This window comes from Ylistrum balloti, unplaced genomic scaffold (genome assembly GCF_031769215.1).
Source record: "Ylistrum balloti isolate Yb309-2 unplaced genomic scaffold, AGI_CSIRO_Ybal_v1 Utg369724, whole genome shotgun sequence".
Lineage (NCBI taxonomy): Eukaryota > Metazoa > Mollusca > Bivalvia > Pectinida > Pectinidae > Ylistrum > Ylistrum balloti.
Genome location: NW_026781942.1, coordinates 405369 through 477457, shown reverse-complemented (window position 1 = coordinate 477457; position 72089 = coordinate 405369). Strand labels below are relative to the sequence as shown.

Here is a 72089-nt window from a genome sequence, read left to right as displayed (position 1 = left end):
TTATCAATTAACTAGAACGAAATATTTCCATAACATATTTATTCATTTAGCGTGTCATGGTGACATTATCTAATGCAATGGAGATCAAAAATAGTAGTAGTAATAGTGAAAATATTGTAAATTTTGTATATATATATATATGGAAGTCTGGTTTAATCTCAAAGAACTATGCCTTTATAGACATAATTACTGGAAGAAAAGTCTAACCATGATACTTCAAGGAAGACAGGCATGTAAATACATTTAATGTAATTACTTACACTTTTATCTATCTGAAATGCTGTGTACACCTTATCTACCTTCCTCAACTACAAATAAAATTACAATAAGTAAGGACTATTACTTTGCAATTCATTCAAAATAAAGAAGTAGGTATAAAGTCATTTCGATTTTTCTAAATCCTCATATTGATAGGATAGTAATTGCAACATCTTGGGTATTTCAAAGGTTTTATTTAGTCAACTTCATCATAGAGCTATTAATCATTTGGCTTGTTGGCGATAAATATATGGTTGTGTGTATTTTGTTATTTTTTTTTACCTATTTTGATTTGTTCACATTATTGTCGTCAAATTTGAAATAAGAATTAAAGAAGATATATAATCGCTTAAAATTAAGAAAATTAGCCTCGGGTTCTTCTATTTTAGTAATTTTTTAATTCCAAAGTGTAGGAGTATGGGGAAAGTAATATAGCTTTGGTTATTTGTGAACATTTTTCAATACGTTTAGCCTTTCAGTACTTTCAGTACTTTGATTCTATTTTACTGTAATTAAGTGGCACCGCAGTAGCCTCCCTTTATATTACTACGACCCTAACAATATGTACAGTCAAACCTCATTATCTGAAAGTCGGAGGGACATGAAAAATCTTCTAGTTATCCGAGTATTCGATTTAAGTGAGTTGGAATGTTTAGTGTGACATTCGGCCGGGACCGATGAAATATTTCGAATTAAACGGGGTCTTCGAGTTATATGAGCTCGAGATAACGAGGTTCGACTGTAGGTTATAAACATAATCAAATAGAATCATCTTTCAATCAACATTAAATCACTTATGAATTTATAAAGATCAAATACAATTTTGCAGGGAGAGTACTTCCTTGTAAGATAACGCGCTCCATTGTTATCCATATTGATTTCAATCCATTAAACTTTTTACATCAGTTTATATAACCCGTAACGAAGACCAAGGATACACAATTTAATTTGTGAAGCCATCATGTCATACAGTATCACAAACTTTATCATACTGATGTGAAACTCTACTCTACAGACCCCTCTCTCCCATAATATAAAGTATATATTTCTGTAGAAGGAAAGAGGTCTGAATACTAAATAGGATTTAAATATACTGATTGTTGTCTGTTCGGAAACTAATCCGTACTGAAAACAGGATCTAATCTATTCGATAAAATCTTTAAAAACATTTTTACAGATCACCGAAAAACTGTCACCCCTCGATAAATGTTCATACATATATTTCTGTTTCGAGGATAGAGGAAACATAATGATTCTATATGTCCCACCTGCAAGTTTATTGCCTATTTTTAGAAAGTTAAATTCTTCATCGTGAATTTAGGGACCTTTTAAATATCGGAGTCACACCACTAGATTGGTTACATATTCACTGTTAATATCAAAGTACGGAACTTCATCATATTACACGTATACTGATGAAATACAGGCAATAAAACACAACGGAGAATGTTGATACCATATCTAGAATTACATGATGTCAAACAGTAGACGTTGATTAAGTGGAGGTATCGTAGTGCATACCCTCAAATTTTTTGTATATTATTTTATCAATATTATTTGTACATTAATATAGGCAGAAGAAATGTTATGTAATATTTACACTTAAACTCAATAATGTATGAAAACTAAAATCGTAGACACAGATCTAGATTAAATATATAAACATAAAACTTTACACCTATACATCCCTCTGACATCGCATCGTTGTTTAAAGATAATAGTTTATCTTTGTACCTAAACAATGTCAAACAATATTACAATCTATCTACAGATTGAAGAGCGAGCCAATGGCATCCGGGCAGAAATGAGTACACACTGATTATACATTACAAGTTATTCCATTGTACAATGTGCTATTTGACCTCCTGACCCGAGTTTGTCAACAAATCACGAGACCAAGATATCATACACGTGATGATTAAAATTTAGAACCAGGAACTCATTGTTAACATTCCGATAATGATTTCACATTTAAATAATAATTTAGAAATAGTATTACTTTACAAACTGTTGACCTGATAATGAAAGGTACATTGACACAACGGGCGCGGACGACAAAAAGAATTACAAGAAATCAGAAAACGTTTTCATCAACATTGACTCAGTTATAATCATATCATAATTAATGAGAATCGACTATTTTTATATATTTGAATATGACTCAGAAAGTGGTAGGACTTTCATTTTAGTAACTAATTCCCATCCTCGTTGTATATTTCAGCGAGTAACACATCATATCAAAACGATTTCAGGGTATAAGAATTCTTTTATCTTCATCATGATGCAAATCAGGCTTCGTGATGTTAGAAATGAAACCTCCGTATCATTCTCAAAACAAGAAATTATCGGAACATCATTCAATGAAATAAAAGAGCTGTATTTTATTCCAATAATGATGACTTGAAGTTTTTAAACAACATAACAGCCCAACATAAACCTAAACATAAAGATCCTCAACATCCAATGCAGTTGTGTTTTTATTGACGGCTAAAATTGTCAACATGTTTCGGCCGAACTTGAGGATCTGTATTTTTAGAATTGTGAACAACAACATAATAAGAATCCCTGTTGAATACCTTATAGTATCCATCCATTTTTTGAAAAAGGTAGGAGAATTGTTAGCCTATGATTTAATGATTTACTAATCACCCACAACCTATCCCCCACTCTATCACAGCCGGTGAATCTGTTGTATTAAGTTGTGCTTAAGTTGTATTAAAAAGTGTAATTCACATTTGTTTAAGTTGTGTAATTTTCGGGATTGCAGGTGATAGACACTGGTCCCCGAGGTTTGCCGTAACCTACTACATGTGTTGATTCATTTAAGATGATGCACAGTTCAGAATATCTATATGTGCTTAACGTCATTCTAAAATAGCAGATTTATTCAAAATTATGATTTTTTTTAATTATTGGGGCTAGTGTCCCTTCCCATCTAATATGTTTTATATTTCCTTCGTTGAATTTTGATTTTCCTCTGTGACTTCCGAGGTCTCAAAATCAAGAACATTAGCACTAACGTCTTGGAAGGATGAAACAGCTGTATGATGCGGATTAATCATTGTTTGGCTCTGTTGTATCGTTATATAGAAATGCAGATATCAGTTATTGATTTAATCCACGTACTTTCATCAAGATGACGATCATTTAACATCTCATGAAAAGAAACAATATCTGTGTAATATCATATGTCATTAAACAATGATTTTAACTATTTCCATTTTTAGGTTTGCAGATATGATCAGCAGTGATGGTCAAAAATACTCGCTAAACCTGTGTTATCCATTTAATGAATTATCCTGTTCTAATGCAGCGGTAAGTGTGACATACAGACTATCTATTCATTTGTGTTAAGTTCATTACGTTATCGTCGATGAAGTTGAAGACGCATACCGTTTCGGAACATTTGGTCTTATACTCATTTTCCTTTTTCCAATATCTGTCTTTAAATGATATTACCTAGTTTTCATTGAATACGAGATTGAATTAAGGTTGAAATATCGGTATCCATGGAGCATTCATTTTGAGCCACTTATCAATCGTATCTCGGTAACAACGCTATGCTGACCAAACTTATATATGAATTGCAATGTGCTCATGGTACAGATTTTATTCATTAAAATGATCGGTGATACTCCAGTATTTTGCTGAGAGATATCCACTAATACCACCTCAAATTCGCTTGCCTGAAATGACAGACAAAAAAATGTACCCAAATTTGTCAATGAAAAGAATATTCATCTTTTATGACGAATGGATTTCACCACATTTTTTGTCTCTTTTTGGAAGCAACACTGTAACAGTAACCAAAATCACACGGCTTCTAGATAACGTAGCTTAATAGTTCACGTAATACAGTTCAACAATATGGCAGCACCGAAATGTATACCGGACAGGAACCGATGTCTAGACGATATTTTCTTTTTCGATCTCATGGAATATTAAAAGAAATTTCAAGTCAACTTCCATAACAAGATCATTGTAGGAGTCGATACTAACTTCCCTCGTGATGAAGTCTCTACTTATCACTCCATGAATGTTCTCGGCATTCTTCTCTCATTTGCTTATATTTTCATAATGTATGTTATTTCATTATTGTTGTTTGTGCCAGGCATGTCAAGTAATGACAGATGGATCGGCAAGTTACCAGATCGGTGATGCCTCAAATGTAGGTTTCGAAATCGATAGTTTAAACCAGGTTCACGTCAAGTACACTAATATAGACCAGGGATCTGGTCTTACAAGGTAAATATATTTATCAAAGACTGTTGTTCTCATAGAAATATGTAAATACAATGTCTACTAGAGGACTAACACCACTAAATTAGACCGAACTGATATACCATGAGAACCACAATAGCACAACATTGGCTACAGTTCTATTCGCAACTTTATACTCATAACTTGGCACCACAAATCGTGTGATAATACAATGTACCTCGACATGACTACTGGTTTTAAGATTAATCATGGTTAATACCTCCTTCTGTTGTAGAACGACCGACGTAACATTGGTGTGTAACCCTGGGGCGGATCCTCCGCTAGCTTCTGCAGATGGTGAAACTGCTCCAGGCTCTGTCACTTACGTATGATTGTTAACCTTTTAAAAAGAAAACCTGTTAATGTGACATGAGTTCAACGTCAAATGAATAGTTTTAGTAAATTAAATAGATTCTGCTCGATTTAATTATTTTTGAAATCCCATAACTTGCATTTTTCAAAGTGTGATTTTACACTCCTGATTCAAATGTTGCTTTTATCATGTGTTTTACATATGTATTATACAAATGGTAATATTTTCCTACAGTTTTAATAATACTGTTAAATTCTTTATCGATCAGACATTGTGGTTTATAATATTGTTCAAAAGACACATAAATAAATAGCACCTTTCAATACCAATTTAGAATTAGATGACAGTCGAGCCAAATGAATTAAGCTGCATTACATGATGTTTAGTGTTTAATTGGTTGACTCTATGTGTCTGTTGAGGAACTAAAGTGATGTAATTATATTTCACAGTTATTCACTGTAAACACAAAATGTGGATGCCCGGGACAATGCGGTAGCGGCCCTGCGCCACCAGACCCCACCACCACTAAAGGTCCTGGTCCAGACCCAGGTCCAGGGCCTAAAACGGGAGGCTCGTCAGACGGTATCAGCATTGGGACTGTCCTTGTCATTGTGTAAGAACCTTGTACTACAATAAAGAGCTTCCCAGTCAATAGTAAGAATCCTACACACATATATAGCGATTCTTACCATTAATTTCTTTCCAATTCAAATTATTATTATTATTGCATTCTTAACGGACCGTCAACACATAAAAGGGTCATTAGGGCCACCAAACGGTAAAACACATAGCGATCAAAATGGAACTAACTTTAAACAAACCAAAAGATGATAAACAAATGCTAAAAATCTTGAATCCAATTCATTTATAATCTATACACTCGCTTGTTTGCAAAATAGCTGATCATCAGTGGAATGTGTTTTTGAAGATATATCGCAAAACAGGTGTTGTCGATGAAGCAGGGGGTGGGGGTGTTTACTATTTACTCTTCTTGTAAAACCATGACAAGTGTTCATTAAAGGAAACATCAACATATCTTCAGTGAATCGTTAGGGAAACACATGGCAACACATGAACATTTACACGTTACGTGTAGAACTACTACAGTGCTTTCAATAATATGATATACATCGTTAAAAGTTACAAGAAATGTTACAGATTCTATCTCTCTTCCAGTGCACTGTCGCTAGGATTTACTTACATGGTTGGAGGTATTTTGTTTATGAAGATGGTTCGCCACGCTAATGGGAGAGAGGTTGTACCTAATGCCTCGTTCTGGGGAAATTTACCTGGTCTTGTCAAGGTAAGTAGTTACCGGTCATTGGAGGTATGTTATATATAAAATGGTTCGCCACGCTAATGGGAGAGAGGTTGTACCCAATGCCTCGTTCTGGGGAAGTTTACCTGATCTTGTCAAGGTAAGTAGTTACCGGTCATTGGAGGTATGTTATATATAAAATGGTTCGCCACGCACAGGGTAGAGAGGTTGTACCTAATGTCTCGTTCTGGGGGAGTTTACCCGATCTTGTCAAGGTTAGTGCGTACAATAATGTAGTTATGAGGATGGTTCGCCACGCCCAGGGTAGCAAGGTTGTCCAAATATCACGTTTTGGTGGAGTTTACCCGATATTGTCGAAGTATTCTTTTATTAAGTGTGTTTGAAGGACTATTCATATTCTGATCTGATTCGAATAATGTTTTTGACGTTTTTTGTTGACTGAAACAAGTAATATGTCAAACATACTTCACATTGATCATATTTAATAATTAGTTATCCTCAGATTCATATTTATTTCTTCCTTTTAACATGTAAATAGTGGCGGTATGTCATGTGTCACTGAAATACATCCTGTTGTTTTGTTGATTTCAGGACGGCTTTGTATTCACCATTGGTAAATGTAAACGTGGAGGATACAGTAAAATGTGATAAAAATACTCCGTCATCCAACTATCTATATGACCTTATATCGTACCTGTGTGTATTGTTACACACGTCATTGACTTCCAGTTATCTTGCTGTGACAACAAACTACAGCAAACACACTGACAAGGGTCTGTGTAAAGTTACCAATATATTGATAAATATCGTTACTGATGTTCATATACTTAGGTGTGTTCAAATTACGTAATTGTTTAACGAATTAATTCAACTTTACTGATGTATGTTGGCGAGAAAATGCATGAAGATTGATCTGAGTACACTGTTGATACTAAGATATTAATAAGTCTGGGACAAAATCACAACTTGTGCCCTCCGACAGTAATTAGTTCCCTCCAATAGTAATCTGTTCCCTCCAACAGTAACTTGTTCCGACAGTAACCTGTTCCCTCCGACAGCAGTTGGATCCCTCCAATAGTAACCTGTTCCCTCCGACGATAACTTGTTCCGACAGTAACCTGTTCCCTCCGACAGCAATTTGTTTCCTCCGATAGTAATTTGTTCCCTCCGACAGTAACTTGTTCCCATAGTGATCATAAATAAAAATGAAATTGTGTTTCAGTCAAAGGTCGTGACATTACTTACTATACAGGTACATAATCGGAAGCTGAATAACAAGCTTCATCTTAAATGGAAACCATTGTGTACTTACCTTTGCAACTTACCTTATAAAATGTTATATACTCTATGACGTCATTGTTGATAACTCAGGAACGCCTTGTTTACCAATATACAGTTGTTAGGTCCTTCCAACGAGTGTTTGATGAACGAGATAGACCGATTATAAGTGATGATCTAACGATACCGGACATAGGTAGGCATGGCTAGTCACGCTCTCATCTCTAGTGAGTGTCTCAAAAAGTTAACTTGTGACGGTAAAGCGTACCCATGACCTTGTCCTCACCTGTGCTGTTCATATCGCCGATTTGCATTTTTGATGAGGTGCAAATTTGAACGCAACACTCAAACGTATAATGGGTTTATTCAACGTGTAACATCTTAAGAATACTGAAATGGATTTTCAAAACAAATTTGAAATTTATTTGATTTGTCATTCTTGAGATATAAATTATTTATCATAATCCTGGAAGTGTTTTGAGATCCGGGCCGTAATCGTGCACGGCGTACGCCAGTAATCGGCAACATAAAAAACAACATAGCGGCTAATGTTCAGAAAGAAACGGCGTGATGTCAATGTGGAAATTCAACAACGTACGAGATATGACAACATCAACGAACACACCATGTGGACAAGGTCATGGGTACTGTGTACCGTCACAAGTGTATGCGTAGATTTTGCGATTTCGGCAAAGCTTTGAGGTACCAATTAGAGACGAGAGTCTACCTAGCCTTTTCTACTTTTTCAGAATTCGTCAGGTCATCACTTGGTTTATAAATGAACTATCTCGTTCACCAAAGATTCATTGGATCAAAAGATCTGCAGCCCATAGAATAATTTACATACACATATATATATAACATAATTGAAAAAAAATATGTTAAGTTTTTTTTTCCATCTCAGGAGTTACAAACCCTTGTCACTTTAAAACATACACATTTTGTATATGGACCGTGGTTCGGGAATCCGTGCCAAATCCCTGTGCTTGGAAAGACTGAACCTGGGTTGTTGTTGTATTTGGGGTCGAAGACTTGGTGAAGGAGGGAGTAGTGTAGAAGCCTTGGGTAGTGGAAATTTCCCTGTTGTCCGGCTAGAGACCGCAGGGTCACTATTTCGAACCCCAGCGGTGGCAAGGTGATTTTCATCACTCCATCCTATTATATATAACAATATGGTACAGATGTGAACTCAAAGAACACGATTTATTTAAGGTAGCACAGTGTGTAAATACATAAAATATGTTGTCTTGATTTCAAGCGACTACATGAATATATCATACATCTGTGGAATGTATACGATAACACTGAATAAAAAATGTATATATTAAAAATGGTTGGACATTTGAATTGTTACCATACAGCAGGACCTGCAAGATGCACAGCTATTGAAAGTGTAAAAAATTGCTTTATAATACAATTTATGAAAATAATTTAAAGCATTAAGCTTGTTTACAACTCCTGCGGGCATGTAGATCTTTATGAAGAGGTTTCAGATAAATAACTAGATTTCTTAAAACTTTTGTCATATACAATTAAACGTGTCACTCACCCCTTTTCTTCAGAGCGGTAGATAACTAATCTGGCAAATGTCTGGCTTAATTATTTTTTAATCAAACTCTAAATTCTTCGTGATAAGTTCACTATTACGACTATGGAGTAAATATATACTGATACTGATGTCCTCAAACTGACCAAAGAAATAGCTCGGATATTACCCTCCTTACATGGAAAAATTAAATTGGTTTTGATCAGACTGCTCCACCTTCCCTAACTCTAATATCCAATATTTTGACCAGTAACATTGGCGGAAATAATTACATTCCATGTTTCAAAACTGGAAGCTGCTTTAAAATCGATATTTGAACCAATTAAATTGCTGGAAACAGTTGCACCTTCCATTGTAAATTCCTACGTTTTGACCAATAATGGGCGGAGATTGTGAAAGATATTACCTTGTATATTTCAACAAAGGAAATTGACGGAAAATGTAACTTTCCCTAATTTGACGAATGAAATTGATGGGAGCTGGCACATCTTCCCTTATGGTCATCACCAGTTATTTGATAAATGAAATTGTGGAATGATTACTTGCCATATTTGGACAAAAGAAATTAGCGAAAATTATCTTCCATATTTTGACAGTGAAATTGATATGAGCTGCTACTTTCCAGTGTGAGCCTATGGTTTGATAAAATTGTCCACTGCGTTAAGAAGTTTGACAAGTATTTGTTCATTTTATCATTTCCAAAGTAAACAGAACCATGGAAATGCACGCGATTCTAATCTTTTAGTTGTGAACATTTGGCAACAACAGATTTAGATCATAGACCTATACCATATTCAAATGTATACATCTTTTATAGATATGTATCGTTCACATGTACATATATGTATGTATGAAACTTAACAAGAGGCCTTAACGGTCATCTGATAAAACAGTAGAGGTTGTGGGAAACTTTTGAAGCAATTTCAGAAATGTATATTGAATATGATCTTGGTAAATTTTGTCACATAATTGAAAAAAACAGTATGCCACAAATATGGTGAACGGTTTCTGCTCGATAACACCCGTGGAACTGAAATGAATCATTTGATTTTGAAAAAATCGGCCATTGCAGCGCAGCGATTTTGGATTTCAGACCAAAATAAAAAAGATAACATACTTAGCTGGGGCAGTCTCGGGATCCTTTCTGGTAAGTCTGAGGTAAAGGTCACTGGTGGATCTTCAGAAGTCTTAATAGTTGTCAGGAAAACATTGATTGCACAATCACGTTACAAAATGGCCGCCATAACTACTATGTCAAACTTTGTCGACGAAAGTAACATACATTGTCGTCATCATTTAAACCTCACCAATGTTCAGCTTTATGGTACAAGTGGAACTGGAAACAGATTTAAATGTGATTCCACAGTTGGAGAGACTAAAGTTCCAGGACTTCTCCATGACTTTTCAGGGACAACAATCATAGTATTCTGCTTAAGTTTACAAATATTAGTTGTGATTAACGATTTTCCATTCACGTATCCGTGGCGAGATGATAATAACACTATAGACACTTCTTTGGAATGTATTTAATACAAGTTTACAAAGATCTGGTTCTGGTCAATACTGCAATGGTAGCAATACAAATAAGTAATAGAGAGAGTAGGGAGCTATAGACATAATCTCATACAGAGCGCGACAAGTATGGCACCGTGAGTTATAAGATAGGCATTCAGTACAGGAACATGTGGCTATAACAATAGGAGTTAAAAGGAACAAAATAGATTAGTGACTCAACAGTGTATCATTAATTAGACTACTCAATAGTGTATCATTAATTAGACTACTCAACAGTGTATCATTAATTAGGCTACTCAACAATGTATCATTAATTAGACTACTCAACAATGTATCATTAATTAGACTACTCAACAGTGTATCATTAATTAGACTAGTCAGTGTTGTATCATTAGACTACTCAATTGTGTATCATTATTAAACTGTCAGTGATAAGACTATTATGAAAAGAAGTTAAGAAGGAAGGACAAAGATGTTTGCAGGGAGATGATACTACAATAACCGGTAAGTACAATTTCATTAATTAATATGACATCATACCAAGTCAACATAAACTGTTATTTAATAACTTTTTCTTCTGGGTGAATAATTACATTAGATATAAAGTGCATTGTGGTTGTCTTATCAAAGAAAGCATTTTCACATGATCAGCATGAATACTGCGGGGCAGAACAATATACACCCCACCAATGACAAAGAGAAATACTTTATTGTATGAACACAAAAACAATAAAAAGAATATGATTTTGTTGAGAATTTCATGTCATTACAATATAGACTACATAAAAATTTCAGGACTCTTTCAAAGGAGAAATGGCACAATTTTTATAAAGCACATCAAGTTTTCAAAGAAAACCATCATAAACTGAGTGAAGAAATCACAAAACAAGTTTTAAGAAAGGGCGTGGAAATAACTCCTCAGAAAATATACCAAATTTCAAAGATTTGGTTTGAAACCAAGGGAGATCTACTATCAAGATTACAGTGCTAAAATAAGAAAACAAGGGGAAATAACTCCTTCGAAATTAAGCCTACTCAAAAAGAGATATGTTGAAAACTGGGAGATCTACAGACAAGATTAAATTATCTGGGAGTTACAGACCGACAGACAAATGGGCAGACAAAGTTATCATCAAAGACAATCACTGTTTATTGCTGGTCTCTGCACAATACATGAAAAAGGTGATAAAAATGAGAACAACAAGAAAACTAGAAGTGATTAAAGGTCACAAAGAACCACATTGTTCATTTGAAATGTAGACATTAATGGAACAATCTAACGGGGTTCTAAACGTATAAAAATAATGTATCTTTGTCATTACAGAAAAGAAAAACAAAAAATAGTGTTCTAATGAGTATTTTGAATTTGAACAATTTGACACCAGAATGGAGTGAACATTTCTCACATTACACATGTTAACAAGATACAACACCAAGATCTGCATGTACTGACTACTTTCATGACAACTTCTTAACAACTTGGAAGCCCTTGAATTAATAGAATTTATAAACAACTTACTTATCAGTGGTCAAATATCTAGTACCCAAACTGAAGTAATGTATTTTGATGTGTATACTGCCAACTTACTTTCTCTAACACATAACAAGAGGCAAAAATCTGTAGATGGATCTTGTTGATTTACACATCAAGTTTTCTCTTTTACTTGCTCTTAATTGTATTCATTACATTATGTAGAGTTCAACAAAGGAACCTGACATAGGATACAAGACGAGGATATCAGCAGCAAGATCCCCTGCCAATTTTAATTTGTAAAATATATACATTTAAAGTGAGCAACATGGAAAGTTAAAGTATTGAATCCATTTATTATGTTCAGTTTAAAATTCTGCTGAAAGTGATCAAAGTAATAGAATATTTGTCATTTAATTTCAGTGATACTGGATCAATCAATAATTCTATTACCGCTCAAGTATGACAAAACAGTGAAACGGTTTATACACATGGATAAAAAATACAACCAGTGAGAGTGCAACATCACTTCATACATTAGACTTCTAAAAACATTTCTGAGATTCACTATCATAGCTTTTTTACCAACTCTGTTTCTTATCATTATACTTATTCTTCTTCCATAATTTTGTTGTGACTTAATTTCCAAATTGGTAAGAGATATGTTTATGGTCTTTTAAAGGTCTCTTATTTCTACCTCAGAAGATATTCTGTGCAAAGCAATCAGCCATTCAGCTCACAGCTGCCTCATTACATATTTGCAGAATTAGCTGATAATCAAACTTAAGAGAGAGGTTAAGGCACTTAGTCTGTTAAGCAAGTCTCATAAAAAATTTGATCATTCCTTTAAAAGAGAGTGGAAAGCAATCCTCAAGACTGTTTTAAGATATCAGCTTATCAGGAATGAGCACCATGATTAAAAATGCACAGAATTCACGATTGATCAAACTTGAGTGAGGAGATTATGTAATAAGTTTACCTAGCAAGTCTCATCATATTTCATTTGTTCCTTTAAAAGATAGCATGGGAAGGACGTTTAGTTGAGTGCTGAAAGATATCAGCCAACCAGGTCGCAGCAGTTTCGTAAAATATCCATAGAATTTTCTGATAATCGAACCTGAACAAGGAATTAAGGTTTCAAGTCTAAAAAGCAAGTTTCCTGAAAATCTTATTATTCCTTCATAAGATAATGTGCAGAAAGATTTCCTAAAGACTCATGAAGAAATCAGTTAAACAGGCCACTGCAGCCTCGTTAAATATGAACAGAATTTACCATCAATCCAACTTGGATAAGGGATTCAGGTAACAAGTGTACCAACCAAGCTCCATTAAAATGATATTGCCACAACATGAACATTGTTCTTCATGGGTTCTGTGAGTGTTGTGAACATCGGAGCAAGATTTACCTGTAGTTTATGGTGGCTACCTAGCTTAACAACAGGAGGCCTCTTACAATCAATTCACAGCAATTAACTGTAGGGTTAAGTGTCCTGTCTGAGGACACAACTACTAAAGGACTGTATGTGTCTCAGCTTTCTGATACAAACACCTTGGGTAGGAATTCGCAACAGGTTCGGGATAAGTTGATTTTTATTCGTGTGAAATGTCTACCGGTTTCGCCCGAACAGTGGGCTTCTTCAGGACAGAGTATAAACAATTTTTTACCCCTAAGGTACTGAAAATCGGGAGAAAGTTTTCATTGTTATTTATGACGTCTTACAATAGACATCACATGATCATAAAGTAACGGTTAAAATTCTATGATATTCGATTACCGGAGGTTAGGTTACCAGTCGGAGTCTACGTCGACGGTGTGCCTAGATGAACGAGTCTATGATGACTAGTCTATTAAGATCAGAAGAATGACTATGCAATATACATATGTTTATATCTTGTACCACCATATTAGAAACTATCGCATATGAACTTTAAAAATTTTTTTCACTGTTAATTCCGAAAATTAAACTAAAAATGATAACAGTAACCGTGAAGGAATATCATAGAATTTTAACCGTTACTTTATGATCATGTGATGTCTATTGTAAGACGTCATAAATAACAATGAAAACTTTCTCCCGATTTTCAGTACCTTAGGGGTAAACAATTGTTTATACTCTGTCCTGAAGAAGCCCACTGTTCGGGCGAAACCGGTAGACATTTCACACGAATAAAAATAAACTTATCCCGAACCTGTTGCGATTGACTTATATACTTTGGTTTCCCCTATTCCTTCAATCGCCCTGCATACCGGGTGGTATCCGGGCAAGGGATATAAAGAACCAACGGAACCTTAATAAAAGTCAAGGCGTTGGCTCTACCCCTGGATTTACGTTGTCACGTTTTATTAGAGCCCCTGCATCCCCAGCGGATCCGCCGTAGGAACCACTAGAGTCCGCCATTGGACCATTTTCCTCAACCGAGCATGAATGACAACACTAATGACTTCTTGTTCAAGTTACCACATGACAATCACACGGATAATGCCAGTAACCTAGAACTTAAAAGGAAGAGAGAAAATACGACTACAGAGAGAACAACCTTACCAGCCTCAGTAGTACCACACTTCAAAGCCTTACGCAAGCTCAGAATCCAGGCACTTAAAGGTCAGAACCACACCGACTATCTTCGAAAGTGCACACAAAACGGAATTGTACCTAAAGGACTACAGGTCACTGTAAGCCCTCAAGTACCAGAATTGAACACAGAGTTTAGTATTGAATGGGACAAATGCCACATGAAATTCGGGTTGGACCTTACTAAAGCTCTCCTGAACTATTGGGCTGACAGAAACACACAGTTGGCCGCGGAGATAGAAAAGGTCAAAGATCTAATTAAAGCAGTAACTACACCAGACATATCAGATCTGGTCTGGGATACAACTGAACTTACACTCACACGCATTAAGGAGTCAAGGAAAGATAAACAAGACAAGACAGATAAACAAACGGGATGGAACTCACGCGCAAACACCACCGGAAATTCATCCCGCGGAAAAAAATTCAGGAAAACGCGCATAGAAAGTGATTATAGCGGGATTGTAAATTTATCAGATAGGGTATTAAATAAAGCCGAATTAGATGTTTTGTCCAAAGGTCTAAATTTCTGCCCGACTCCAGGGGCACCACAATTAGATAACATACTCACTCACACCTACCTTTTTAACCGAAGGGTACGCATCAACCATTTCTTCAAGGATACACCAGAACAAGAGAGAAGCCCGTTCCGCAGAACATCCGGCTGGACTCCACCGGCAGGAAATGATACTTTTCTAGATACTTTTCTCAACATAGTCACAGAAAGTATACACGATCACCGGATTTGGAAACCACACAGAAGCAACCTTTCCAATAAGGAAAAGGATGCCCTCAAATCACTGAGTAATGATGGAAACATCGTCATAAAACCAGCGGATAAGGGTGGCGCTATAGTCATCCTTAACAAAGAGGACTACATGCAAGAGATACACAGGCAAATACATGATAGTACTCACTATGAGAAAGTCAAATCAGATCTAAACCCATCAGTCACAAAAAAGATTACCGGTTTTCTTAAGTTCATAAAAGATAGAGAGCTATTAACCGACACTGAAATCAAATACTTAACGCCAAGAAACCCCCGAACCCCGATATTTTATACGCTACCTAAAATACACAAAGCAGGTAATCCGGGAAGACCCATAGTATCGCAAATAGGTAGTTGCACAGAAAAGATATCAGAATTTGTAGATCACCATCTTAAACCACTAGCCATGAAAACAGACTCATATTTGAAAGATAGCAATGATTTCCTACGAAGAATAATAAACTTAGGCCAACTACAGACGGGGAGTATACTATGTACAGCGGACGTATCTTCGCTGTACACATCTATCCCACACACAGAAGGAATTAGGGCAGTGAAATTAGCCTTAGATGGGAGAGGTCCGCAGGCACAACCCAGCACGTGGATCCTCCTTCGGATGATTGCATTAATATTAACAAACAACTGTTTTAGGTTCAACACGGACTATTATTTGCAGAAACTAGGTACCGCCATGGGGACCAAGATGGCACCTAACTATGCAATAATTTTCATGGATTACATTGAGAAGAAATTCCTAGCCACACAAGGAAAAATACCACTAGTTTGGTGGAGATATATAGATGACATTTTCTTTATATGGACACATACAAGAGAGGAACTTGCCTCCTTTTGTGAAGCCATGAACTCAAACCACCCAACAATTAAGTTCACCTTTGATATCAGTGATACCGAGGTCAACTTCTTAGACACCACTATATACAAACTACCGGACGGCAACTTGGGAAGCAAACTGTATAACAAACCCACTAATGCGTTTTTATACTTGCACTACCACAGCTGTCACCCCAAACGTTCCAAAACCAGTATCCCATACTCACAAGCATTAAGAATCAAGAAAATATGCAGTGACCCAAACCACTTCGAACAGGAATGCTCCAACCTAGTAGGGAGATTCAGAAAAAGAGGATACCCGCTTAACCTACTGACCGAGGCAGTCAATAAAGCACGAGCCGTGTCTAGGGAAGAATTATTAAACCCGGAAATGAAAGAGAACAGCCGCAAGGTAATACCTTTCGTCATCCCGCATAACCCAGCAAACCCACCGATTGGATTATTACTAAAGAAATACAAACATATCTTAGGACAGGGCCCGGGAACCAGGGGCCTGTTGAATTACAAAATGATAATGGCCTACACCAAACCCAAGTCCATCAGGAATATATTAGTGAAAAGCGATATCTGCCGTGACTCTATCCGACCGGGCAGTGGTCCGTGCGGAAAAAACTGCAGAATATGTGCGCATATGAAACCCACTATCCACTTCACAAGTCACACTACCAGATCAGAATATAAAGTACAGGGACAGATCACATGCCAAAGTGTGAACGCGGTGTACCTAATATCATGTAAAAAATGCGGTATGCAGTATGTCGGACAAACATCGACGACGATAAATACACGCATCCGCAATCATCTGTATAGCATCATTAACAAACACCCAGACAAGCCGGTGGCGGGACATTTCACGTCGCCAGGTCACAGTACCAGTGACGTCATAGTCACCGGTCTGTTATCGAACGTCAGTGATAACAACCGTCGCCTGAGAATTGAAGAGAGTTGGATCAGGATATTGAGAACAACGCAGCCAGAAGGTCTTAATATTATATCGTGATGGCGCGTACGAAACAAACACCAAGGAAACAGGCAACAGATCAAAAGACGCAAGTAAAGCCGAGAATACCGTGCATAAAATGCGGCAAAACGTACTCAAGTTTAGGAAACCTGAGAAGACATGCAGATAAAGTACACACCATGCTGAAAACATGGCACCGATGCAAAATTTGTAAACATACTTATGGAAGGAAAGGGGCGTACAAAGAACATTTAAAGAAAAAACACCCAGGATACCAAGTGGAACCTGAAATTTTCCAGGATAACACCAGAATGGACGCAACTAAACCGGAGGATAAGCGCCTGTTCGAGGTGCTGACAAAGAAACAACTACAACAAGTGAAATTCAGATTGAAACCAGCGGAGGGCCCATACGACACAGTCGGACCAGCCCATAAAAACTATCGACCGGTTTTGGATTTAGCACTAGAAGAACTAAAGAAAGACTTGGAATTATCTGATAGTGATGATACAGCGTCAAACTCTAACATATCGTCTACGGTCGATTACCGGAGGTTAGGTTACCAGTCGGAGTCTACGTCGACGGTGTGCCTAGATGAACGAGTCTATGATGACTAGTCTATTAAGATCAGAAGAATGACTATGCAATATACATATGTTTATATCTTGTACCACCATATTAGAAACTATCGCAAAGTTTAAAAAATTTTTTCACTGTTAATTCCGAAAATTAAACTAAAAATGATAACAGTAACCGTGAAGGAATATCATAGAATTTTAACCGTTACTTTATGATCATGTGATGTCTATTGTAAGACGTCATAAATAACAATGAAAACTTTCTCCCGATTTTCAGTACCTTAGGGGTAAAAAATTGTTTATACTCTGTCCTGAAGAAGCCCACTGTTCGGGCGAAACCGGTAGACATTTCACACGAATAAAAATCAACTTATCCCGAACCTGTTGCGATTGACTTATATACTTTGGTTTCCCCTATTCCTTCAATCGCCCTGCATACCGGGTGGTATCCAGGCAAGGGATATAAAGAACCAACGGAACCTTAATAAAAGTCAAGGCGTTGGCTCTACCCCTGGATTTACGTTGGGTAGGAATTGTTACACCCTACATCTTAGACATGACGAGGCATGATGTTATGTCGATAGCTATCAACTTGTACAAGGTTAATAAAATAACATAAAAAGACATCTGAAGATGTAAAAAATACAAAAGAATTGTTGATACAAACATGTCTTAGATATTTCTTCCATTTGATATAGATCTTACACAGACATGGAATGTCATAGTGTACACGTTTGGTTATATTTAGGTGTTGGGACATTTTTGTACAATAGAAAAATAACATTGTCATGGTTGTCATGACATGAAAGCCAATCACAGACTCAATAAACAAAGCCAAAGTTTATATCTTACACTAAACTGATTGTATTTCATGAAATTAAAAACATTCAGGTCTGTTATTGCTTGATCTTATCATTATCCAACTAATTTTGAAGTAAAGAAACATTCACAAGCTTTGAAAAACACTCAATTGAAAATTAGCAAACTTGCCAATCAGAGATGATATTTCTTGGATGCTAAAAACATTTTGATCTTAAGTGTAAATGTCAACTATGTAACATTAACATGAATAAATTAATTATCAACAGTATAGCAATGTAAGCAGGATTCCCCTTCACCATTAATTAAGTCATAAGAAAATAAAACCCTCCAGTACACAAAGCCTAGTCACAAAAAAATCAAAAATATTTTTCGTTCTATTGATAAAAGGGAATAATATTACAATTTGATTTCTAATATTGTTCTATTATACATATAAAAATAAGGACAGCAGTGGCCAAGTGATTAAGGTGTCAGACTGTCTTTTTAATACTTGCCCTCCACTTCTTGGTCGCAGGTGCCAGACCTATGTGGGGCTGTTGCCAAGTACAGGCTGCAAGTAGGTGGTTTTTCTCTCCAGTAACTCTGAGTTTTCCTCCACCACACAAACCTGACATGTCCTTAAATTACCCTGGCTGTTAATAGGATGTAAAGCAACAATAACTGAACTATCTGTATAATCAGAGTTTATATCATTCCAGTGATAAAAAACTCAATAATTATCCAGCTTAGTCAGCTAACAAAAAGAGTACAAATCTGCCATTACAGTAACAGAAGATCCTCAACAACAGGTTATATACCTTATACAAGAACAATGATAGCAAGTCTGTGTTACCTCTACAATATGTACTGTCAAATCTGTAATAATCAACGGAGCAGAAAAAGTGGTCTTTATAGACAGGTGACCTTAACAGAGTGGTTTAATCATATACTATGAACTGTATATTGACTGGGACAGTGGCCTTTATAGACAGGTGACCTTAACAAAGAGGTTTAATCATATACTATGAACTGTATATTGACCGGGACAGTGGCCTTTATAGACAGGTGACCTTAACAGAGAGGTTTAATCATATACTATGAACTGTATTTTGACTGGAACAGTGGCCTCTATGGACAGGTGACCTTAACAGAGAGGTTTAATCATAAACTATGAACTGTATTTTGACTGGAACAGTGGCCTCTATGGACAGGTGACCTTAACAGAGAGGTTTTTATCATATACTATGAACTGTATTTTGACTGGGACAGTGGCCTCTATGGACAGGTGATTGTTAAATAAAGGTCGCCTTTCAGGCAGATATGAGTGCACATTATAGATACATTTTGTATGTACAGGTATATTCTAAACAATTAAACACAAAACAAAGAGATTTGCAGTAAACAAGTCTCAGTAAACAACTTAACAATAAACACATAACCATAACAACAGCTAAATACAAACTCAAAGTCACATAGGAAATAAAATATTTGCCAGGTCATGACCTCTCATGACAAGCTAACAATACAATTAAATACTGTCACATGATAATGCTGTACACAAATCTCTTCTCTTTAATGTTTAATATCACCTCTGAATTTTTTCTAAGCCCCATATTTTTTTCATTGTTCTGCATAAGCATTTTCAAATTACACTTTTTACACTTAAAACATCAATAAATCAACTGATCATTTGATTACATTTTTTGTCAGTGAAATATCAGAATTTATCAATAATAAGAAATTAAACCAGCAAGACAATCATCAGTAATGATGCTATTACTTTCATAGTTTTGATCAATGTGAGAGGTGCAAACTCAAAAATACCAACATGTCAACAGAATTATAATCCAAATTCAAATTAAAAGAAAGATTTACAAAGAGACTCCTGAAAAAGTATAATGAGAATAAAGGCAGGTGTCCCCCCCAAAAAAATTAGATAGCGCAAAGCGTGACATTATCCCCTTGGCCCCATTATTTAAAAGAAAGACACATAATTATATATATATATATGTTAATATGACAACAAGTTTAATTTCTATTTGTTATTTTTGATTGTTCCACACAAAGTATTGAAATGGAGAACTTCTACTAGAGTACTAGCTTGATGCTTGTACAAAGTTTTGAGTACCAGGTAATTACCTTGAACAGTTTAAGAGAACTTGTCTGAAAAATCTTCACCTAGTGATTTGACCTGTTTCCATGGTAATAGAAAAAGTATTTAAAAGGAGAACAGTTTCCAAGAACTGGTCCAGAAAAACTGAAATTTTTTATGATGATTATCTGTTTCCATGGTAACAGAAAAAATTTAAATAGGGCACTAACCTAATATATTTTTGACTGTTTTCATGGAAACAGAAATTAAAAAAAAAAAACCCCAAAATGTCGTCAATAGCAAAAGGCACAACTAGGGCAATAACTTAATATATATAGCAAGTTTTGTGAAGATGAGTTAAACGGTTTTGAAGTCATGGCAGGAAAAGCCCTTAGACTGATAGATGCACGGAGACCAAATTGATATCCCCACAAATGCGTTTTGCGGACGATAAAAATCTGTCATATCATAGCCCAACTGGGAATCTGATGTATAAATACAGATACCTGCCTTGTAAATGTTCATCTATCAAAGTAAGCAAGTCATGGTTCTAAATGAGAACACGGTAAACAACAACGGAATCAACAAGTATACTAAGTTACCAATAACTGGTTTTCTATAAAATCTTTTCCGTTTACATTTCAGATTTTCTCTTATTAGGTATACAAACAACTGTTTTATAATCAAATCTTTTTAGATAACAGTGTAAAATAGTAAAATACAATAAAAGGAAGTCTATTCAAAGTGGCATTTCCTTGTTGTCGATAGTAATGTAATACTATTTTAAGTCAAAGAATGCACTATAGACCAAAACCTTTCTGAACATTGATTGATTCCATGTTCGGAAGAGCTTTTCACATTTTTAGCTTTTCAAAATGTAAAAAGAAAATTGAGCAGTGCTGCAGCAATACATGTCTCCTAACAATGATTTTATAAAAATAGTTGCAATGACCTTGACCCAATAATCCTGAAACTTGAACTTGTCTAAGATCCTTTGATGCTTTAGAAGTGTCTGAAATTTATGAGAATTCAAGTCATGGGTGTGCTGAAAATGATTTTCTAAAAATAGTAGCAGAGCAGTGACTTTGACCCTGACCCAACAACCATGAAACTGGTACTTGTCCAAAAAATTTTGATGCTAAATAAGTGTGTGAAATTTGATAAAAATCCTTCAAGGATGGAAGTTGCTAGAGCACTGACAACTTTCACAGACACAGGGACGGAGGAAACTGTAGTCCCCACTCAGTTTCAACGGCAGGGGACTAATGAAATGAAAAGTTAATGGTTTCATGTTCAATACCACATATATTTCACATGTACGACAAAATATATCCATATTTTTCTCTCATTCTTTTCACTAATGTAAAATATAGATATTTTGTCACAGTGGTGAAATACATATACGTATCAAACTGAAAAGCAATAAATATCCTCTACATGTTTAATGGCAATGAGTAGCAGAACATTCACTACATACATAGACTTTTGGGAGGGAGAAATCAGTTTTATCCCTGAGGTCAGAAATTCACAGCAAGACCATGGCAAAGAGCTTTTATCTCAAAACCTCTGGACTAATTCTAACCCATCATCCATACCCACATCATAGCACTCATCAATATCACATAGGAACATTATCTAAAGTTATTACTAATATGCCTGTAATTTATACAAGCAATTATTGTTTTGATTTTGACACTGGTTTCCTGAACTGGAAGCTGAGATTTGGCGTATCATCACAAATGCCTAGGTCGAGAGGTGAACCTTCCTGGTCTGGTGAAGCTCTCAGACATTTCCCAGAGGCAGGATTAAATAGCAGCATCACAGAACCATGCTGAAATATTATCATGAATACAATTATATCTCTACTGTACCAAGAATATACCAAGTTTTAAGTATTTCTCTGCAATATCATACAAAATATTTACAAATAAATATCTCAACTGACACTGGATACCATGGGTGGCTTAAAAGAAACATCTAAATTATTTCAGCTGTAACGAAATATACCTAAGTCATCTGACCATAATTTAGTTTGATTTATCATTGAACATACGATCCAGAATCAATCCCTACAACACCATAGATACCCATGCTATCTCTCAAATTATGATCAAGAATCATCAGGATCGTCACACCTACTGTTTGCCAAGATTATGTGCCATCCATTAATAACAGCAGTGAGACCTTGACTTAATAGTTTTCTTAATTTATGTCATAAAAATCCAAGTTACTTTTATTTGAAAATAAAATGAAATTCGACCTACTAAACATTTTAACGGGGTCATTTTCAAATTGAGTGAAAAAGAATCAATGACAAACAATGTCTTAAGTCTTTGACTATTATTTTCAGTATGGAGCCACAATCCACCATAAACCAATATACTATCCTAAACAGGAATATGTGAATACTTCACATTTGTCAATGCCTACACGATGAGACACACTGACCTTTTTGATTGTCCAAGATTGAGATCCTCCATTACCGTGACACTTCATTAGCCTGGCAAATGACAGACCTTGAAGGGCATTTTGTACATCAAGGCACAATATATCGCTCAACAGTATTTCATCTTCTTGTGTTTTATACCAGGTCTGAAACACAAAGTATAAAAATAACCAAACAATGACATTAACATGTATCCCTAACTTTCTGTCATGTTTGTTACACAGAATAAAAAACAAATCATAGAATGATATTAATTTGTATCAATAACTTTCTGTCAGTTATGTCACACAGAATAAAAACATTCCTACTAACACAGTACAGGTACTTGACATCATGTTCTGTAATTTTATGAGACCTCATAACGCTCTTACTATAACAGTCAAGCCTTGTTACCTGGAACTCAGACGGACCATGGGGAAATTTCAAATTATCCAAGTATTCAACTGAGGTAAGTTGGAATATTTGATGTGGAGTTTGGGCAGGCCCGACAAAATACTTCAAATTATACAGGGCCTTCAAGTTATAAGACTTCATATTTGAATTTTTTGCCTTTTCCTGAGTCCTGACAGGGTGCCAGTACAGGCATGGCTTTCACCTTTACTATTACTGTTGTCTAGGAGACTAGAAATGATTACCTGGTATTTGTACACTTTTCCTGAGTCCTGACAGGGTGCCAGTACAAGCATGGCTTTCACCTTTACTATTACTGTTGTCTAGGAGATTAGGAATGATTACCTGGTATTTGTACACTTTTCCTGAGTCCTGACAGGGTGCCAGTACAGGCATGGCTTTCACTTTTACTATTACTGTTGTCTAGGAGACTAGGAATGATTACCTGGTATTTGTACACTTTTCCTGAGTCCTGACAGGGTGCCAGTACAGGCATGGCTTTCACCTTTACTATTACTGTTGTCTAGGAGACTAGGAATGATTACCTGGTATTTGTACACTTTTCCTGAGTCCTGACAGGGTGCCAGTACAGGCATGGCTTTCACCTTTACTATTACTGTTGTCTAGGAGACTAGGAATGATTACCTGGTATTTGTACACTTTTCCTGAGTCCTGACAGGGTGCCAGTACAGGCATGGCTTTCACCTTTACTATTACTGTTGTCTAGGAGACTAGGAATGATTACCTGGTATTTGTACACTTTTCCTGAGTCCTGACAGGGTGCCAGTACAGGCATGGCTTTCACCTTTACTATTACTGTTGTCTAGGAGACTAGGAATGATTACCTGGTATTTGTACACTTTTCCTGAGTCCTGACAGGGTGCCAGTACAGGCATGGCTTTCACCTTTACTATTACTGTTGTCTAGGAGACTAGGAATGATTACCTGGTATTTGTACCCTTTTCCTGAGTCTTGACAGGGTGCCAGTACAAGCATGGCTTTCTTTGTGAACACATTTGACTCTGATTGGACACACATGCCTGAGTGGAGATGATAAAGCTGACCCCGTAGAGTAGATGCTGTCTTCTCACGACGTTTGAATTTCCCCAGGGAGACAGGGGCATCTTTCTCTGCTGTCGGCAAAACCTTATAAAAATATAACACAAAAAAATGTACAGTACCTATGAGTATTCATAGTCCTCAAGATAAGGAAGCAGATTTTGGATTGAGTAATTATTTCTTATGTGACTGATTTAAAATCATGCCTTGGAAATTTGACTAACGTGTTAAAAGAGTTGTAAAAGTAGTACATAAATTGTAAATAGTCACAAAGTAGTCATATAGGAAAATCGCAGAATTTACAATTATCACAAATTCATTCAGTGTGTAACCTGCATTTTTACCTGTTTGAAAACTGTAAAATCATAAATTTTCATTGGCACTTGACTTCAGGGATAAACCTTGATCACATGTTCCTTAGTACTATAATCTGTGTCACCTTTTACTGATCATATCATGGACATATAAATTTGTGACCAACAAAATCAACAAGACACGAAAATTACTGATTTTCCAGTGTAGTGAAAACACTCAACCCCTTGGAGAATATCTCTACATCAAGTGATATATTCACCTGGTTCTTATAAGGCTTTCAAATATTTCAAAACACACAAACCTGTTCAGGATAAATGTTATCCAGGTACCATTTAAATGATTTACACCCTAGCTGTTTTCGAAGAGCCACTCTGTCAGATATATCACCATACGGCATGTTCCTGGCAGCTGGGTACAGCTTGAAGAAGTGCTCCTGTGATATAAAATTATTGTGTTATGACAAAATGAGAGTTTCCTTCCTTCATACTGCATATGTGTGTCTAGTTGTTCATACATGTCAATAACACTGAGAATGAAAAAAAACAATAAAAACTGTCTATTTTTCTCATGACACGCAATTGAAAATATGAATTGATTGTTTATCTAAGTTTACTGTAGGGTATTCTGTACCACAGAATTATATTTTCAGCACATCTAACATAACACCTATTGTGGTAAGGCATGACAAAAAAATTAATGTGTTTTCTGAAACATGTTTGAAAAATTTCGGGTAGACAGGTAAGCAAAAAAATTTTTTGAACAGATAATTGTCAATGGTATCTGAGAGAGATCTTGACTTTGACAGTGCTTCTTTGAAAATTGCCTTAAAAAGTTCAGGGTTAGCACAAAATATTTGGTAGGTACAGTTACAGGAAACGGAAAGTTTTTGTTTGGCCTAATAGAAAGAATAGAAATAGGAGCTACCTTATATTCATCCATCCACACGTGTGCCAGACGTAGGGAATTCTTCAAAGTTGTATCTTGGCCTTGGGGTGATCCATAGGGACGGCGTTTACGGAAGATATGACCAACTCTAGAACAAGGTACTATTTCTAGTCTGCCTCCACACTGCCAGATCTGTGAAATGATTAACTCCATATATATACCGTACTAACACAATTCTAATCTACCTCCACACTGTCAGGTGTCAGTCATGGTCAACTCAATATATATATACCACACTGTCAGGTGTCAGTCACGGTCAACTCAATATATATATACCACACTGTCAGGTGTCAGTCATGGTGAACTCAATATATATATACCACACTGTCAGGTGTCAGTCACGGTCAACTCAATATATATATACCACACTGTCAGGTGTCAGTCATGGTCAACTCAATATATATATACCACACAGTCAGGTGTCAGTCACGGTCAACTCAATATATATATACCACACTGTCAGGTGTCATTCACGGTCAACTCAATATATATACCACACTGTCAGGTGTCAGTCACGGTCAACTCAATATATATATACCACACTGTCAGGTGTCAGTCACGGTCAACTCAATATATATATACCACACTGTCAGGTGTCAGTCACGGTCAACTCAATATATATATACCACACTGTCAGGTGTCAGTCATGGTCAACTCAATATATATATATACCACACTGTCAGGTGTCAGTCACGTTCAACTCAATATATATATACCACACTGTCAGGTGTCAGTCACGGTCAACTCAATATATATATACCACACTTTCAGGTGTCAGTCACGGTCAACTCAATATATATATACCACACAGTCAGGTGTCAGTCACGGTCAACTCAAAATATATATACCACACTGTCAGGTGTCAGTCACGGTCAACTCAATATATATACCACACTGTCAGGTGTCAGCCACGGTCAACTCAGTATATATATACCACACTGTCAGGTGTCGGTCACGGTCAACTCAATATATATACCACACTGTCAGGTGTCAGTCACGGTCAACTCAATATATATACCACACTGTCAGGTGTCAGTCACGGTCAACTCAATATATATATACCACACTGTCAGGTGTCAGTCACGGTCAACTCAATATATATATACCACACTGTCAGGTGTCAGTCACGGTCAACTCAATATATATATACCACACTGTCAGGTTTCAGTCACGTTCAACTCAATATATATATATACCACACTGTCAGGTGTCAGTCACGGTCAACTCAATATATATATACCACACTGTCAGGTGTCAGTCACGGTCAACTCAATATATATATACCACACTGTCAGGTGTCAGCCACGGTCAACTCAGTATATATATACCACACTGTCAGGTGTCAGTCACCGTCAACTCAATATATATATACCACACTTTCAGGTGTCAGTCACGGTCAACTCAATATATATATACCACACTGTCAGGTGTCAGTCACGGTCAACTCAATATATATATACCACACTGTCAGGTGTCAGTCACGGTCAACTCAATATATATATACCACACTGTCAGGTGTCAGTCACGGTCAACTCAATATATATATACCACACTGTCAGGTGTCAGTCACGGTCAACTCAATATATATATACCACACTGTCAGGTGTCAGTCACGGTCAACTCAATATATATATACCACACTGTCAGGTGTCAGTCACGGTCAACTCAATATATATACCACACTGTCAGGTGTCAGTCATGGTCAACTCAATATATATATACCACACTGTCAGGTTTCAGTCACGTTCAACTCAATATATATATATACCACACTGTCAGGTGTCAGTCACGGTCAACTCAATATATATATACCACACTTTCAGGTGTCAGTCACGGTCAACTCAATATATATATACCACACTGTCAGGTGTCGGTTACGGTCAACTCAATATATATACCACAGTGTCAGGTGTCAGTCACGGTCAACTCAATATATATACCACACTGTCAGGTGTCAGTCACAACTCAATATATATATACCACACTGTCAGGTGTCAGTCACGGTCAACTCAATATATATATACCACACTGTCAGGTGTCAGTCATGGTCAACTCAATATATATATACCACACTGTCAGGTGTCAGTCACGTTCAACTCAATATATATATATACCACACTGTATATATATATACACACTGTCAGTCAGGGTGTCAGTCACGGTCAACTCAATATATATATACCACACTGTCAGGTGTCAGTCACGGTCAACTCAATATATATATACCACACTGTCAGGTGTCAGTCACGGTCAACTCAATATATATATACCACACTGTCAGGTGTCAGTCACGGTCAACTCAATATATATATACCACACTGTCAGGTGTCAGTCACGGTCAACTCAATATATATATACCACACTGTCAGGTGTCAGTGAGTGACGGTCAACTCAATATATATATACCACACTGTCAGGTGTCAGTCACGGTCAACTCAATATATATATACCACACTGTCAGGTGTCAGTCATAATATATATATACCACACTGTCAGGTGTCAGTCACGGTCAACTCAATATATATATATATATACCACACTGTCAGGTGTCAGTCATTGTCAACTCAATATATATATATACCACACTGTCAGGTGTCAGTCACGGTCAACTCAATATATATATACCACACTGTCAGGTGTCAGTCACGGTCAACTCAATATATATATACCACACTGTCAGGTGTCAGTCACGGTCAACTCAATATATATATATATACCACACTGTCAGGTGTCAGTCACGGTCAACTCAATATATATATACCACACTGTCAGGTGTCAGTATCAATATATATATACCACACTGTCAGGTGTCAGTCACGGTCAACTCAATATATATATACCACACTTTCAGGTGTCAGTCACGGTCAACTCAATATATATATACCACACTGTCAGGTGTCAGTCACGGTCAACTCAATATATATATACCACACTGTCAGGTGTCAGTCACGGTCAACTCAATATATATATATACCACACTGTCAGGTGTCAGTCACGGTCAACTCAATATATATATATATATACCACACTGTCAGGTGTCAGTCACGGTCAACTCAATATATATATACCACACTGTCAGGTGTCAGTCACGGTCAACTCAATATATATATACCACACTGTCAGGTGTCAGTCACGGTCAACTCAATATATATATACCACACTGTCAGGTGTCAGTCACGGTCAACTCAATATATATATACCACACTGTCAGGTGTCAGTCACGGTCAACTCAATATATATATACCACACTGTCAGGTGTCAGTCACGGTCAACTCAATATATATATACCACACTGTCAGGTGTCAGTCACGGTCAACTCAATATATATATACCACACTGTCAGGTGTCATTCACGGTCAACTCAATATATATACCACACTGTCAGGTGTCAGTCACGGTCAACTCAATATATATACCACACTGTCAGGTGTCAGTCACGGTCAACTCAATATATATATACCACACTGTCAGGTGTCAGTCACTGTCAACTCAATATATATATACCACACTGTCAGGTGTCAGTCACGGTCAACTCAATATATATATACCACACTGTCAGGTGTCAGTCACGGTCAACTCAATATATATATATATATACCACACTGTCAGGTGTCAGTCACGGTCAACTCAATATATATATACCACACTGTCAGGTGTCAGTCACGGTCAACTCAATATATATATACCACACTGTCAGGTGTCAGTCACGGTCAACTCAATATATATATACCACACTGTCAGGTGTCAGTCACGGTCAACTCAATATATATACCACACTGTCAGGTGTCAGTCACGGTCAACTCAATATATATACCACACTGTCAGGTTTCAGTCACGTTCAACTCAATATATATATACCACACTGTCAGGTGTCAGTCACGGTCAACTCAATATATATACCACACTGTCAGGTGTCCACACTGTCAGGTGTCAGTCACGGTCAACTCAATATATATATATACCACACTGTCAGGTGTCAGTCACGGTCAACTCAATATATATATACCACACTGTCAGGTGTCAGTCAGGGTCAACTCAATATATATATACCACACTGTCAGGTGTCAGTCACGGTCAACTCAATATATATATACCACACTGTCAGGTGTCAGTCACGGTCAACTCAATATATATATACCACACTGTCAGGTGTCAGTCACGGTCAACTCAATATATATATACCACACTGTCAGGTGTCAGTCACGGTCAACTCAATATATATATATATACCACACTGTCAGGTGTCAGTCACCGTCAACTCAATATATATATACCACACTGTCAGGTGTCAGTCACGGTCAACTCAATATATATATACCACACTTTCAGGTGTCAGTCACGGTCAACTCAATATATATACCACACTGTCAGGTGTCAGTCACGGTCAACTCAATATATATATACCACACTGTCAGGTGTCAGTCACGGTCAACTCAATATATATATACCACACTGTCAGGTGTCAGTCACGGTCAACTCAATATATATATACCACACTGTCAGGTGTCAGTCACGGTCAACTCAATATATATATACCACACTGTCAGGTGTCAGTCACGGTCAACTCAATATATATATACCACACTGTCAGGTGTCAGTCACGTCAGGTGTCAGTCAACTCAATATATATATATATATATACCACACTGTCAGGTGTCAGTCACGGTCAACTCAATATATATACCACACTGTCAGGTGTCAGTCATGGTCAACTCAAAATATATATACCACACTGTCAGGTGTCAGTCACTCAATATATATATATACCACACTGTCAGGTGTCAGTCACGGTCAACTCAATATATATATACCACACTGTCAGGTGTCAGTCACGGTCAACTCAATATATATAAACCACACTGTCAGGTGTCAGTCACTGTCAACTCAATATATATATACCACACTGTCAGGTGTCAGTCACGGTCAACTCAATATATATATACCACACTGACAGGTGTCAGTCATGGTCAACTCAACTCAATATATATATACCACACTGTCAGGTGTCAGTCACGGTCAACTCAATATATATATACCACACTGTCAGGTGTCAGTCACGGTCAACTCAATATATATATACCACACTGTCAGGTGTCAGTCAGTCACGGTATATATACCACACTCAATATATATATATATATACCACACTGTCAGGTGTCAGTCACGGTCAACTCTATATATATACCACACTGTCAGGTGTCAGTCACGGTCAACTCAATATATATACCACACTGTCAGGTGTCAGTCACGGTCAACTCAATATATATACCACACTGTCAGGTGTCAGTCACGGTCAACTCAATATATATATACCACACTGTCAGGTGTCAGTCACGGTCAACTCAATATATATATACCACACTGTCAGGTGTCAGTCACGGTCAACTCAATATATATATACCACACTGTCAACACGGTCAATATATATATATACCACACTGTCAGGTGTCAGTCACGGTCAACTCAATATATATATACCACACTGTCAGGTGTCATTCACGGTCAACTCAATATATATAACACACTGTCAGGTGTCAGTCACGGTCAACTCAATATATATATATACCACACTGTCATCATATATATATATATACCACACTGTCAGGTGTCAGTCACGGTCAACTCAATATATATATACCACACTGTCAGGTGTCAGTCACGGTCAACTCAATATATATATACCACACTGTCAGGTGTCAGTCACGGTCAACTCAATATATATATACCACACTGTCAGGTGTCAGTCACGGTCAACTCAATATATATATACCACACTGTCAGGTGTCAGTCACGGTCAACTCAATATATATATACCACACTGTCAGGTGTCAGTCACGGTCAACTCAATATATATATACCACACTGTCAGGTGTCAGTCACGGTCAACTCAATATATATATACCACACTGTCAGGTGTCAGTCACAGTCAACTCAATATATATATACCACACTGTCAGGTGTCAGTCACAGTCAACTCAATATATATATACCACACTGTCAGGTGTCAGTCACGGTCAACTCAATATATATATACCACACTGTCAGGTGTCAGTCACGGTCAACTCAATATATATATACCACACTGTCAGGTGTCAGTCACGGTCAACTCAATATATATATACCACACTGTCAGGTGTCAGTCATGGTCAACTCAATATATATATATACCACACTGTCAGGTGTCAGTCACGGTCAACTCAATATATATATACCACACTGTCAGGTGTCAGTCACGGTCAACTCAATATATATATACCACACTGTCAGGTGTCAGTCACGGTCAACTCAATATATATATACCACACTGTCAGGTGTCAGTCACGGTCAACTCAATATATATATACCACACTGTCAGGTGTCAGTCACGGTCAACTCAATATATATATACCACACTGTCAGGTGTCAGTCACGGTCAACTCAATATATATATACCACACTGTCAGGTGTCAGTCATGGTCAACTCAATATATATATATACCACACTGTCAGGTGTCAGTCACGGTCAACTCAATATATATATACCACACTGTCAGGTGTCAGTCACGGTCAACTCAATATATATATACCACACTTTCAGGTGTCAGTCACGGTCAACTCAATATATATATACCACACTGTCAGGTGTCAGTCATGGTCAACTCAATATATATATACCACACTGTCAGGTGTCAGTCACGTTCAACTCAATATATATATATACCACACTGTCAGGTGTCAGTCACGGTCAACTCAATATATATATACCACACTGTCAGGTGTCAGTCACGGTCAACTCAATATATATATACCACACTGTCAGGTGTCAGTCACGGTCAACTCAATATACATATACCACACTGTCAGGTGTCAGTCACGGTCAACTCAATATATATATACCACACTGTCAGGTGTCAGTCATGGTCAACTCAATATATATATACCACACTGTCAGGTGTCAGTCACGGTCAACTCAATATACATATACCACACTGTCAGGTGTCAGTCACGGTCAACTCAATATACATATACCACACTGTCAGGTGTCAGTCATGGTCAACTCAATGATACTGTACAGCTTTTAATGTGGGTATGGAGGCTCTATAAAGAAGATGCTACTTGGACTTTTACTTCTGAAAACTACATTGATGAAAACCCTTTTCAGCTAATAGTGGAATTCATCAATTGAAAACTACAATGAAGAAAGTATGTTGGAGAAATGTCCTAGAAGTATGGTCTCAAACAACTCAGTATATACAGTGAAAAAATAAGTAAAAATCTGTTGTGGTATAATCATAATATCTCAACAAGAATTGCAATGACAAGCAACACCAAAAATTACCCCAAACTCCAACCTACTCCAAATAAATCAAACTGTTTGAAATAGTAGTCACCAGTTTTGAGAAGTAGTTTTCTTACCCTGAATGATATTTCTAGATTTTCTGCTCCCCAAACATCCATACCAGCATCATACTGACCCATGTCATTGAAGTACTGTCTATCTATAGCAAACAGACCACCAGCCATAGTCGGAGTCCTGTGATAAACAGTATAATAAAATCCATGTATGGTAATTAAAATAAGGATTTTAACATTATTTCTTATTAGAGTTTGCTTAGCTATAAAAGATAAAGATATTTAAGTTACTAGACTTACATAAAACAACGCATTGTGAATGTTTTGAATCCATACAGTACTGGAAAGCAGCACTTGTGTCTCTAATGTTGAGTTTGATACCATTTTATGTATTTATGAGGTTTACAAAGTAATACTTTTAGCTGCACTGATTGTGGTCTTGATCTAACATTCAATCATTCAAAGGCACAACTGTATAGAGTCCAACAGTCTGTAAAGGCACATCTGTATAAAGGCCACTTGTCTGTAAAGGCACATCTGTATAAAGGCCACTTATCTGTAAAGGCACATCTGTATAAAGGCCACTTATCTGTAAAGGCACATCTGTATAAAGGCCACTTATCTGTAAAGGCACATCTGTATAAAGGCCACTTATCTGTAAAGGCACATCTGTATAAAGGCCACTTATCTGTAAAGGCACATCTGTATAAAGGCCACTTGTCTGTAAAGATACTTCTATAAAAAGCCCACCAGTCTGTAAAGGTATCTCTATATAAGGGCCACTTGTTTCTAAGGCACCTCTGTATCATGGCCATCAGTATGTAAAGATACTTGTTTATTAAGACCACTTGTCTGTAAAGGCACATCTATGTAAAGGCCACTTATCTGTAAAGACACCTCTATATAAAGGCCAACAGTCTGTGAAAGTACCTCTATATAGAGATCACCTGTCTGTAAAGTTTTTTAAGGCCACCTGCCTTTAAAGGCACCTCTATGTAAAGGCCATAAATCTATAAAGCTACAGTAAAACCAACTCACTCAACCGGTTTTGACAGGTAGTTTTTTTCTTGTTTGAGTCTGTCTGTAAGCTGATCCCAGCGGTAATGTAGTCCCCAGTTGAAACCTCCCTTGACCAGTGGGGACGAGACATACTCGAATGTATCTGGATTGATAATGTCCATTACTGGAACCACAACGTTAGATTGGCTGGACTTGATCCTTGACAACAAAGGTTCTAACCAATTCACATTTACTTCACAATGACTGTCCAGGAATATCAACACCTGAAAATAGACATGTTTATATTTATTGTTTTATTTATTGTGTAAGTAATATATCCAGCATCCTCCTCTACATCCTACTGTTAGAAATATACAAAACAAATATGACGCTCACTTGTTGATATCTTATTGTAAATTAAATTTTCATTTTTCAATGTTTTTTCTGTATGGTTTGGTATTTTTTGTAAGTTAAATGGACGATTTTCCAGTAGTTATCTTCAAAAGTATTGGAGGCATACCAAAGAAACCAGCACAAATTAATTTGTATAAATGCCCCACCCATCAATCACCTGTACATCTGTATAAATGCCCCACCCATCAATCACCTGTACATTTGTATAAATTCCCCACCCATCAATCACCTGTACATCTGTATAAATTCCCCACCTATCAATCACCTGTACATCTGTATAAATTTCCCACCTATCAATCACCTGTACATCTGTATAAATTCCCCACCCATCAATCATCTGTACATCTGTATAAATTCCCCACCCATCAATCACCTGTACATCTGTATAAATTCCCCACCTATCAATCACCTGTACATCTGTATAAATTCCCCACCCATCAATCACATGTACATTTGTATAAATTCCCCACCCATCAATCACCTGTACATCTGTATAAATTCCCCACCTATCAGTCACCTGTACATTTGTATAAATTCCCCACCCATCAATCACCTGTACATCTGTATAAATTCCCCACCCATCAATCACCTGTACATCTGTATAAATTCCCCACCCATCAATCACCTGTACATTTGTATAAATTCCCCACCCATCAATCACCTGTACATATGTATAAATCCTCCAACCACAACACAACTGTACATTTTTCATAAGTCCTTCACCTACCACTACATTTACAAAAGTCATACCTTTCCTGAAGCTTGGCTGGCACACCCACAACTGCCCTGTACATCTTTAAAAGTCATACCTTTCCTGAAGTTTGGCTGGCACACCCACAACTACCCTGTACATCTTTAAAAGTCATACCTTTCCTGAAGCTTGGCTGGCACACCCACAACTGCCCTGTACATCTTTAAAAGTCATACCTTTCCTGAAGTTTGGCTGGCACACCCACAACTACCCTGTACATCTTTAAAAGTCATACCTTTCCTGAAGCTTGGCTGGCACACCCACAACTGCCCTGTACATCTTTAAAAGTCATACCTTTCCTGAAGTTTGGCTGGCACACCCACAACTACCCTGTACATCTTTAAAAGTCATACCTTTCCTGAAGTTTGGTTGGCACATCCACAACTACCCTGTACATCTTTAAAAGTCATACCTTTCCTGAAGCCTGGTTGGCACATCCACAACTACCTTGTACATCTTTAAAAGTCATACCTTTCCTGAAGCCTGGTTGGCACATCCACAACTACCTTGTACATCTTTAAAAGTCATACCTTTCCTGAAGCCTGGTTGGCACATCCACAACTACCTTGTACATCTTCAATAAAGTCATACCTTTCCTGAAGCCTGTCTTGCTCCAAACATGCGTGCCCTAATAAGTCCAGCCCTTTCTGGAGTCTTGACATATTTCACTTTGGGTAGGTTCTGTTCTACATAGGTTTGGACAGGTTCTCGCCACTGAGCTGAAATTTACAAATTAAAGTCATCTTATCAAAAGATATTTCTGCATTTGTAGAATTAGTTTACAGTTATAATGTCTGTTTATTTTTATGTTATTAGCTAAATGAGGCTGCCATGGTGTTTTGAACCTTATACAAATAGTATTTGTTTATCTGCAGACAAAGAGACATGTTGAATGATTATATGTCCTGTGTTACTAAACTACATATACTCAACAGATTGATCATACCCATTTCACTTGAGTCATCAACAATAATGATTTCCTTGATGTAGTGGGGAGGTGATCTGTCAAGGACACTGACCACCGTCCGAAGTAAGGTCGACCAAGCCTCATTGAAGTAACAAATGACGACAGAGGCCTCAGGTAAGTCAGATGAATACGTCTCATTAGCACACCTGAAAGTAAACATCTGTAATTACACACCTGAAAGTATAAATATGTTATTACACACCTGTAAGTTTACAACTGTATTTACAAACCTTTCATTACAAATTAGTATGAGTATGTTATTACATATCTGTAATTACACATCAGTCAGTGTATACACCTAAACATTTGTAATAACACCCACATCAGTTTATACCTATAATTAGACACACATCGGTTTATACCTATAATTACACACACATCAGTTTATACCTATAATTAGACACACATCAGTTTATACCTATAATTACACACGTCAGTTTATAACTATAATTACACACACATCAGTTTATATCTGTAATTACACACATCAGTTTATATCTATAATTACACACACATCAGTTTATATCTATAATTACACACACATCAGGTTATACCTGTAATTACACACACACATCAGTTTATATCTATAATTACACACACATCAGTTGATATCTATAATTACACATACATCAGTTGATATCTATAATTACACACACATCAGTTTATATCTATAATTACACACACATCAGTTTATATCTATAATTACACACACATCAGTTTATATCTATAATTACACACACGTCAGTTGATATCTATAATTACATACATCAGTTGATATCTATAATTACACACACATCAGTTTATATCTATAATTACACACACATCAGTTGATATCTATAATTACACACATCAGTTGATATCTATAATTACACACACATCAGTTGATATCTATAATTACACATACATCAGTTTATACCTATAATTACACACACATCAGTTTATATCTATAATTACACACACATCAGTTTATACCTATAATTACACACACATCAGTTTATATCTATAATTACACACACATCAGTTTATATCTATAATTACACACACATCAGTTTATATCTATAATTACACACACGTCAGTTTATATCTATAATTACACACACATCAGTTTATATCTATAATTGCACACACATCAGTTTATATCTATAATTACACACACGTCAGTTTATATCTATAATTACACACACATCAGTTTATACCTATAATTACACACACATCAGTTGATATCTATAATTACACACACATCAGTTTATATCTATAATTACATACATCAGTTTATACCTATAATTACACACACACATCAGTTTATATCTATAATTACACACACATCAGTTGATATCTATAATTACACACACATCAGTTTATAGCTATAATTACACACACATCAGTTTATATCTATAATTACACACACATCAGTTTATATCTATAATTGCACACACATCAGTTGATATCTATAATTACACACACATCAGTTTATATCTATAATTACACACACATCAGTTGATATCTATAATTACACACACATCAGTTGATATCTATAATTACACACACATCAGTTGATATCTATAATTACACACACATCAGTTTATACCTTTAATTACACACACATCAGTTTATATCTATAATTACACACACATCAGTTTATACCTATAATTACACACACGTCAGTTTATACCTATAATTACACACACATCAGTTTATACCTATAATTACACACACATCAGTTTACATCTATAATTACACACACATATGTGTATCTGTACAAACCAACATTAATGCTCAATCAAAAACAAGATTTAGATTGATATCACCTTGTCACTTGAAGGCTATATGCATGTTTGCCCACTTTTAAAAATAACATGGGCAGAGGAAATAATTATAGTCTATTTCAGATGAATCTATCTATATTTACCTGTGTTTTACCTGAGGTTACCTGTGCCATCTAGTCTACGTCAGAAGCTTATATTATATGAAGTGACAGGAATTTAATTGAAAGTTGAAAAAAAAATCAGGTTTTATATATTTTTACTTCATGTTAACATAACACTGAAAATAAAGATAAAATAAAGAGATTTATTTATAATTAAATATATGTACTTTATTGGAGATTAAAATTTATTCAAATATTACATTTTCTTTTATACATGACATATCTAAATTGAAAAAAAAAACAGTTAAATAATTCACAATATTAATAATCATAATAACAATAATTTAGTTAAATTATTGCTGAATAATATGAACTAATATGCATTTTTCATCAGGAAGAAACACTTAATTTGTATCAATTTTGATCTATTTTGTCTAATTTACTCAAGTATTCACATTAGTCCTTAATGTTCAGGTTTCTACTTTTAATTATGGATAATCATATTGTTTAATTACCCAAGCCATCGACCTTGTACAAATACTGCTGCTAAATAATTAGTAGTGATGTACCAACTTGTCCACATGCTACTACACACACGGCCCAGCAGCTGTATAGTCATTTCTTGAATCTACAACAGACCACAACTGACTTATACCTCTCAGTACATTCTACAACAACCTTTATCTCTCAGTACATTCTACAACAACCTTTGTTGACTTCAAGACAGCACAACACTTTACAACAAGCTTTAGTGTTAAGAGGGGTGACCATCTGCTCTATCTTTACGCAGTGTATCTGGAGGTAAGACAAGCAAATTGGACATCAACAGCTTTACAGAGACAACAACTACATTAAAAGACTTGGTATGCTACCCTTGATAGCATTGGAGAAAAAGATGGTGTGTGGTTCACAGAGAGACCTGAACCATGAAAACGTGAAACATTACATTCACACGGTCATTCAGGTACATGTAACTGTCATATACCTGGGGCATGTCTGGTGGTATCATCAAGGCACATATACATTTGTCATGTAAGATCACTCAAAAACCAATCCTTATGTACAAGAAGATTATTACATGCCATGTCTTACCTATGTGTCAAACATTTGGTATAAATAGACCTCTCTTGGTCTACTAGATAGTCAGGGATAATGTTAGGCTATACAATTTTTTTCTAAGGCATTTGATGGACTTCAAAATTACCCTAAACGAAACTAAACCTATGTAGGCCCCCAATTCTTCCTTTCAGCTTCTGGACATGTTTCAAACTGCAAGAGTTAGGATAAGGCAATATGAGCCCTGGAGCCATCTTCTAAAATTAGCATAATCAAACATTCACTGCTACAGATGGTTCCACCCTTCTGAAGGAGATGCCAGAACACCAACAATTGTCAGTGACAATGCCCACGTCAACCAACCTACCAATCTGCTAGATGAGAGGAAAGAGGTGGGGGGGGGGGGGGGGGGAACAAAGGACGGGGGGCAGACAGGAGAGAGGATAATCTCCAATGGTGGGACACCTGCTTGCTATGGCTTTTGTCCAGGCTAGTACTATTCTACACCTGAACTTTCCTATGGTAAAGGCATGGCTATTGTATGCTTACCACACTGTTTACATGTTCAGTGTATACAGTTAAATACATGCAAAGTTTAAACTACTTTCAACATATTTCAAGAATGACTGGATGTCAGCCATACTTCCATCATGGCCTAATACCTGTATCAAAAGATTAAAGTACTTTGAACTGGACTCCATCATCATCAACTCTACTTTCAACTACAATTCAGCTTTAACATTAAACAATGGCATTGTTTGAAGCTTGAACTTCAGGTCCTCAAGAGAAGTTATTGTTCAGAAACACAATCATATTTTTGCATAATATCTTTATCACTAAAATTAGATTACATACCAAAATAAGTAAATTTTACTGAAGTTAGATGAACATATAGCCTTCAGAGCAAGAGCATTTACAGTTAACTGTACAAACCTGTAGTAACATATGGTTACAGTAGCTAGACGTGTTTTCTGTACAGTCTAACCTCATTATCTACAATTCGTATAACTCTAAGACTCCATTTCATTTGAAGAATTTTGTGTGTCCCTGTCAAACTTTTCACCAAACATTTCATCTCACTTAAATTGAACACCCAGATAACTCAAACTTTTCAAACAGTTCCATCAACTTCAAAATAACAAAGTTCAATGATATGTTTGTTTACCTTTCATTCCTACTGTCAGGAATGGCACGGTGAAATCCAAGTCTATCACTTATCAATAAGTTGAATGCATGCTGCCTGTGACCTGTGTATGAGAGGGTAAAAAAACAAATTAAATTCAAACATATTTTCGATTTTAATGGTTTAGATATTTCAATACAAAATCTTTTTATAATGATTTGTCATGGATAATGTTCGGGAATATTTAAAATGCCACACATTTCCCAACTTTTATTCTTTACACTCCATAAATCATGTGAATGAAATCATACCACAAAAATTTGTGAAACTTTTAAACGCTTTGATTGACATTGTGCAACAATGACAAAAATTTACAATCTCCTTCAAGGCAGAGCCTACTCTAAAACCAAAAGGTCCAGAGGACCTGCATCACTCACCTGAATATTTTAGCAATAATGGTAAATCTTTAATCATTTGTAGTATAGTACATATCAAATTTGAAATTTATCAATCCAGTACATATACTGGATTCTAAAACCATAGCGATAATACACCACAGTACAACTTTTGAAATCCAAGATGGCCACCTTTGACATTTGAATTTTACCTGAAATTTCCAAAGTATAAATAGAGGCCAACATAACTTAAGAATGGAATTTGGCATGCAGTATGCATATTTTATGCATAATTACCATCATCTCTCAAATGTTGGTCTTCTGGTGTTCGGATCACTCCAAGGTTGTGCAGTTTTTTTATGTCGTAGTGATCCCGCAAGAAAGGGTTGCTGTTATCTTTAATAACATATTCCAAGTAACCATCTTTGTCCTTTTTTTCGATAAAGGCACTTGATTGTGTCAAATTCGTTTTCCTGTAACTCTGATATCTGTTTGCTACTAAATGGTTTTTACCTAGAAAAACAAATTGATTGTATATGTAACGAATCATAATTGATTGTATATACCTAAACATGGTTTATATATTATGCACCTATTGAACTTAAAATTAGATATTTTAATCACACATCTAATACTGGGAACTTGCTGCCAATATAATTTCAGCATTGTGGCAAACATTTGTAAGATTTTTCCATTAATAAAAAATTTCTAAAATTTCTCTCTAGATTTCCTAAATAAAAGATGAAGTTGGAAGCCAACAATGCTCACCATTTCTTACCGTTATTATTGTTCACAAGAGAAGGTACATCTTACCTGACAGGTGGCCGTCATGTACAGAACTAAACGTGACCCAGTTATAAATCTGTACCAGACTCAGACATACAACGCATACAAACGTCAGCGTCACACAACATCGCAGACTACTTCGTCGCTTCATTATTTAATAACGTCCTTAATACTTGACTCCAGATTGGTTTGTCTAATCATCCTGTAGATAATATCTTGGTACAATGTAGTATCACAACACACTGCTGGGTTTCCATCTTCTATAAGGAGAGTCTTACTTGTCACATCAGTTCTGCTGATGATGCGAGATCTTCAAGACTGACAATAAGCTATACGGTAGTTTATTACTGTCAATGCCAGTACATGTTTGTACGCATCTTCTAATACCTGCAACAAAATACAAAAAAGATTTCCATCAATAGAATACAAACTATTTCAGAAACAGCTGATGGTCAGTGTGCATACTTTCATTGTTCTTCTGTTTGTAGTGAAATATGTACGCCAAAAAAAATATTCTCTTTCTTTCCTCAGTTCTTGCTCTAGATTATGTGAAATTTGAAAATTCCTTTTAAAAAACAATGGTAATACCGTAATCGATTCCTGTCAAATACTTGATTGCCTGTCAGCCATTTCATTTTTCTGATCAGTCCATAAACCAACTATCTAGGAACCAAGGAGAACCTACATAGAAAATCTCATGAAATAACGATAACAAACTTTCATTTTCTTTTTTTTTTTTTTTTTGGTGTGTATGAGGAGCAGGTTGGTGTGACTTGTGTATAGTGTTTTATAAGCAGCTGTCACTCAGCTGCCAGAGCATGCTTCTTTGGCTCAGTTGGTAGAGCCAGTCAATTACAACACTAGAGATTGATTCCTGGTTGGGACACTTGACGGGAATGCGTATTTTTCATTTAGGTGCCCAACAAAATCCGACAGGTTGTGGTATTAAGAGTCTCCAGTTGGGATTTAGGAAATCTCAAAAAAGATAGGGGTGTATTAACTGTAAAAGGAGAGGGTCTGTGTGGCTTGTATATAGTTTTAAAAGAGGTCTCTGTCACTTAGCTTACAAAGCATGCTTCTCAGTTGTTAGAGTCGGCAGATTATCATGCCCGAGACCCGGTGTCATATCATATTTGGATCCCCCATCAGAAAAGGATCCGGATAATTTTCTGGCCATCAGAAAATGACCCCCCCCTATAGTATTTTGATCCCCCTTAAGAGAAGTTATATCAACAATGCATATATGCATATATTTAGGGTGATAGTGAAAATATGATGATAGGTGTTATGTTAGCTGTGAAGTTGTTAATTACACCTGGCCAACCAGTCAATTACATAAGAGGATTAAGGGTAGAGGGGTCAAACCTGAGTGAGCACCCATGTGCACAGGGCAGGTATACTGAGTGATCAATTAAAGTTACCTGTGGATAAATTCCATTACAGATTGAGGTCATCATTTTACATAAAAGCTTATTATTCTCCTGTACAGGGTAATCTGGAGCTTGACCTCTTCAGCCTTGGCTCCACAGGTGTTATGTAATCACACCTGTACAGGTAACCCAGGTATCAGTGACCAAGTCCCAGACACAGTTACCTATCATATCTCATTTTATTTATAAAGCTATCAAGTTCAAAATAAAATTCACAAGGGGGATCAAAATACTATAGGGGGGGATTCTTTTCTTATGGGGGAAAAGTGATCCCCAGACCCTTTTTTGATGAAGGAAAAGTGATCCAGATCATTTTCTGATGGGGGATACAAATATGATATGACACCGGGTATGATTCCCAGTTGTGGCACTTGATGGGAATGCTGGTTTTCCATGTTCTTTCACAAGTGTAAAGTTATGACTATTTGACTGAGGAATATGGGACAGGATACAAGATCCATAATTATGTAAAACAAGTACATTTGAATAAAGCTAACAGATCAGTCAGGCTCATATGTAGATCTTAAAATAGTTGGACAAGAGGACATTTGTATTATCATCTAAAGCGTATGATCAATACTGGAATATGCACATAGTAATGAGAATTTCCAAAAACACTTGCTGCCAAGATCTGTTCATGCTAAGAATAGAAGTGTACTTGAATAACTTACCAGAGAAAGTGGTCTCATCAAATGTGAACACACAAATAGACACGATAAAAAATCTGGAGAACCAACTCATGACTTCTCGGCAAGATACAAACCCAACATATGGTAACATAATATAAGGTAAAATAACTAGTGAAAGCTTGAAATTGCCCCCTCCCCACCGCTACGTGTACTCTCTCCGTTCATTCATGATCGTAATATACTTGCCCGTCCATTTCAGGTGTTCTGGATTTGTATCGTCAGCGAAACAACGTCCAATATGAATATGACATTGTAAGGGGAAAAAGCCTTGTTTACAAGCACGTGATTTTTTAAATTAGATTACAACCGTTATTAATGTGATCAATGACTCAATATTGTCCCTGATTCCAAACGTGTTCGTGTTTCTAACCTGACTGATATAGACGTCGTTTTTCTTTCACGATACGAAATCACACCACATGAAAAGTGAAGCAGTGTGAACCATTAAAGTTTTTGTGACGTAACTTCCGGATATTGGCTGCTGATGCTGCAACTGGACTTGAAATCTCCATCTTTTTGCCAGACTTGAAGATTAAACAACAACCGGTCCCATTTTTTCATCGCTAATCAAAGGTGAAAAGTACAGTACATGGATATGTCTGAGTATCGTTAAGACATTAGTTCAGGATCGCTATGGGTTTTTGGCGATCTGTATCACATGAACTATTGACCTGCGTGACCTTGCACCCGGATGAATTTGGTAGCGGTAACATGTTAAGCTTTGATGAAATCTATTCACTATAATATATAATCAATAGACTATATAGTTATATGCAGTAATTTGTTTTATATGTTTCATTAGCTTTGTGTACATTTTTCTTAATACACATTTTTATATATATGCCATATTTATGTCCTCAAAGATATGATGAAGTTATCATTTAATCCCTCCCTGATTTGTAAAGTGAATAAAATCGGCAATGAATAATAAACCACGCCCCTTGCAGTTAAATTAATTATTAAAAGCAAACATTAGCTCTGTAGATCTTTTGTGCAAAAACAACAAGTAGAACAAATATTAACCTATCTGGACATCGGTTCTGGACCGTTATGTATTTCAGAATTGCCTTTTTGTTGAGGTGTATTACATGCACTGTGGACCTGCATGACCTTGCGCCTGGATAATTTTGGTTGCTGTAACATGTCATGCTTCCAGAAAGAATAAAAAAAAAAGTGATTAAAATCATACACCTCAACATATTCTGTGTTAATATTTCAGTTGCAAATTTGTTTATTTTCTCTATAAAGCATACATAGAGTAAGGGATGTAAAATACTCCCTGTTATATATCAACACTGTACTGTTCAACATAATTCATCCGTCCTTGTTGATTGCATTCCCTCACATCCAGCTATGTCCGTCCTTGTTGATGGCATTCCCTCACATCCAGCTCTGTCCATCCTTCTTGATGGCATTCCCTCACATCCAGCTATGTCCGTCCTTGTTGATGACATCTCTCCACATCCAGCTATTTCAGTCCTTGTTGATGGCATTCCCTTACATCCAGCTATGTCTGTCCTTGTTGATGACATCTTTTCACATCCAGCTATGTTCGTCCTTGTTAACCCAGTACATTATTATTTGTTTTTTTTTACAGTTCGGTCAAGGAGATGCCTTGTGATATGTTTGTGGCTTTGCCACCAGCTACTAGTGATGGCTGTGTCATTTTTGGAAAGAACACTGATAGACCAACAGGAGAAGTTCAAGAAGTCATCCATGTGCCTAAGCAAGACCATGAGGAGGGATCAAAAGTCATGGTGTGTAGAAAATGAAAACAATACTATAAACATACATATTTTAGTGGTAATCTCATTTTGGCACTTTTCCTGCTGAAAGTTGTACGTTGAAATATGATTGCACTAATGGTAGTTTCTATATGCTGGTTACATACTGTAAATCACTTAAATTATGTGTGGGAGTTATTTTCACTTTAATACACTAGGAGAGTCAATCACAAACTCAAATCCCTCCTGATTATTTCTATGGAAATAACTGTTGATGACGTCTATGCTGATTCATTCACCAGTTTTGTCCATATATCTAATAGCCAATCATTCACGAGTTTAAAGTCAGTTCTAGACCACCGTTCTAAAGAGGTAAGTTCACAAAATAAAGCATTCACAAAATCTAAGAGATTTACAGTATTAAATTTTGTGGATGTTTGAATATTATGTGCTAACTTGCCAAAATTTGATCGCACCCAATTATGTATAATTACAGTACATTGCATGTAAAGTTGTTTTATCTGTATTTCAGGAACTTCTTATTGAAAACCTTAGGGAGAAACCTAGGTCCCTGTTAGAATATGCTTAATTATACCAATAATAGTCCAAAGTTACAGAGGTACCTTTTAATGGTTTTCAACTTGTGTTTTCACTTGACAGGAGCATGTTTCAACTGAGTTGTAAATAATACTGTAACAGAGATTCTGGGGAAGACTTTGGTTGAGAAGGATAGTGTGGCTAGTCAACCTTTTCACTTTTGGAGATTGAAGTGCAAATGAAAAATATCAGTATTATAGAATTTTCAATCAAAATGAGTTTGCTACTTGGTCCATTTTCATCCTGGTTGAATTCACATCTTAGAATGAATAAATTGCAGTCCTTTTATAGTTTCACTTTTTTAATTGAGTTGTTCAGAAGTCAGTTTTAGGCATCAGCTTGATTAAAATGTCAACATGGGTTTTTATCTACACAGTGCTGATCTTAATGTATAAATCTTTGTAGTGTACTTACATGGAGGTAGATCAAGTGCCACACACACATGCAGTGATCCTAACAAAGCCAGCCTGGATGTGGGGTGCTGAGATGGGCGCTAATGAGCACGGTCTGTGTATTGGTAATGTGGCTGTGTGGTCTAAACTCAATGGCCCTGATGACCTAAAGGAGAAATTACTCGGCATGGACTTTGTCAGGTAGCTAGGAGATATAAAGGAGAGTTTGAAATCAGGGGAGGTAATGGCAGTATTTCAAACTGAAGGAAAGCATATCATGTATCATTTGTTACTGGGGGTAATATTATTGCAGAGTCAGTGATGTGAAAAACGTGTAACAGTGATCAATCTACACACAAGTTCCAAGTCCTGTGCTCTTAGAATTTTTTGGAAATGAATTGCGAGACCTATTGCTTTTTGCAATAAAATGGAAAAGTGTAAGTCAGTGATGTGAAATTGAGTGTTTAACAGTGCTGATCATATTATGTAATTCAGTGATGAGGAAAAAAGGGGTAAAAATATACAGTTATATAATGTATATGCATTGAACATTTTAAAAAAAATTTTCATTTTTTCTTTGCTGCTGGTCTTGTTGACCTACACAGCCTTTTGGTTAAGGGAAGATCTTGGGTGCATGGTCTGATACTCTTTACTCTGAGGAATGGACAAGGCTGCACCTTTTTGGTTTTATCCTTGGGCCAGACACTTTAATCTAAATACTCTTGATGGCATGTGATAGGGCCTCTTTTATATTGTTCGGTGAAGTAGTAACCCAATACATCAAGTAGGCCTTGTCTTAAAATGACCATGACTGTTTACAGGGCAGTAAATCAACCAAACATAGTAAATGAAGATTATATTGTATAAATGATATCAATGTAGATTGGAAGTTAAGTTTGACATCAGAATGCTGTACGCTGGTAATACTGTCATGATTTCAGGTTGGGTCTGGAGAGATCTAAAAGTGCCCGGGAGAGTGTTGACATTATCACTGGATTACTGGGACAGTACGGACAGGGAGGACCATGTGCTGAGGAACCAGGACTTACAAAAATGGCCTACCACAACAGTTATGTACTGGCGGACTCCTCAGAGGCTTGGCTTCTGGAAACTGTCGCTTCTCACTGGGCAGCAGTAAAACTTGAAGGTTCTTATCATTTGATGTTGGAACTTATGGAACTGTGTACAATTACAGGTCTACAGATTAAACAAGACCTGATAAAGCTCACCTACCTCTTAAAATTCCTTCCTGACTGGTCTGAAGAAATTTGAATGAATTGTTAATTTGACCTCTGTCTGACCACAAGCCTAAGACCCAAAAGGAAAATTATTATAGCAGTTTATAAGTTTGTCATATCTGGAATTCTGTTTAAATGACTTCATTACTGAATTAGATTAGCCAGATGAGCAATGCAGGCCCCTTGGGCCTCTTGTTTTGGCACTACTAGGTGGATCATTTTTCCAGATCATTTGTAGACTCTGCATGGTTTCTGCATTGTAATTGTATGTTATCTATTTTGAGACTGAGCAAAAAAATTTTTAAAAAGAAATGGCTGATAGGTGGTCATCATGGATTTATGTGTGTAGGTCTCCCTTTGTTCCTACCAAACGTAGGTCACTTTAATTTGACATGCATCAAACAAAAATATTGTCAGGGTTTCCGTCAGCTAATTTACCTGTCACTGGAACTTCATACTTAGAACATGGGTTGACCTAGGTGAGACATTGAGTCATGTATGAAAAGAAAAGCTATATTTGCCAGTTAAAAAAGATGGATTTCATGGAACAAGTTTGTTTTTGTGGCACATTGTCTTCAATAGTTTCTGCTTAATTCATCAGCTGTGCATACTTTGCACATAATTTCACATTCTATCGGGAACTGTTAATTTCTGAACTGTCTAGTTCAAGAATAATTCATTGTTAGTATACTTTAATTGATTTCTAAAAATATTACCCATCTCTTTCAGGAATCCACAATGTGTCAAATGAGCTGTCAATCACAACCAAGATTGATTTGTCTTCTCCTGGCCTGATAGAGGCAGCTGAGGAGGCGGGGCTATACAGAAAGGAAGACGGAGACTTCAACTTTTATCGTGTGTTTTCAGAGGAATCATCTGGGTGTTCCTCCATCTCGCCAGGGTCTGCAAGGTACCTCCATGGAAAACGTCTTCTTAAGGAATTCGCTTCCAAAGGTAAAATGATAGGTTGATTTATTTTTTTTGTTTTATGTATAAGGTGAAATCACATATCATAAGGTTCCTCCACACACTCAAATTCTATGTAGGATTCTGTGTAGTCCTGTATGAACAAAGAGTGTAATTTTTATATTTAAATAATCTTATATTATCTCAAGAAAAGTATCCCAGATCAACAGAACAAATAGATAACTTGATCATTCTTTGTGTAATAGTAAATATAATGAAAACTTTTCTTTATTTTTTCATTCTTTGCCTGTTCAATAGTCAGTAAATAGATTGGATAGGGTTCACTATTCATCAGGCGTCCTTATTATTGTTGTTTATATGATTGGAAAATTTTGGCAAAATGGAGGATACTGTTTTACTGTTTTATTTTTTTTTTCATCATATTGAAGTATTTTACTATCTGATTCATACATGAATTTGATCTTGGCAAGTATTGCAGACTTTGTTTATTGTGAACATATTTTTTATGTTTCATCAAATTCTGGTTAATGTTTGGATGCTTCCATGTTTGTTAAAAAACGTTAAATTTTTATCATTTCCAATAATAATTGACTGTTATTTGTTGTTGACAGGCCAGATTGGGGTTGAGGAGATGTGTAAGGTCCTTCGTGATGAGTCCAGTGGTATCAATATGAGTGGTACATTTACCACCATGGCTAGCCAAGTGTCGGTGCTTCCACCCCCGGATTCTGCCACACCTCCTTGTCACTGGTTCACAGCCACACCAAACCCAAGTACCAGCATCTTTAAACCATTCATCTTCTGCCCGCAGGCCAATATAGGTGATCTGACAACTTCCCCTGCATATGGAGATGATGACCCTGCCAAGAAATCACCTCGTTTTCAAGGACAAGTTGATCGAAAACACCCTTTGTACCTTGGGCATGAAAATCTACAATCACTAGTTGATAAGGATGATCCCAAGGGTCAGATGATTGTCCAAAATTTGCAAGAACTTGAAATTAAGTGTATGGAAGACATGGGAGAAATGATGAAAGAGTTTGATGAAAAAATGTTTATGAAAGTTTCACAGATATTTCTTCAAATGTGTAATTTTGAACTCAATTTTTACAAATGTTGAAATTTTTTAAGTAATGATGATTTAAGGAAAAAAAAAACGCCAAAGGAATGACTATGCTTACATAACGTCTTCGCAGTTAACACAATTGTATGAAATACAATTGATCATCAATTTAAGCATTTAGTTAGATTACTAGTGATCCTGTTTGGATTTAAATTCCCACACTACTATTTAAAACATTTCAAATTTAAATTTCAGTCTTGAACTTTGCAAATGCACTATGTGTTATACTTTCAAGTTTTCAGAATTCTCTCAAGGTAAAAAATGTATTAACAACTGGGCAGTTTGATATTCCTGGTAAGGCAGTGATAGCCAGAGGATAAACAGTTAATGGATTTCCATGAATTACAAAGACAAAAAAAATCATAGGGCAAAGGTCATGAAAATACATACTGTTATACAGGTAAAAGATAGAGGTAAGCCAAAAACTGTTTTTATGCAAAATGTTGGACAGTCTATGGCTTGCCAACTCTGTAAAAGTTAAGGTAACAGACAGTTTGGGACTTAAAATTACTTTACATACGGATTTTCGGATGTCAACGTTGGTCAGCTATTGTCACATTGGATAGATTCAATATCTGTTGAGGATGTCCACCATAAAGACTACTTGCATTGTTTAACATATTGGACAGCTTTTAGATATGGTTGGTACCTGTGCTGTATACATGAGGGCATTCATAAACAAATTTCATCAACTGAGTACATGTGTAGCTTACTGAACTTACTTTTATCCAAGTTCATAAATGTAGAATTTTGTCTCATTCCAATTATGCTTTCAGATGGCGAGGAAGTTTTTATAACATAAAAACAATTACAACATAAAAGACACTACTACAGATATAGATGAGGTACAGAAACAGATGAGATCTTATTTATAGAAGGGAAACATGTACCTTGGCCAAACTTCAGTATCCAAGTTTATATGTTTTCCAGGATTTCTAAAGAAGAAATGAGGGAAATAACTTGATAAGTGTTAGACACTGTAGAGATTCACAATTTGTATTGCGGATGGTGATGTTGTCTCTTCAAGTTTATGGAAAACAAAACTGTGTGGGCATTCTTAAGAGTGTTTATTGTATGGATTAAACAGCATCTGATACCATCCAAAATCAAGGACTAAAGAATAAGAAAAAAAATTCCTGTGACTTATTGTATTTACCCGTCTTGTAGATGGATTGTATCTGGAAAATTGTAAATGGTAATTTCTTGCTTAAAACATTGAATTTGCCAACACTGTTTTGTATATAATGTATTGCACTTATCTCTGAATTTAAATGACTGATTTAGATGTAATTTACAAAATAGTGATATATATAATGTTTCTGATTCCTTTCTCCATTTACTTTTCTAATTTTTTTATCAGATTTTGCGAAGTTTTTTTCCTTCTCTATTTTGCTAGTCTTGATCTTGTAATTTTGATTCCTTATTTTGTCCTCAATTTTGCTTGAAGTGATTTAATTGACAATAGCAAGTGATATGTGATATGTGTTGATGTAACTTTTCATAGTGGTAAAGTTTATGTTATTTATGGGTCTTCTGATTCAAATCAAATTAATGAAATTGGAGAAAGAAATCTTGTTTACTTTTATTTACACCCCTGTCTCAGATGAACTTCATATTTAGAAGGCTAAAGCTTGTTGATAACCAGTGGTTCAGTGTAGGTGATAATTAGAACTCACTGCTCGGGTAACTGGCTTCAGGTGTTTACCTTTTTATTGGAATTTAATGATTACAAATGTCAAATTTATTCAAATTTTTTATTTTTTCCAAAGGAATGTGATTTTCATGTGTTTTCTGCAAGACTTCAAAAGTTAACTTGCCTATATGTTTACCTATTGTATGTTTACACGTGTTTGGGTTTTTTTAACTGGTTGTTCCCTGCAAGGCTTCAAAAGTTATCTTGCCTATATGTTTACCTATTGTATGTTTACACGTGTTTGGGTTTTTTTAACTGGTTGTTTCCTGCAAGGCTTCAAAAGTTATCTTGCCTATATGTTTACCTATTGTATGTTTACACGTGTTTGGGTTTTTTTTAACTGGTTGTTTCCTGCAAGGCTTCAAAAGTTAACTTGCCTATATGTTTATGTCTTCAAGATGTAATTTGAATTATATTTTCCTTATGCAAACCAAACTCTGTTTACTTGATTTTGTTTTTTTTATTGGTTGTTTTGTGCGAGACATAAACATTTTATTATGTATTTAAATATATCTGTTATAATTTGAAATATGTTTTTCCAAACACAAATATTTTTCATGTTATTTTTAAGCAAGGCTTGAAAAGTAATCTTGTACGTTGATTGTTTGTTGTAATTTACATTATTCCTCATACCGCTACAAGATGTATTTATACAATGTACACTATATGTATGTTTACAATACACTTTATGTATGTTTACAATCATGTTTATTCAAGTTAAATTATACACATTTTTATTCAGCTAGATTGTGAATAGTTATGTTCACAAGTATTGAATTTATTTGTTTTGTTTGGCACTTTTTATTTCATGTAATTGTAGAAATTGAGAGTACAGGTCACCTTACGAGCCTTGGCTAGTTTAGTTGTGCGGAAGAGTGTCCGGTAAAGACTGAAGGATCGCTGGTTTGAACCCCAGCGTTGAAAGGATGTTTTTCATTACTCTTTCCTATTACATAATTATATAAATATATATATATAAAAAAATAGAGTTCCACAGGGGATACAAATCAAGGGCACTGAATAAAGAGAGTTACTCCCCCTTCTTATGGTATAAAATGTTACACACAGGGAAGATTTGATATGCATATATACAAATGTAAACACATGTGTAATGGTTGATATACACAGCCTGCCAATCATATTGTAGTATGTCCATGTAAACATACAGTATAGTAGGTCTTTGTTAGTTGTTGTTAGGTATTGTAAACAGTTGTAAACATTCCAGTTGTAGTGTATATCCTATTGTATCTAGTCGTCAGAAGTAATAATTTCTTGTGTAATGTGTTTATATTAGATCTCAGAAAATCCTCCATTGATGAACTTGTCTCTCCCACCTTACATACATACAGTAATGTATTACTTCTGATGTGTTCAAAATGTATAACATGTTTATTGATCTGCAGTATTATGATGTATTCAAAAGTTGTTTGTGTGTTTGTATTCTGTTGTTAAGTAAAGCTGATTTACCATCAATAAATGCTTTTGTTGTCATATTATCTTTAAGGAAAGAAGGGTTTTTATCACAGTTGTGAGTTTCCTCACCTACAGGACCTCACCTTAGATTGAGAGGGAGTAAAGCGGACTAGTCTATATGAGTAAAACAAACTAGTGTATACATTTTACAGCCCACCTAAGAAGGATGTGCATTTTCGATGATGGGACTGATTAGAAAATAACATGGCAGACAGGCATCCATCTCGGATTTCGACAGTTTGTAGAGAGAAAGTTAAAAAAAATTATCTGTCTACATATAAAGTTAGTGCTGATTGCTTTTACAACATCACGGTTTTCAACAAGATGACATGGTTAACAGTCTTGTATATAAATATATCATCATTTTATAATGGTTGTTACGTTGTAGTTTAGCGACTGTTGAAAACAAAAAATATCCAGATTCGTAGAAAGATTCGGCATTCATACAGTTTTCTCCGCGATACAAACAACAGGGACTTGGTAACCCGTGCCTCTGACTTAACTTGTTCCTGTGTAACCCATGCCACTGTCTATACTTGTTTCTGTGTAACCCGTGCCTCTGTCTATACTTATTCCTGTGTAACCTGTGCCTCTGACTAAACTTGTTCCTCTGTAACCTGTGCCTCTGTCTATACTTATTCCTGTGTAACCTATGCCACTATCTATACTTATTCCTGTGTAACCCATGCCTCTGTCTAAACTTGTTCCTGTGTAACCCCTGCCTCTGTCTAAACTTGTTCCTGTGTAACCCCTGCCTCTGTCTAAACTTGTTCCTGTGTAACCCCTGCCTCTGTCTAAACTTGTTCCTGTGTAACCCCTGCCTCTGTCTAAACTTGTTCCTGTGTAACCCGTGCCACTGTCTATACTTATTCCTGTGTAACCCGTGCCTCTGTCTTAACTTGTTCCTGTGTAACCTGTGCCTCTGTCTATACTTATTCCTGTGTAACCCCTGCCACTGTCTATACTTGTTCCTGTGTAACCCATGCCACTGTCTATACTTGTTCCTGTGTAACCTGTGCCTCTGTCTAAACTTGTTCCTGTGTAACCCGTGCCACTGTCTATACTTATTCCTGTGTAACCTGTGCCTGTCTAAACTTGTTCCTGTGTAACCCGTGCCACTGCCTATACTTACTCCTGTGTAACCCGTGCCACTGTCTATACTTGTTTCTGTGTAACCCGTGCCACTGTCTATACTTATTCCTGTGTAACCCGTGCCTCTGTCTATACTTGTATCTGTGTAACCCGTGCCACTGTCTATACTTATTCCTGTGTAACCCGTGCCACTGTCTATACTTGTTTCTGTGTAACCCGTGCCACTGTCTATACTTATTCCTGTGTAACCCGTGCCACTGTCTATATTTGTTCTTGTGTAACCTCTGCCTCTGCTTAAACTTGTTACTGTGTAACCCGTGCCTCTGTCTATACTTCCTCCTGTGTAACCCGTGCCTCTGCTTAAACTTGTTCCTGTGTAACCCGTGCCTCTGTCTATACTTATTCCTGTGTCACCCGTGCCTCTGTCTATACTTATTCCTGTGTAACCTGTGCCTGTCTAAACTTGCTCTTGTGTAACCTGTGCCTCTGTCTAAACTTATTCCTGTGTAACCCGTAGCTCTGCCTAAACTTGTTCCTGTGTAACCCGTGCCTCTGTCTATACTTACTCCTGTGTAACCCGTGCCTCTGTCTAAACTTCCTCCTGTGTAACCCGTGCCTCTGTCTATACTTATTCCTGTGTAACCCGTGCCTGTCTAAACTTGCTCCTGTGTAACCCGTGCCTCTGTCTAAACTTATTCCTGTGTAACCCGTAGCTCTGCCTAAACTTGTTCCTGTGTAACCCGTGCCTCTGTCTATACTTACTCTTGTGTAACCTGTGCCTCTGTCTAAACTTCCTCCTGTGTAACCCGTGCCTCTGTCTAAACTTGTTCCTGTGTAACCCTGCCTCTGTCTATACTTATTCCTGTGTAACCCGTGCCTCTGTCTATACTTATTCCTGTGTAACCCGTGCCACTGTCTATACTTGTTCCTGTGTAATCCGTGCCTCTGTCTATACTTACACCTGTGTAACCTGTGCCTCTGTCTAAACTTCCTCCTGTGTAACCCGTGCCTCTGTCTAAACTTGTTCCTGTGTAACCCTGCCTCTGTCTATACTTATTCCTGTGTAACCCGTGCCTCTGTCTATACTTATTCCTGTGTAATCCGTGCCACTGTCTATACTTATTCCTGTGTAACCCGTGCCACTGTCTATACTTATTCCTGTGTAACCCGTGCCTCTGTCTATACTTTTTCCTGTGTTACCCGTGCCTCTGTTTACACTTGTTACTGTGTTACCCGTGCCTCTGTTTACACTTGTTACTGTGTTACCCGTGCCTCTGCCTAAACTTGTTCCTGTGTAACCCGTGCCTCTGTCTATACTTATTCCTGTGTAACCCGTGCCACTGTCTATACTTAATCCTGTGTAACCTGTGCCACTGTCTATACTTTTTTCCTGTGTAACCCGTGCCTCTGTCTATACTTATTCCTGTGTAACCCGTGCCACTGTCTATACTTATTCCTGTGTAACCCGTGCCTCTGTCTATACTTATTCCTGTGTAACCCGTGCCTCTGTCTATACTTATTCCTGTGTAACCCGTGCCTCTGTCTATACTTATTCCTGTGTAACCCGTGCCTCTGTCTATACTTATTCCTGTGTAACCCCTGCCTCTGTCTAAACTTGTTCCTGTGTAACCCATGCCACTGTCTATACTTATTCCTGTGTAACCCGTGCCACTGTCTATACTTATTCCTATGTAACCTGTGCCACTGTCTATACATATTCCTGTGTAACCCGTGCCACTGTCTATACTTATTCCTGTGTAACCCGTGCCACTGTCTATACTTATTCCTGTGTAACCCATACCTCTGTCTAAACTTATTCCTGTGTAACCCGTGCCACTGTCTATACTTATTCCTGTGTAACCCGTGCCACTGTCTATACTTGTTTCTGTGTAACCCGTGCCTCTGTCTATACTTGTTCCTATGTAACCAGTGCCACTGTCTATACTTATTCCTGTGTAACCCGTGCCTCTGTCTAAACATGCTCCTGTGTAACCCGTGCCTCTGTATAAACTTATTCCTGTGTAACCCGTTCCTCTGTTTACACTTGTTACTGTGTTACCCGTGCCTCTGTTTACACTTGTTACTGTGTAACCCTTGCCTGTTTACACTTGTTACTGTGATACCCGTGCCTCTGTTTACACTTGTTACCGTGTTACCCGTGCCTCTGTTTACACTTGTTACCGTGTTACCCGTGCCTCTGTTTACACTTGTTACTGTGTTACCCGTGCCTGTTTACACTTGTTACTGTGTTACCCGTGCCTCTGTTTACACTTGTTACTGTGTTACCCGTGCCTCTGTTTACACTTGTTACTGTGTTACCCGTGCCTCTGTTTACACTTGTTACTGTGTAACCCGTGCCTCTGTTTACACTTGTTACTGTGTTACCCGTGCCTCTGTTTACACTTGTTACTGTGTAACCCGTGCCTCTGTTTACACTTGTTACTGTGTTACCCGTGCCTCTGTTTACACTTGTTACTGTGTAACCCGTGCCTCTGTTCATCCTAATCCCTTGCTATACTAGTTTGTTTTACTAGCTTTATATACTAGCATTCTGCGTCCACACTGAAACATTTTCGTAAGGAATTTTAAAAAAACAAAATGCTTCATCGTTTTGCATAATATAGTGTGCAATGTACTTAACATCTTAGACACGAGTTCTCTGTTTGTCATTGAAGGACGATCGAGACTCTTTGTGGCATAGAGTTACAGGCGAATAACAGCTCACGTAACAGCGGTTAGATGTGCTTTGTCGACGGAATTTCTTCTTAATCTCTGGTCCACCACATTACCAGGGAGAGTGTTCTTGAAAAGAACACCACTGATCTTTCCGTGCAGATATTTTCCAATTTCATTTCTGACACAGTTATCTTAAAAATGGCTGCCACATATCTCTTTAAATATCTATATATATAGAAAAGATAAGAACACCGGTTTCAGCGCAATGCTAACAGCATATTTTCATTAAACCTGTGATGATCGTAGCAACTGATTGTTATATTGTGAGTATAGCCGAGCCGTTCATCGTTGCATGTATCACAAAGCATATCTTTGTTACAAACAACATATCCACATGGATGATGTCTGACGATATTTTTATACTGGACGGAGGCTTTCGCGATGTCTTGCCCTCAATCAATGACACGGTACATTCCCCGTGCTTTCTTGGAAAAGAAAAAAACAAACAAACAATTGCAAACATAGGGCGCCATTAGGTCGCATCTATTTACCAACAAACTTTGATGGGCAGTTGAGGCAGCCAATGGACGCAAAAATACTTAATATCTGAATAAAACAATTCTAAATAAAGATTTACCAAATGTATGGCAGTGTATTTCCATCATGGCTACACTCTATAACAAGTACTTTGATCTCCGAATTAAGCAAACAAATTAGACTTTTGTAATTTCAGATCTATTGCTAAATTGAATGAATTTGAACACATTTCTAAATATCTTTACATTACTGTCTACAGGCAGATTTTTATTTCCAGAGAGAAAAAAGTCCAAAAACAAGATTACATTTTCAAGATTAAGGAAAAGCAATGTGCTTTTCAACAAGAGTTCCGGACTGACCCCCAAAATATCCTCCAATGTGTTCTCAATAATATTATTTGACATTATGTCACTTAACACAATGCAGGTAAATTTTGGTAACGATGGTCAAGACAAGTATATTACAATATATAACACATGTTGTATATATGATTACAATATGGGTCCTCGTCGTTTTTTATATATTACTAAGAACAGGCAGAATATCAAGTTTTGTACACAGTTGTGACTTATCCTCTCTTATTAACCATGTATCTACAGAACAATGTACTGTGACTGAAATCCCTAAAAAGACCATTATAGTTAGGCTGGATTCGACAATGTGCCAAGCAAGTTGGGTCATCCCTTGAATAAATATTCTGACCTTTGACCTTGAAATCAGGTCACAGTGACCTAACACCAGTGTACTGCAGATAGAGGCTAGGTAATACACAATAACTTTCAATAAGATAGAGATTTAAAAGTTACTGCACGGACAAGAAATGTTTAGAAGATTGAGAATAAGAGTTTGAACCAGAAGGGAAACCGTAATTACGAGGCCAAACGAAAATATACTATCGAGCAATGAAAAGAATACCGAATAAGGATAGCATGATGATGGTGATTTAACACTTTAAAGAACATGTCTACAAATTCTTATCTCTGATAAGAAAATAACAAACCTGCTTATAATTTACACAGTTGAAGTACCAATGACAGGCAACCTTTCCTTTCTCTTGATCACGCCATCTTGAGGTCTGTAATTCGTTCCGTAGTTCCGCACGACCCGCCTCGTCAACAATAACGCCGACACGACAACAATTACCAACAGAAAACTTTCACCCAGAAAGAGATAACAAAACCACATGTTGGAGAATTTATCCATCAGGAATCCCAGAATTAACGGATTACTAGCGGAGCTTGCTGTCATAAACACTATGAATAGAGAAGAAATTCGACCTGTCACCGGTAAGAAAACCTCATCTGTCCAAGAGAATACACAAGCGAGAACTGGGGCTTTAGCGTACCCAAACACCAACGAAACAATCCACATCCCAATGTCTGATTTGTATAGTGCGCTGATGTAGAATCCGATAAACACAAGAAGTGTGAACAAGCTGTGAATTCCTACAAGTTTTCTGGGGGAAATTACCTGAACTAGAAAAATCGCCATGAATCTACCGACAACGGCCACGAAACTGCTTACTGACGTTAACAAGGCGCCTCTTGCTTTCGTCCAATCAAACATCTTGACACAAAATGTTGTAAGAAATGCTATCCAGGTGTCATCTATTCCAGTAAGCAATGCTTGTATACCAGCCATAAGTAATATGGACTGAATCTGTAGAGCTAAAGGCAGCCTCGATTTCGTTGGAGTTTTAGTTTCGTTTTCTTTTTGGGTTGTTTTATTCCATTTATCAAATTTAAAGTAGAATATAAGATGCATTGCACAGGAAAATAAACTTATAGAACCCCCGATGATAAATACTTTATACAACTCAGTACTTCTTACGAACGTAAACTCTTCAGGAACTAAGCTTTCATTTCCAGCTGGAGACGATTGATTTTGTGATATAAGAGTTTTGTTTAGAATTGATGAGTTATTTGTTAGCGTTAGGTTATGCTCCAGAGTAACCTCTCTGTCCCCTGAGGAACTCTCCATAAATATGATGGTTACCAGTGGTGCCACAGAGACTCCAAAGGAATACATGAATTGGAGGCCCTGCATGAAGGGTTTACCATGCTTGCCCCAAACACGCTGGACTTCGGCATTTGCAACTGAAAATAGAAGTAAGGATAGAACACTATTAACAACATAAAAGTAATGCTTTACTGTTCTTTCAAATGTTGTCAGTAATATATGGGCTTCTGTGAATATATATTTTTTTCCTTTACAACTGAAATTTTGGCACTAATATTGTACAAAAGACACACAAGTGAAATGAGGTTTTCATAAAGGGCCCGAAATTTCGTGAAAATTGGAGTGTGATTTTCAAGATACCTATAGATTTCGTAGAAAACTACCAGAGAAAAAGAAGTCTGTATTCACACATCCCGATGTTTAGCCCATACATTACTCTCATAACAAATATATAAATGTGTCTGCAGAATCCAGTCATCTGATCCTTGTGTGTTACATGTAAATATGGTTACATGTGCTGCATACAGATAAACAAGGCTTGCTCTATAGCAAAATAAAGGACGAAATACAAACTACAAAGTTTCTTGTACTTCTCTTAGTACTAACAGATCAATGTTACAGTGTTTTGATACTGTTTACAAAAATAAAGGGGTGTTGATGGTATGTGGATGTTAAATACCTTCAAAGTATTTTTCATCCAATCTTATCCCTCTTCTGAAAAACCTTAACACTACCAAACCTCATTCCAAACTGAAGGAAGACATTCATTTTCTTGTTTTAAAAGTTTTCTTTTCAAAGAAAGTGAACACATGGTTGTGAGGTTGTGAGGTTACTAGCGGGTGTTTGGAAAGTAAGTCTAAAGCCAAAAAGAAGTTTACCGGGGATGATATTATGAAAAAAGACCGGGCTTCTTTTTGACAATACCATCGTGATGTTTGACGATTTTCTTACAGACCGATTACATACCAATGGAAAGAAATAGTGTCCCACTTTTTGCTGATTTAGAATTTGTTATCATATGAGGCTAAATTTATCGAACAAAACAGGTCACAACGACCTTCAAATTCCTTTTTAGAAGACGGGAATCTCCTTGAACATGTTGGAAATCAAGGACACGACACTTTCTTTTACATCAGCCTTTAACTCAATCTTTGCCCTTAACACAACAAACAGAGTCCGTTTTCAACCTAGCTGCACCCAAATAGATTTTGGACACGATTTTCAGTAATTCAATATTTCAGTCGTAATGGTACATTAATTTATATACACACTGTGACCCGTCTCTCTCGCCAAACAGACGGCCGACTTAAACTGTTGAATATGTATTGTTTAAATGTGGAACGGGGTCACAGGACGCGTAACGACAAAGCACAGTTTCGGCGATAGTGAAATCATATTTATCTAATAAGAAACACATCTATCCTCACGCAAATATTCATTTACATGCGTTTTAAAAATATCAAGAAAATTCCAACGTGTCAACGCGATCATATTCCAACCTCAAACTCGATAAAACAAGGGTAAACTATATACTTGAAAAAGCACAAGGAGAATAAAACCAGGTGTTCCGGAAGGGTAAGCGTCTTCTGATTCGTATAAAACAAATATAATATTTCTCAACGTGGTCATTTTGACGACCGTGAAACTTCACCATAATTTTTATCGACCTGCATCTTATGAAACCCTGTGTTAGAAGCTTGCCTGTCAGTTGACAACTTCTTGCACGAAAATCGTGATAATGGAAACAAGCCCTTGGATATCGAATTAACTGGGACATGTTAACAACATAGGTTGGCGGTGCAAGGTGTTTCCATCCAGAAATGGAAAATTTGCAATAGGGAAATTGAAATCATCACTTTTATCATACATATTGGTATTGTCCGAGAAGATTCATAGCTACTTACCTGAAATAACTATTATCTGTGTTATATTACAGTTAATTGGTATTTAAATGTGTGTCGCAACATTTCACTTGTGGGGAATATGTACACTTCTGAAATGGTGTAAAAACGGGCGATAATTACGCGACCGTTTTCTCGAACTCATTCAGACAAAAAGCTTAAGTGAACGAAGATTATCGCTTGCGGTAGGTCTGCTCTTCAGTTGTTCAGTTGTTCAATGTTGTAACCACAAAACGGAACGTGTTCGGGGGACAATGCTTTGACACTTGCAACAGCTTGTCCACTGGTGCACGCTACGTGCATCAACCACATACCACCATATACATGTTCATATTTAGATTAGTCAGTTCACTCTGCCTCGGAGGCCATAACTTTTAACAATGGATTAACAACTCTTCTTTATTTTTTGAACAGTTCGTGCACGTGTGAATATCAAATCGGGACTTGTGTTTGCGAAGTATCGCAACATTATCGTACCTTCACCCAAAACTCATGATAGACATTCATCCTTTAAAATACAGGATATTCCACTCTCTAAATCCTTCAAGTCATTTTGCAAATATATTTTACTGCTTATATTGTTACTGTTATATTTACGACCATCTGGTCCTGGATATCCACATAATAGTACATTGTTTATGATTGCTAACACGTGCACCTGTTATGCTATCGTGTGCAAGTCTCTCTCTTACATAACTCCGAAACTGACGAGCTGAAATCGTAAAAATCTATAATAAATCTGTATAGTTACATTCCACGTTATATTAGATTTCGTAACAGAACAGGTGTTATAACCATTAACACTTATCCAGAGATATATAATGTACATACTTGTATAATTAAATATCGTCGACTCGCGATCCTTCGATGTAATTTTCCCATTAATTTCCCTTTATCAAAACAATTTTATTTCCTCACATTTGTATGAAATTTTATGTAATATTAGATCAAGTATTCCATTGTCAAGCAAAGGTAACACGAAAAATATGGGAAGTGTCTGCTTTCTACACTACTACCTACATAATAGACATGGTCAGGGTAAAAAGTAACACTTTGACGTCACATTTACCATGTGACCGGTGACCTCATTAAATTTCTTTCGGCTGTGTATATAATATATGTAACATGGTATATTTGAACGGCGCCATATCGGTGGTAGTGCTATTTGGATTATGAACCAACAGAATTTAACAAAAACCAAAATCGTTACTAAAGTTACTAAAGTTACTGAAGTTATCCTTAGCCTGAAGATTCCAGTTCCATATAGTAGCACACCTATTTCCCGAACGTATATGTTTTCAATTCGCAATTGATACGATGTTCAAGGACTTGTTCCTAATATCACGATTTCTGCGCGAGATGTTGACGACTGTCAGATATATCCACAACACGGGACTTCGAGAAGTGCTGGACGGTGGATATTATCGGGAAAGTTTCAAGGTCGTCACAATTATCTCATTGGGATTTTTTTTTCTTGCGAGATATGAAGTTGGACATGATTGGTGTTCGTTAGTACTTGTTCGTGTTGTTCACCTTGTTCTCATTTAGCATTACCGATTTGGATTTACAAATATCTATATGGCGGACAACTTCGATGAAGCAAAAGACGCTTGGCTTACCGGAACATCTGGTCGGATAAATACCCTTGTCCCTTATCATGGCATTTCATGGGTTTTCCTGTAAATCTTACTTTTGTTCTCATTTTGCTCTTTTTTTTTTTAATTTGAGTTTTGAAATTTTGTTGACATATTGGTAATTTAAAAGACGGTGCCTTCTTGGATGGGATCATCTGAGGTATTCGTATATATTCTCATCTCATTAACCATAAAAAAAACCGCTGAAATATCATGTCGGACGCACAACCGCATATTATATCTCCCGAACAATTATAATGATACTGAAATGTCACACCGGAGACACAATGTCATGACATCTCTCCCGAACAATTATAATGATACTAAAATGTCACACCGGAGGCATAATGGCATGACGCCACTTAATCAACAATCACCGATGTTCTATCGGAAAGAAAAACCTGGACCTGCCTTTACCGAACTTGGTTAGAATTATGAGTGAAGGCTTATGGCTTTTGATGGTATGCCCAAGTTGTTGAAAAAAAAATTAAAAAAAAGAGTCTTCTCCTAGAATCAATTGCATTTTTGAGCATAACGTTGGTTATTTCCAGTCGGAAATAACCTTGTAAAAATTATCAGTATACAATGACAGTTTTGATAGTATGCATGCATTGACACTATCTTACTATATTCAGTATCACAATATCTGTTTTATGACATTCATATTCAATATTGCTTATCTCAGGTGACCGTCAAGGCCGCTAGGCCTCTCGTTTTTATGTGCGATTACATACACGATCGGTTACTACAGTGCGCAATCTACCGAGATTTATATAAAACATTTTTGATATTTGAATCCCCATCTTTCATACAAATTTAGATGGTTTTTGCGATATTACATACTAGATTCTATTTATAGAAAATCCAGTACCAATATTGGACCATACCGTCGATATTACGTACTAGATTCTATTTATAGAAGATCCAGTACCAATATTGGACCAGACCGTCGATATTACTTACTAGATCCTATGTATAGAAGGTTAGCTACCAATATTGGCCCATACCGTCGATATTACATACTAGATTCTATATATAGAAGATTCAGTACCAATATTGGACCAGACCGTCGATATTACTTACTAGATCCTATGTATAGAAGATTCAGTACCAATATTGGACCAGACCGTCGATATTACTTACAAGATGCTATATATATATTAAAACGAGTTTTCGTTTCCAGTGGGATTTTGTAAGAACAAATCTTCAAAGATTGTTTTTGTCCTTAGCAATCAAAAAAGTTAACTTTAACTTCGAAACGAGATTCATAAAATATCATTTGAAATGAAATTAAATTTTAAATTATTTTCATTGCAGAATTGACAAAGGTTAAATCTTGATATGTATTAAAGAAAAATATGGAGGTGACAATAAAACATCGGGAGCCGTTTGTTTGCGCAGTTTTCAATTGATGACGTAACTCTCCATATTACGATATACTATCTGACCAGTGCAGTCAGAAAACTCGATCTAGTGTATATTACAACGATGTATTCGTGACACGGAAGACTTCGCGGGATAACAAGGTGATTATCTGATAATGCATTTATGTTAAAAAAGACCTGCAATTCTCCTAACACGCTGTATATTTAAAGTAATACAAACTAGAGTTTTGACACATTACTTACTTGCATCAGTTGCACCGACCATGGCACCAAGAAAGAAGAACACCGTTAACATTAACCAGTACACAGAACACCAGGGTATGGCTATGGCGGTCCACGCTAATATAAACTTGGCAACGGATAAAAGAAGTGATCGTTTGAATTTGTCGAAAAGGTAGCCACTGACAATGGTGCTGAACATATAGCCTATATACAGGGTGGTGAGCAATGTCGACCCACCCTCCAGTCCAACGCCGCTAATGGCTTGTAGATCTAGGAAAGACGGGCCCACGGGACCTTTTGCAAAACTCTGTAACATAAACAAACAATATTTTTGTAAATCAAAACTTATATCTTTTCGTAACACCGAACACCTTTGGTAGAAACAAAAGACACTCAGAACATGGTTTTCTTTACGGTCCGTTTGATGTCTGTAAAGTGGATTAAGAACACGTAATTGATGGCGGTATATTCACATGTCATGACATTAATAAGTACATCAGATTAACTAGATATACTAAATCTGTTTATCAAGAAGTATGAACTTGATGGACCTAAAACATTTATGTTTGATTGAACTAATAACATGAAAGCTCCGAAAACAATACGAGATACGGAGACTATCAAATATGATGGGACGGACCATATGTAAATTATACCTACCATAGCAATACCATTGGGACGGACCATATGTAAATTATACCTACCATAGCAATACCATTGGGACGGACCATATGTAAATTATACCTACCATAACAATACCATATCTATATTATACCTACCATATCTACATTATACTACCATATCTACATTATACCTACCATATCTATATTATACCTACCATATCTACATTATACTACCATATCTACATTATACCTACCATATCTATATTATACCTACCATATCTACATTATACTACCATATCTACATTATGCCTACCATATCTATATTATACCTACCATATCTACATTATACCTACCATATCTACATAATACTACCATATCTACATTATACTACCATATCTATATTATACCTACCATATCTATATCATACCTACCATAGCAATACCATATCTATATTATACCTACCATATCTATATTATACCTACCATATCTACATTATACTACCATATCTACATTATGTCCAGCTACTGTTATATATTACAGCATGACTAGTACCCCTACCATATATTACAGTCCAGCTACATGTTATATATTACAGCATGACTAGTACCCCTACATAGTCCAGCTATATATATTACAGCATGACTAGTACCCCTACATAGTCCAGCTACTGTTATATATTACAGCATGACTAGTACCCCTACTATAGTCCAGCTACTGCCTCTACATAGTCCAGCTACTGTTATATATTACAGCATGACTAGTACCTCTACATAGTCCAGCTACTGTTATATATTACAGCATGACTAGTACCTCTACATAGTCCAGCTACTGTTATATATTACAGCATGACTAGTACCCCTACCCTACATAGTCCAGCTACTGTTATATATTACAGCATGACTAGTACCTCTACATAGTCCAGCTACTGTTATATATTACAGCATGACTAGTACCCCTACATAGTCCAGCTACTGTTATATATTACAGCATGACTAGTACCTCTACATAGTCCAGCTACTGTTATATATTACAGCATGACTAGTACCTCTACAAAGTCCAGCTACTGTTATATATTACAGCATGACTAGTACCCCTACATAGTCCAGCTACTGTTATATATTACAGCATGACTAGTACCCCTACATAGTCCAGCTACTGTTATATATTACAGCATGACTAGTACCCCTACCCTACATAGTTTAGCTACTGTTATATATTACAGTACGACTACTACCTCTACATAGTCCAGCTACTGTTATATATTACAGCATGACTAGTACCCCTACATAGTCCAGCTACTGTTATATATTACAGCATGACTAGTACCTCTACATAGTCCAGCTACTGTTATATATTACAGCATGACTAGTACCCCTACCCTACATAGTCCAGCTACTGTTATATATTACAGCACGACTAGTACCCTACATAGTCCAGATACTGTTATATATTACAGCATGACTAGTACCTATACATAGTCCAGCTACTGTTATATATTACAGCACACGACTAGTACCCCTACATAGTCCAGCTACTGTTATATATTACAGCACGACTAGTACCCCTACATAGTCCAGCTACTGTTATATATTACAGCATGACTAGTACCCCTACATAGTCCAGCTACTGTTATATATTACAGCATGACTAGTACCCCTACCCTACATCGTCCAGCTACTGTTATATATTACAGCATGACTAGTAGCAATACATAGTCCAGCTACTGTTATATATTACAGCATGACCAGTACCCCTACATCGTCCAGCTACTGTTATATATTACAGCATGACTAGTACCCCTACCCTACATAGTCCAGCTACTGTTATATATTACAGCATAGTCCAGCTACTGTTATATATTACAGCATGACTAGTACCCCTACCCTACATAGTCCAGCTACTGTTATATATTACAGCACGACTAGTACCCCTACATAGTCCAGCTACTGTTATATATTACAGTACGACTAGTACCCCTACATAGTCCAGCTACTGTTATATATTACAGCATGACTAGTACCTCTACATAGTCCAGCTACTGTTATATATTACAGCATGACTAGTACCCCTACATAGTCCAGCTACTGTTATATATTACAGCATGACTAGTACCCCTACATAGTCCAGCTACTGTTATATATTACAGCATGACTAGTACCCCTACCCTACATAGTCCAGCTACTGTTATATATTACAGCATGACTAGTACCCCTACATAGTCCAGCTACTGTTATATATTACAGCATGACTAGTACCCCTACATAGTCCAGCTACTGTTATATATTACAGCAGGATGACTAGTACCAGCTACTGTTATATATTACAGCATACACATAGTCCAGCTACTGTTATATATTACAGCATGACTAGTACCCCTACATAGTCCAGCTACTGTTATATATTACAGCATGACTAGTACCCCTACATAGTCCAGCTACTGTTATATATTACAGCATGACTAGTACCCCTACATAGTCCAGCTACTGTTATATATTACAGCATGACTAGTACCCCTACATAGTCCAGCTACTGTTATATATTACAGCATGACTAGTACCTCTACATAGTCCAGCTACTGTTATATATTACAGCATGACTAGTACCCCTACATAGTCCAGCTACTGTTATATATTACAGTCCAGCTACTACTTATATATTACAGCATTATATATTACAGTTATATATTACAGCACGACTAGTACCCTACATAGTCCAGCTACTGTTATATATTACAGCATGACTAGTACCCCTACATAGTCCAGCTACTGTTATATATTACAGCATGACTAGTACCCCTACCCTACATCGTCCAGCTACTGTTATATATTACAGCATGACTAGTACCCCTACCCTACATAGTCCAGCTACTGTTATATATTACAGCATGACTAGTACCCCTACCTTACATAGTCCAGCTACTGTTATATATTACAGCTTGACTAGTACCCCTACATAGTCCAGCTACTGTTATATATTACAGCATGACTAGTACCCCATAGTCCAGCTACTGTTATATATTACAGTCCACCTACTGTTATATATTACAGCACGACTAGTACCCCTACATACTCCAGCTACTGTTATATATTACAGCATGACTAGTACCCCTACATAGTCCAGCTACTGTTATATATTACAGCACGACTAGTACCTCTACATAGTCCAGCTACTGTTATATATTACAGCATGACTAGTCCCACTACATAGTCCAGCTACTGTTATATATTACAGCACGACTAGTACCCCTACATCGTCCAGCTACTGTTATATATTACAGCATGACAAGTACCCCTACCCTACATAGTCCAGCTACTGTTATATATTACAGCATGACTAGTACCCCTACCCTACATAGTCCAGCTACTGTTATATATTACAGCATGACTAGTACCTCTACATAGTCCAGCTACTGTTATATATTACAGTACGACTAGTACCCCTACATAGTCCAGCTACTGTTATATATTACAGCATGACTAGTACCCCTACCCTACATAGTCCAGCTACTGTTATATATTACAGCATGACTAGTACCCCTACCCTACATAGTCCAGCTACTGTTATATATTACAGCATGACTAGTACCTCTACCCTACATAGTCCAGCTACTGTTATATATTACAGCACGACTAGTACCCCTACATAGTCCAGCTACTGTTATATATTACAGTACGACTAGTACCCCTACATAGTCCACCTACTGTTATATATTACAGCACGACTAGTACCCCTACATAGTCCAGCTACTGTTATATATTACAGCATGACTAGTACCCCTACATAGTCCAGCTACTGTTATATATTACAGCATGACTAGTACCCCTACCCTACATAGTCCAGCTACTGTTATATATTACAGCATGACTAGTACCCCTACATAGTCCAGCTACTGTTATATATTACAGCATGACTATATATTACAGTACCCCTCTACATAGTCCAGCTACTGTTATATATTACAGCATGACTAGTACCCCTACCCAGCTACTGTTATATATTACAGCAGCTACTGTTATATATATTACAGCATGACTAGTACCCCTACATAGTCCAGCAGCTACTGTTATATATTACAGCATGACTAGTACCTCTACATAGTCCAGCTACTGTTATATATTACAGCATGACTAGTACCTCTACATAGTCCAGCTACTGTTATATATTACAGCATGACTAGTACCTCTACATAGTCCAGCTACTGTTATATATTACAGCATGACTAGTACCCCTACATAGTCCAGCTACTGTTATATATTACAGCATGACTAGTACCCCTACCTAGTCCAGCTACTGTTATATATTACAGCATGACTAGTACCCCTACATAGTCCAGCTACTGTTATATATTACAGCATGACTAGTACCACATAGTCCAGCTACTGTTATATATTACAGCATGACTAGTACCCCTACATAGTCCAGCTACTGTTATATATTACAGCACGACTAGTACCTCTACATAGTCCAGCTACTGTTATATATTACAGCACGACTAGTACCTCTACATAGTCCAGCTACTGTTATATATTACAGCATGACTAGTACCCCTACCCTACATAGTCCAGCTACTGTTATATATTACAGCATGACTAGTCCTCTAGGAGTCCAGCTACTGTTCGGCGTGTACTTCCCGTCGTTTAGTCGCTAGCACCGGTGCAATCTGGGTTTACAGGGATGTTTACTTTCGAGACGACCGGATCCTGATGAGTTGCCGGAAGACGTTCCGACCTTACTGCGCATATACCATAGATTTAGCCAATCAGAATGGGTATGCGGTGCAGGGATGCAGGTTGCATATTGGACCAATAATATCAAAAGAGCTGCACGTTGATAAACGGGAACTTGTGTGGCCGGATAACCGACCAACAATTCGGAGAGGAAACCCTTGCTACTACCAGGCTCAGATAATGGTTGTCGCCAGGTACTGATATTGGAGAAACTTGTGATAACGACATACTCAATGTTGTTATCGGAATGTGAGGTAGGGGTACAGTGATGATAATCTTAGTGATGTATTCCGATTCATTTGTACAAAAGACACACCTTTAAAAACACATATATTTGATACAACAGAACCACAGAACAAAACTAACACCGAGCTGTTTCATCCTTCTAGGACTCGTCAGTGATGTTATATCATACAGCTGTTTCGTCCTCCTTCTAGGACTCGTCAGTGATGTTACATCATATAGCTGTTTCGGCCCTCTGAGACTCGTCAGTGATGTTATATCATACAGCTGTTTCGCCCTTTCAGGACTCGTCAGTGATGCTACATCACACAGCTGTTTCGTCCCTCTAGGACTCGTCAGTGACGTTATATCATACAGCTGTTTCGTCTTTCTAGGACTCGTCAGTGATGTTATATCATACAGCTGTTTCGTCCTCCTTCTAGGACTCGTCAGTGATGTTACATCATATAGCTGTTTCGGCCCTCTGAGACTCGTCAGTGATGTTATATCATACAGCTGTTTCGCCCTTTCAGGACTCGTCAGTGATGCTACATCACACAGCTGTTTCGTCCCTCTAGGACTCGTCAGTGACGTTATATCATACAGCTGTTTCGTCTTTCTAGGACTCGTCAGTGATGTTACATCATACAGCTGTTTCGGCCCTCTAGGAATCGTCAGTGATGTTACATCATACAGCTGTTTCGGTACTCTAGGACTCTTCAGTGATGCTACATCATACAGCTGTTTCGGCCCTCTAGCAATCGTCAGTGATGTTACATCATACAGCTGTTTCGGCCCTCTAGGACTCGTCAGTGATGCTACATCATACAACTGTTTCGTCCTTCTAGGACTCTTCAGTGATGCTACATCATACAACTGTTTCGTCCTTCTAGGACTCTTCAGTGATGCTACATCATACAGATGTTTCTTTCGTCCTAGGACACGTCAGTTAAGCTACATTAAACTGTAACCTGGACGAGCGCGACTTGCAAAGAATGGCTCAAACAACCAAAATACAATGTGTACAAGTTTATTACACTATATACACATAACAAGATATATCCCCTAACATAATTAAGCCCACCCTACTCACTCACTCATAAACACACTCACACTATAATTATAGAAATATATAATACAGTCTATACAGTCAAGCATCTACACAAGTCTCTGGTAAACAGAGTATAGGTTGCCTAACGTGTCAGACATGTTTCCTTCTGCTCCGTGATTCCATGTAATAACGATGGTAATTAATTCATGATGGAATTTCATGGTATCTGTCATGCGGTATGAATGGAGGACGTTCTTCACATTGATGTATAAATTTTATGCTGGAATATTGTAGAATGTGACTTTTGGAGGAAAAAGACAAATACAATGAAACGTACCTGTATCGATGAGAACTACTCAGCTCTACGTTCCTGTACCTACCTGTGTGTCTATACAGTGTGGAAATTTAGATAAGCAACCTTTATATTAGTGAGGTGAGTAGGAAGTTAGGAGAGGTACCCTCTTCAGTCGGACTTAGTAAAATCAGGAAAATCATATATAAAGTACTTTGCCAAACTCTCTAATTCATTACCTGTTCAATACCAGTTCGGCAAGGTAGTTTGCCAACTGTACTTGGTTCAGCCTACCAATCTGTGTGCTGATTCGTGGTTTTGTACTGATCACCTTAGCGTTACGAATATGGCGGAGTGCGAGGTTGGCACGAATGTTCCCATTCGAAACGAAAACGAAGAGTATGTCGAAGATATTCCATTAGTATACACAGATCTGAGCGCTAATCAGCTCAGCGAAAGTCCAACCCGAAGCCCTACCCATAGTGTCGATTTGCTATATTCCCCGACCAACAGTCAGATGTTCCCCCAGTCTGAACGTTTGCCCTATAACAAGGATTTTGTTGATAAACTGGATAAAGCTTTACTACATCTCCCCCGAGAGCAATATGTAAAGACAATAACTGAACTATGTAAGGGGTCCAAAGGGGCAATTAGCTGGTACAGAAATATTTTGTGGAGTCGAGCTAGGGATATCCCCGGTTGTCCCAAAGGTAAGCTTGCAACGAGAAAAACCACAACAAGTAGCCAGAATCATGTTAAATATGGAAGAGACTGTTACATAATACAGGCTTTTATACTTGGAGATTCGACCGATATCGAAAGCGTATGTAGCAAGGGTAAAACGACGTCGGAGTCGACTAATGGAATACTATCGGATAGTCTGATAATGGGAACTCCTCTGCATACCACCCAACACAAAAGAAACGAACCAAAAGGACCAAATATTTCTGTAAATAAACTTTCCGATATAGACAACAGAAGTGTTCTTCATTCTATATGTGAACGACTAAAAACTGTTGAGGCCTCTTTGAAAGAGAGCCACAAAAATGAATGCCAGATGTTGAAAATATTGGATGATCTGCGAATGGAAA

At 36.9% G+C, this 72089-nt stretch overlaps 5 protein-coding genes across 5 annotated transcripts in view; 3 read left to right on the top strand and 2 right to left on the bottom strand.

Annotated features, from left to right (window-relative positions):
• LOC132565574 (uncharacterized) overlaps positions 1-6758 on the top strand; it is an 8074-nt gene extending 1316 nt beyond the window's left edge. Inside the window, exons 2-7 of the mRNA XM_060230220.1 lie at positions 3486-3573; positions 4370-4503; positions 4754-4844; positions 5281-5444; positions 6008-6134; positions 6702-6758. Of these exons, the coding sequence (XP_060086203.1) occupies positions 3486-3573; positions 4370-4503; positions 4754-4844; positions 5281-5444; positions 6008-6134; positions 6702-6758 (661 nt within the window). The remainder of the gene's footprint in view (positions 1-3485; positions 3574-4369; positions 4504-4753; positions 4845-5280; positions 5445-6007; positions 6135-6701) is intronic.
• A 7584-nt stretch (positions 6759-14342) lies between these two features.
• LOC132565486 (uncharacterized) lies at positions 14343-17114 on the top strand. Its single transcript, XM_060230137.1, has one exon. The coding sequence runs from the start codon at positions 14343-14345 to the stop codon at positions 17112-17114; it is 2772 nt and encodes a 923-aa protein (XP_060086120.1).
• A 5107-nt stretch (positions 17115-22221) lies between these two features.
• LOC132565561 (polypeptide N-acetylgalactosaminyltransferase 11-like) lies at positions 22222-41542 on the bottom strand. The gene is made up of 12 exons (XM_060230209.1): positions 41419-41542; positions 40903-41118; positions 40253-40334; positions 36144-36310; positions 35789-35916; positions 34072-34316; positions 33097-33214; positions 25681-25833; positions 25058-25189; positions 24328-24528; positions 22995-23138; positions 22222-22377 (listed from the first exon to the last, which is right to left on the bottom strand). Exons 1-12 carry the CDS (start codon positions 41540-41542, stop codon positions 22222-22224), a joined length of 1866 nt encoding a protein of 621 aa, XP_060086192.1.
• Positions 41543-43976: 2434 nt separating this feature from the next.
• On the top strand, positions 43977-52675 carry LOC132565441 (secernin-3-like). Its single transcript, XM_060230080.1, has 6 exons — positions 43977-44083; positions 45108-45267; positions 46237-46424; positions 47165-47370; positions 48191-48415; positions 49000-52675. Exons 2-6 carry the CDS (start codon positions 45121-45123, stop codon positions 49506-49508), a joined length of 1275 nt encoding a protein of 424 aa, XP_060086063.1. The 5' UTR covers positions 43977-44083; positions 45108-45120; the 3' UTR covers positions 49509-52675.
• A 5318-nt stretch (positions 52676-57993) lies between these two features.
• Positions 57994-64384, bottom strand: LOC132565484 (uncharacterized). Its single transcript, XM_060230136.1, has 2 exons — positions 64105-64384; positions 57994-59078 (listed from the first exon to the last, which is right to left on the bottom strand). The coding sequence occupies exons 1-2, from the start codon at positions 64280-64282 to the stop codon at positions 57994-57996; spliced, it is 1263 nt and encodes a 420-aa protein (XP_060086119.1). The 5' UTR covers positions 64283-64384.
• Positions 64385-72089: the final 7705 nt, after the last annotated feature.

What these genes read in the sequence shown, in the direction of transcription:
- LOC132565486 (XM_060230137.1), top strand. Translation starts at nt 14,343, where the DNA reads ATGAATGACAACACTAATGACTTCTTGTTCAAGTTACCACATGACAAT.
- LOC132565561 (XM_060230209.1), bottom strand. Translation starts at nt 41,542, where the DNA reads ATGAAGCGACGAAGTAGTCTGCGATGTTGTGTGACGCTGACGTTTGTA. An exon ending in CAAGACAGGCTTCAGGAAAG is followed by an intron (nt 34,317 to 35,788) that starts GTATGACTTTAT and finishes GTCTATTTTCAG; the next exon opens with GTGTTGATATTCCTGGACAG. An exon ending in TGTGGATGGATGAATATAAG is followed by an intron (nt 25,190 to 25,680) that starts GTAGCTCCTATT and finishes TTTATATCACAG; the next exon opens with GAGCACTTCTTCAAGCTGTA.
- LOC132565441 (XM_060230080.1), top strand. Translation starts at nt 45,121, where the DNA reads ATGCCTTGTGATATGTTTGTGGCTTTGCCACCAGCTACTAGTGATGGC. An exon ending in AGGAGGGATCAAAAGTCATG is followed by an intron (nt 45,268 to 46,236) that starts GTGTGTAGAAAA and finishes AAATCTTTGTAG; the next exon opens with TGTACTTACATGGAGGTAGA. An exon ending in TAAGGAATTCGCTTCCAAAG is followed by an intron (nt 48,416 to 48,999) that starts GTAAAATGATAG and finishes TGTTGTTGACAG; the next exon opens with GCCAGATTGGGGTTGAGGAG.
- LOC132565484 (XM_060230136.1), bottom strand. Translation starts at nt 64,282, where the DNA reads ATGTTCAGCACCATTGTCAGTGGCTACCTTTTCGACAAATTCAAACGA. An exon ending in GGTCGGTGCAACTGATGCAA is followed by an intron (nt 59,079 to 64,104) that starts GTAAGTAATGTG and finishes TTCTATTTTCAG; the next exon opens with TTGCAAATGCCGAAGTCCAG.